Below are 70,587 nucleotides of genomic sequence, written 5' to 3' on the forward strand. Positions count from 1 at the left end.
GAGGGAGGGGGCTGCATGTGAACCCGCGTCACCCTGGGGCGGGGGAAACCTGTGCAGGAAGTTGGGAAGTCACTTCAGCATGAACCGGTTGAGCTAAAGGTCTCCTCCTGCCTGGCCTGACTGCTTGGAGGGTGGGCGGTGGGAGGTCACTCTGCTGATTGGTCAGAAGGCCATGGAGCTTTGTGAGGTCACTGGGCTTCCAGGCCAGGCTGGGGCAGGAGTTTGGTAGAGATGCTGCCAACTGCCGTTCTGCTGGTCTTGGCAGTGTCTGTGGTCGCTAGAGATAACACCACGTGTGAGTAAGTGTCAGAGACACCAGGGGCGGGGAGGGTGTCTTCTGAGTAACAGACCCCACCCAGACACCCTCTGTCCAGGGCTCTGGAGGAAGCCAAGCTGGGGCCTCAGCAGTCCCCCGGGTCTCACAGCGCCTGTTACCCACATCCCCAACCCAGACCATCCCTGCTCCCAGCATCCTCATCCCAGAGCCCCCAGGGCCCCAGACGTCCATGGTTTCCTCCAGAGATTGACTCCTGGGGCCCTGCAGCACACAGGCCTGTGCTCCCTCCCCGCCCAGTGATGGACTTCACTGCCTCTTGAACGGGAGTCTTGATTCTCAGGAGCTCCTGTCCTCCCGCAGACACTGGGACCCCCCCCCCCCACTGAGGGTGACCCCAAAGGCCCCAGGGTATCGTCAGGCGGTACCTCTGGGACCTCCACTCCATGTGTAGAATCCCAAGCCCCCAAGGTGCCCCGCAATGCCGATGGCTACCAAACTCCCACCAGAGACACAGAGCCCTGACCTTCCCCACTCTGGGCCGCTCCCGCCCCAGTGTGCCCCCCTCCCCTGGGGGTCACTGTATCTACCTGCGGCTGCTCTCCTCCTACCATTGTCCAACCCAACCCTGCAGCCCCAGGACCCGCTGGCTCTTCCCGGAGTTTCCCACACAAGATTACCCCCCTCCGCTCCCACCTTTAGCCTCCCCCTCTGATCAGGGAACTCCCATACTTCTAGGGCCCTCACAGTCTGTCCTAGCTACCCATGGGCCCCTCTATCCCCACCCGTGACCACACTCACAAGACCCAAGAAATGCCACCCCTGGAAAAGTTCCTGGAGCCCGTGGCTTCCTGTCCCATCACAGCCGCCACAGCGCCACTGCTCAGCCGTCCCCCTGGATCCCACACCCTCGAGCTGCCCCTGCTTTCCCAGGACCCCACAGCTCTTCCCCACTGTGACCAGCCCCATGCCCCTCTCCCTCAGTTGTGGAGGCAAGAGGACAGGCTGGCCTATTCTTGATTCGAACTGTGCCCATGGTCTCTCCTCAGTGGCCCCTGCGGGCTACGGTTCAGGCAGAACCCGCAAGGGGGCATGCGTATCATCGGTGGGCAGCCCGCAGCGCTCGGGGCCTGGCCCTGGATGGTCAGCCTCCAGGTCCTCACGTACCACGACAATCGGCGGTATCACGTGTGCGGGGGCACCTTGCTCAACGCCCACTGGCTGCTCACTGCTGCTCACTGCTTCCGGAGCAAAACGTATGTGCGGGAACACGTGGAGGGGGTCTTCAGAAAGGCTCTTCTCAGAACTGGGCGTTCTCCAAGGGTCTGTGTGCCGGGGAAACCTGATGCTTTGGGCCCCGTGTGGTTGACCCACAGCCGCTGGGGATGGGGTGCTCCAAGGGTCACGGTCACCAGCCAGTCCACAGTGAGGGTGACCTGGCTTACCTCTGTGCCCACAGCAAAGTTACCGACTGGAGGCTGATTTTCGGGGCAAAGGAAGTCGTGTGGGGAAGGAATAAGCCAGTGAAGCCGCCTCTGCAGGAGAGATACGCTGAGAAAATCATCATTCACGAGAAATACTCCCCGGGCTCGGAGGCAAACGACATCGCGCTCATGAAGATCGCCCCTCCTGTTCCCTGTGGGCACTTCATTGGACCAGGCTGCCTGCCCCAATTTCGGGCAGGCCCACCCAGAATTCCCCAGACATGCTGGGTGGCTGGCTGGGGATTCTTAAAAGAGAACGGTGAGTACTGGCAGGGAGAAGTGCTGGGCACCTCGTTGGTGGTCCTTGAGGTGAAGGGGAAATATGTGGGCGCCTGCCCTAGCCCCACCCAGTCCCCAGCGTGGTGCTGTGAGCGGGTCCAGTCACTGTCCCCTTTCACAGCCAGAGAAACAGAGTAGAGTTCCCTGCCCAGGGCCCCTCACTGGTGGCTGGTGTGCCCCCCGGGGAGAGGCAGATGGCAGGCGCCAGGAGAGCCTTGGCGTCTTTAGCATGGGGTCGAGGCTGTGCCTGGAGCCCCAGGGTGAGTTCTGGAAGTGGGGGACGTGCCCCGAAGTAGCACTTGGAGAAGGGCTTTAGACTGATCTTCCCTCTCTCAGTGCCTCAGTTTCCCCATCTGTATATGGAAGGGCCAGGTCACGTGGTCTCCAAGCTCTGCGACTCCTGAGCCCGGCCCTTCTGTCCTAGTGCCACCTCTGCTCCACACGCTGCCCAGCAGCCCATCCTGCCCAGCCGTTACTGCGCGTGTCCTCTGGAGGCCGGGAGAGGGGCTGGCGGTGGTTGTGGCTTTCTGCGGGTCAGCAACGGGCAGCAAGGTTCTGCTAGCGGGGCAAGACGGAGTAGGACAGGCCTCTGCTCGTGAGCTGCCCGTTCAGCTTTCCGTAGGTGGGTGCGTGAGTCACATTAGGGATGTGAAGATATGATTGAAATTAACTTAGCTTTCAATCTCTTTTGTTCATTGATAATGGAAAATCTGGGATTCCTAACTCAAGGCAGTTCAATCATTTGGGGTTTAAAACTCAGTATTTTTTTCTTTTTTTGGTAACAAAAATCGGTAATTTTGGATGCTTCCCTTAACTCGTCTTCTCCTCTCTCAAAGTTTGCTCTTAGTTTCTGATAGGATTGCCACCTATGCTGTCCCTCGGGGAAGGGCATCTCCTCCCAGCCGCCTGTGCTCTCACTGGCCTTTGCTGACTCACAACCTTTCCTCCCTGGCCTGGGGTGTCAATCCCTGTCCGGCTGTTGGTGTCCGTGGCTCTGCCATCATCTCTAGAGCAAGTACACACTTTCTTCTTTTCTCATCCCCTGGCCTGCCCTGCTCTGCCCACCCGTCCGACGGGGGTTCTTTTGGGGGTTCTTGCAGTCCCTGGAAGGCTGATCTCAGGATTTCCATCTGGTGACCGCCCCCCCCCCCCCACCCGCCCACCAACCCCACCTCTGCTGTCCTTTTGCTCAGGAGAACTGTGGGCTCCCACCTATACCCTGGACGTCATGCAAGACCTATTTTGTTCTAGAATCACCTTAAATTTAATGAGATTTCTATCTTTTTTTTTTTGCAAGCACATCCCCCACCTTTAAGGCCAAGTCTTAAAGAAACCCCCAGCCTCCTGTGGTATTCCTTCCGACCTTTCTTTTCCTTGACCTACCTGTTCCTTGAACTCGGATGCTTTGGGGCTGGAAGAGCACTTTTGGGAATCGGCCTCTTTTTCCATTGAATTTTTAGCTCCTGCAGGCTTTTTTGGCATTTGATGTTTAAAGCCAAGGTGCTGGGACTGAGAAAACGCTTCTGTGTTTCAGGACACCTGGCTCTGAACAGTGAATCTCATGGCTTTCAAGACTGTGGGCTCTGCCATAGATTTAAGAGGTCACCTTAATGGCCAACAAGCCAGGCTTGCCATTGTTATTTCCGTGTTACCCCTACCCGAAGGGCAGTGCGTGTACAAAACCCTCATTGCTGCTTGGATGGGAAGGAAAGGTGGGGGCTGAGGAGGTTGGAAGCGTAACCTAAGCCACGCACACATGCATTCAGCAGCCGTCTACTGAATGCTGCCTGTGCCCGCCCCACCCGCAGCGCTCCACGGGGCGCCTGCCTTCCAGTCTCGGCCTTCAGAGCCGCGCTCCGGGTCTGCCCCTCCGACAGGTCTGACCTGGCAGCTCCCATCTGTACTGCAGACGATGGTCAAGCCCACTGGGCTGTGGGTGCTGCTGTGGCAGGGCCAGTGGAGCCCTCCTGTCTGTGGGACCACGTGATGCAGAGGGGCGGGCGCGTGGGCTCTTGGGCTCCAAGCCAGAGGCAATGGAGCTGGCTGCTCTGGCCCCAGCACAGGCTGGGCCTTTCTTAACCCCTGGTCATGGCCGAGCACCTGAGGCAATAAAGGAAGTTCTGACGTGGCCTCAGGGGTCATTTCAACCACCCGTGCCCCTGACAGGTCTGCCTGTGTGTGGAGGCCCTGCCTAGCCCTGCTCTCTCCACATCTCAAAACAGATACGAGGCACATGGAGAGGGACTCATCAGACCAAGTCCAGCGGGTCCCATCCACAACCGGGTGGAGGATAAAAAGCAGGGGGGTGACCTATAGCCAGAACGAAAGGCATGGTCTGGACTTGAGTCTAGAGAGGAAAACCTGGGTGTGAATCCACGCCGCACCAGGTCCCTGCCGTGACCTTGGCAAGTGGTGCTCCAATCTCCTGATGGGAGAAAAGGGGAATAACCGTTCCTAACTCCTGAGGCGGCTGTGAGGAGTGAATGGGACGAAGCCTGTGTGATTCACAGTGAGTGCTCAGCGCACCCTCAGTATAATTGGTAACACCCCCGCTGTCAGCCATCACCTACCATTGATGTACACGACGCCCCAGCTGTATCCATCCATCCTCCACCTGCCGTCTGCCCACGTGCACCTCCTTCCTCTCTCCTCCACCTCCATCTCCCGTCTCTCCTCTGCTCTTCCAGCTGTGTGTTTTCTTCCCTTCAGGAGTGGGTAAGGAGAGGCCGGGGGCATCGACTTGCATGGATCTCAGGTTTAAACAGAGCATTTCAGGACGATGGGGTTTTAGTGGAGGGAGGAAGGCTTTCCCAGAACACGTCTTCTGTGATCACTGACCACTGAGTCGCCTGGCTGTAGTCCCCAGGATATCACCTATACTGCAGGAGGCACGTGTGAACATCATCGACCTCGACTTATGTAACTCGACCAGCTGGTACAATGGGCGCATTCGTTCAACCAATGTGTGCGCAGGGTATCCTGAAGGCAAGATTGACACCTGCCAGGTAACTTTCCTTTGGGTGCCCAGGCCCTTGCGGACACCTCTTTTTTGGATCCCTGAGCAAATTTCCCCGGTCCCGTCTTCCAGCATCTGCAGTCACAGTGAGCTTGGGAGGTGACACCCACCAGCTGCCCCTACAAAGGATCAGTCGCCACTTGTAGAACTGTATCCCACCCTAACGCAGAGATCATATGATCCAGACACTGCTCCAGAGAGGGCGCTTACCTCTCTTCACCACAATGCAAAGCAGTCAAATCCCCTTGTACACACATGCTCACGTACGCACGTAACACCACGTGCTCAGGCACATGGATTTGCTCATCCTGCCCCCTCACCGCGAGGAAACCCATGACAATCCACACCCTTCTCATCCCAGAGAAGCTGTTGGTGCACCTCAACTTTACCACAGCCGCCTGTGTTTATGGCAGCAGGGAACCGTACGACTGCAAAAATGCCTCCCAGAGTCTATGACGCTTCTGGGCAGGGAAAGTGGCTCCGGCAGAGAGTGACTTCTGTGTCCTTCTGGGCAGGGGGACAGCGGCGGGCCTCTCATGTGCAGAGAGAGCGTGGAAAACAGCTACGTGGTCGTGGGAATCACAAGCTGGGGGGTAGGCTGTGCCCGAGCTAAGCGCCCCGGAGTCTACACGTCTACCTGGTCCTACCTGAACTGGATTGCTTCCAAGATTGGTTCTAATGCTTTGCACATGATTCAGTTGCCCACCCCTCCCCCTCCTTCTACTCCAGCCCCCCCCACTAAACCCGCCTCCACTCAGCCTTCTATTCGCCCACCTTGGTACTTCAAACACCCTCCTCGACCACCTCCCTCCCAGAGCCCCACTGCAGTGGCCCGACCCCAACCCGCAGCTCCACCGCCCCCCCCTCCCCCACCGCCACCTTCCACTAAACCTCCCCAAGCACTTTCTTTTGCCAAGCGACTACAGCAGCTCATAGAGGCCTTGAAGGGGCAGGCCTTTTTTGACAGAAAGTGCACTTATGAAATGGAGACCACAGACATCCCAGAGCAGCCTGCCTCCTTCTGATCTGACCCCCTTCTCAACGGACCCATTGAACCCCTCACTCCTGAGGAAAAAAACTCGAAATAACTGATTATAGATACAAATATAAATATATGTACGTAAAGAGATGCTCTCTGGACTTCTTCCTCTCTGCCCTCCCCAACTCAATCCCTCATCTCAACTACCTTGTCTCCTCCGTTCACCGCCCGACAAGTTGGAACTGCTTGTATTAATGATGTCAATTGTGGTTCTTTTTAAATCTTGATTTTAAAAACTAGAACAAGGTGACCTGGGGCTGTGGTCCAGGTAATCATTTAGCGCTTAGTGTCTCTGCATATAATCAACGGGCCTCTCAGCTCCCGTGAGGTGAGCTGACTAGAAATGAAGGGTGTGCGTCCAAGTCTGCTGGAGGCCATGCTCTCCTGGTGGTGTGAAGAGACAGACCCACGAGAGGAATCTGTCCTTAGTTTGTTTCTTCTCTCCTCCTTGAGGTGGAAAATGCTGCCCTGGGCCTACGATCTGTAGCTGACACTTGGGTCTCCTTCCTGGAGAGACAGGGCTGAGCTCAAGGAACACTCTGATGGGAGCCCGCAGAGTCTAGGCGGCGGGTTCCTGTATACCTTCTGCAAACTTCCCATGCACGTGACTGTAACCTAATCCCCTTCTTATATTTTCACTGTTGATATTACTCTTTGACTTCCTTTTTTTCATTTATCAAATACAGACATTTCCATATTAGCACATATGGACCCCTTCTCTAACTACGCTCCGCAGTATGGGCATTTTTGAGCTATAGTGTCACATTTCCTTCCTAGGAGGGAATTTCCAGTCTTCCATTTTAGCTCCCCCCTCAATGTGCACGTTTCCCCACATCTGGTTCATAACAAATTCATCAGTCCTTGCCAATCTAATGGATGTTTTAATCTTCATTTTAAAAATTATGAATGAAGCTGTTTATAAGCGAAGCAAGACTCTTTTTTTTTTGCGGTACGCGGGCCTCTCACTGCTGTGGCCTCTCCGCTGCGGAGCACAGGCTCCGGACGTGCAGGCTCAGCGGCCATGGCTCACGGGCCCAGCTGCTCCGCGGCATGTGGGATCTTCCCAGACCAGGGCACGAACCCACGTCTCCTGCATCGGCAGGCGGACTCTCAACCACTGCGCCACCAGGGAAGCCCAGAAGCAAGACTCTTTGATCGGCCTTCATGTCCCTAGCCCTGAAAATGGCTACTCTAGCCCTGAAAATGGCTCTAGCCCTGAATATGGCTCTGTGGATACTCTAGCCCTGAAAATGGCTCACAGATCCTGGAGCAGAAGCCCCTGCCCACAGGGACAGGAGGAGCAGGGAAGAAATGGATAAGCAGTACGTTGAACCAATACCGAAGGGCATCCAGGCATCCGAGGAATATGCTCACTCTTTCCCTGTGGGATCGTTAGGCAAATGATAAGTATTCTCAAAAAAATAAAATTCAGGGCTTCGGACGCGTAGGCTGTATCTGTAGGCTGTATCACCTTCCGAGTTCCCATAGGCCCCTAAGACACAACACGCTAGCAGGGACTGAATTAGTGAAAGGGATACTTTTTCTCACCTCATAAAACTAGGTCTCTTTTTAGTGTTTGCTAATAAAGGGAAACAATTGACTCATTACTGCTCCTATAATAACAGACAAGCACAAGTCAACAACTTGCCCACAGTCAGTTTGTTCCTACTTTGGGGTGGTAAGTAGGTTTGCCCTTCCCAAGAAGCGTTTCCTGTGCAGCCTTACTGACCTTTCTGTTGTTTGTTTTTACTGCTAATTTCCAACATATGCTTTGATCTTGCCCCACTCATTATTTCTTTTTCCCCAAACTCTAGAAAATTGAGTTTTGATATGTGCAATCAAGGAGAATTCATTCATTCCCGTGATATTATTCCTGGAGAGAAAGATAAACAATGCAGAGCCCAAGGCTGGGACTTGCTGGCTACCATCTGCGTCTCTCCTGGCCGGCCTGGGCACTGAATTGATCCTGTTAGCCAAGTGGTGAGCACTATGTTAAGCTCATGCTAAACATCATGCTCGGACAGACTCCAGAGCTTGGCTGGAATCAGATGATTCCTCAGTCTATATACTTTGGGAATTTGTAAGATTTCTGTTCATTTTAATTTTGGATTTTTAAATTTTTTTTTTTTTTTTTTTTTTTTTGCGGTACGCAGGCCTCTCACTGTTGTGGCCTCTCCCGTCGCGGAGCACAGGCTCCGGACGTGCAGGCTCAGCGGCCATGGCTCACGGGCCCAGCCGCCCCGCGGCACGTGGGATCTTCCCGGACCGGGGCACGAACCCGCGTCCCCTGCATCGGCAGGCGGACTCTCAACCACTGCGCCACCAGGGAAGCCCTGGATTTCAAAATTTTTGAGATAAGAATCCAAGCTTCTAACTTTTCACCTTGATTAAGATGACTTAAATCTTGCGTTATATTAAAGCAGTCAAATAAAACTATGCTCTTCATAGAGAGTAACCATCAAGACGTGGCTTAGTGATGATGAACGGGCTGTTGTATCATTTCAGCTCCGCTTTGTTCTTCAGTCACTGAAACACGGATATCAAGCCAAATATACATATTTTTCACATATACAGTATTATACCACTTTGTAAAATAGAGGCCATTTCCTAAATGACAATCTACATTCTTAAAAGCAAATAAAAAATTCTACATATTTCTTCTTCAGTGCAAAACCTTTGAAAACAAACTCATTCAGAAAAGTGGTGCTTTACGTTTGGCTAGCTGTCTATTACCTAAATCATACAAGACACAGCTATGAGAAAGTAAAGAAGGAAAAAACTAACAATAGTGGCAATATAATAATTTGAAAATTATGTGCGTTCAACCAAATGTTAGCTGACAGCTGCAACAAACCAAACCATGATTTACTGAACATTCTAATCAGTCCAAACTTTATATTATTATTATGTTAGGAAATAAGTTCTCTTATGCCGCTGCTATCTCCTGTAGGTAATTTGTTTAGTATGATTACATTCAAGGCCTTATGATCGTTACCTCTTAAACTATACCACGTGTGTTTAAGTATTCTGTGAACTATGTAGAACAGAATATACTTTAAGATTAAACAGCACTTCTCTATTAAGTCTTTTTTCAGAAGACTGCAGAATCAACCAAAAATGACCTTCCATAATTTTTTTCCACATTAAAAATGATAAATGGTTCTTATATGGTCAGAAATTTTGCTCAGGTCAGAGGACTGTTACAATAAACCGGAGTTTAGTAACACCTCAGATCTGTTTGTTTTATTTCTTAGTAACATTAGCATAAATCTACTTACAAAATATAACTCAAAAGTCAAACTTCTAAATAAATTCCAGCTCCTTTCTCAGCTCTGATTTTTTTATTTACTTAAATCAGCAAATCCATTTAACATAGAGTGAAGCACCTAAATAGTTCAAAAGATTTTTCTCTAGCTGCCTAAAAACGAACTGATTAAATCATATGCAATGCAGGAACATCACTTCAGTTCACACCAGACCCTGAGAAGTTTCCAAGAAATGCGACAAGAACAAAGCCACCAGGAGTGTCCCCTATTGTTTTATGTTCAGTAAACATCGGGATTTTTAAAATATACAATAAATGTATACTGCACCAGGAGTATCAACAGAGGTGCTGAAGCCACATATGGAAGCGCGAAATGCCCTGCTTCAGATATTCTAATTTGTAAATAAATACCTATGATGTAACAATAACACGTTTCCACAGTGATCTGGGAACAGTGCCATTTTCTTGCCAATTTAATGGATTAATTTCCTTAACTAACTCTACAATTAAATACATAACACATGCTTCTTTTCAAAATGTGCTATAGGGACTTCCCTGGTGGTCCACTTGTTAAGACTCCACGCTCCTAATGCAGGGGCCTGGGTTTGATCCCTGGTCAGGGAACTAGATCCCGCATGCCGCAACTAAAAGAGACTGCATGCCGCAACTAAAAAGGTACCGTGTGCAGCAACGAAGATCTTACACCCAGCAACGAAGATCCCATGTGAGGCAACTAAGACCCGACACAGCCAAATAAATAAATAAAATGTGCTATACACAATTACAAGACACTGGAACTAAGCTTAATCACACTTTAATTAGTAAACTCACTTTTGTTATGTTTTTGTTAAAGGAAGAACAATGTGTTGCTATGATACTTCTAATGTAATGAGTTTTGTTCAAGATTATGAAAAGTTTGAATAATTTCCCTCCAGACCATTTCATTTCAAATTTATACAGCTTGTTTAGTTACTTGACCAAGCCAGAAGAAAATAAAAGGAAAAAAGACACTCAGCCGGATGAGATAAAGAATGCTAACACGAGGTCCAGGCGCAGCTTGGTTTTTCTGTCCCAAGTGCCAGCGAAAGCAACGACAGACGGGTGTACACCTAAACAGAGTGCCAGGTCAGCCCATTTTTACTGGGCTCAAAATTTTTAATCGAGTGATGAAACAAAATTCACATTTTGTGGCAAGACAAGAAACAATTAAACGTAAAATTTCTCTCTCCCGGTCTGGGCCTCTTCAGACCCTTTAGTGTGTTCTGTGCATCTGCATTAACCAGACCTCCTTAGGTGAGAACCTTCCTTCCTGATCTTGTACGGAGCAAAGACGACCCACTACTGCCTCTGTACGCACAGATCTGGATTGTGTAAACTATCAATATGTCATTTGATACATAACACTTTGTCTCAAAAATGTATATAACTGTTCTTTGACCAAAAATGGACCCAACAGTCCTCAGGGCTTCCTGAAAGACTGTCTCCTGGGTAATAATACTCAAATTGGCTCAAGTAAAATTTTCCATTCCTTCCTTAGATCAGCTATTGATTAACTGATTAATTAATTGAAGGGCCTCAATGAATTTCTTCAATTCTTCTTTCAGTAAGGCAGCGACACTCTGGTTGGATGATGTGCGCTTCTCTGCATAATACTTTATCTTTGGTTTTGTCTTGCTTGTCTGAAGAATAGCAAAACAGCATTTTGAAAAGCAAGTGTGAAAGGAGCTCTTTCGCCCATTTCTGTTCCCCTCTAAACTTGAAATAACCTAATTAACCTGTTTATCCTTTTCCTAGATAAAAAGAACTAAGAATAAAGAATTAAGTAAAGAATGACCAGCCCTCTATCCCCAACAACCCCCTTAGCCACCCTGCAGGCAGATCACACGGGCAAGACGGGCGTCAGAAGGGAGAGTCAGCCAGCCTGCACGCAATAGGGAAGGATGCGGAACACAGCCTCCTGCCTCGATGATTCACTGAGATTCTCCCCCCTCTCGCTTTTCCCTTTAAAAACTGTCATGGCTGAGTAGAATCTTTGGATTTGGTCTGGGGATGTGAGTCTGCCTTCTCCCCAGATTGCCGGCTTTTCTGATTAAAACATCTTTCCTGTCTACTGACACTTGCCTCTCGATTATTGGCTTTTGAGCGGTGAACAGCTGAACCTGAGTTTGTTAACAAATGTAATCATTTGGTTATTTTTATTCACAGGCAGCATTGATTTCTTTCTTTTTTATAAATTTATTTATTTATCTTTGGCTGCACTGGGTCTTTGTTGCTGTATGCGGGCTTTCTCTAGTTGCGGCGAGCGGGGGTGGGGGGCTACTCTTCGTTGTGGTGCGCGGGCTCCTCATTGCAGTGGTTTCTCTTGTTGTGATGCACGGGCTCTAGGTGTGCAAGCTTCAGTAGTTGTGGCACGTGGGCTCGGTAGTTGTGGCTCGCGGGCTCTAGAGCTCATGCTCAGTAGTTGTGGCGCACGGGCTTAGTTGCTCAGTGGCATGTGGGATCTTCCTGGACCAGGGCTTGAACCCGTGTCCGCTGCATTGGCAGGGGGATTCTTAACCACTGCACCACCAGGGAAGTCCAGCATTTACTTCTTATTAGGCTGGCTGCTGTCATATTCACAGGTAATGTCCCATGTATGCAATATGATGGATATTCTTTCAGAGAATCAAAATTGTGAAGACTTTCAAATATGCATTTGTTGGTAGTCAGATCAAAACACAAGAGATATGAAGTTTTTGAAATATGATAATCATATTTTTCACAAACCTTAATCGGTTACTGGCTCAGTGTTATGCTTACGGTTTCCAGTTAAGATAACACCTCAGCCACAACGATGGCTGTACTCACCCCATCTTTATTCAAAATTGAAGTTCCACGCAGAAAAGCAATGGACTTTTTAAAAGCAATAATGACTTCTTTCCCATTTTCCAGGTCTTTTATCCTACTTCCTAGCCATTTAAAGTCTGGTAATATTTCTTCAAAATAAAAATCCTTCTTTTTTTAAAAAAAATAATCTATTTATGTATTTTATTTTCGGCTGCTGTTGGGTCTTCGTTGCTGCACACGGGCTTTCTCTAGTTGTGGCAAGCAGGGGTTACTCTTTGTTGTGGTGTGAGGGCTTCTCATTTTGGTGGCTTCTCTTATTGTAGAACACGGGGTCTAGACATGTGAGCTTCAGTAGTTGTGGTACATGGGCTCAGTAGTTGTGGCTTGTAGGCTCTAGAGCACAGGGTCAGTAGTTGAGGCACACGGGCTTAGTTGCTCCATGGCATGTGGGATCTTCCTGGAGGAGGGCTCAAACCTGTGTCCCCTGCATTGGCAGGCAGATTCTTAACCACTGCACCATGAGGGAAGTCCCTAGAATCCTTCTTTAAGTGCAACTGGATACAAAATTTTGGAAGAGACTGCTGAGGCTAACATATAAACATTATTCACATCAGAATTTCTTGACTTATTTTTCCGGCAATCAAATATCCACCCCCCCCGCCCCCCCCACTAAACAAAGTTGCCAACTCATTCCCCGTGAAAACTTTCCATTGACCATCCTCCCGGAGTTCTGCCACAGCCAGCTGGTCTGCACTGGGACCTGTAGGTAGCACTATCTGAGCGTTCTCTTTCTCTGCCAGTCTCTGGGAAATTTCCAGCACAGACTCTCCTTCATATTTGGGCATTTAATGGTATAAAAGTCTGGATCAGGATCTTTTTGTTCTGGTCATGGAATTGGAGGCTTAAAACCAAACACGTGCAGAGTCAACTGCACATAGTCATGTCCGACCCCATGAAAAGATATATGTACAAATTTCAAGGTGGTCTTTGAGTTTGATTCCCTGTGAAAATCAGTCTTTTTCAGATCTTCCATGTGTCTCCTGTAATGTCCTGCAGAGAGTCTCTCTCCAGTAGGCTGGCATTCACTGAATCATTATTCCAGGAAGCATTCCAGGGTTCCACACAGTCCTCTATGCATTTTGGACTTTCTTCATCATGAGGAGATGTGATCTAAACACCAGTTTCCCAATAGACCCTTTGTCTGTTCTCTTCCTTGCAGTTGTGAGAGGCAGTAATCATCACACCTCCAACTGCTTTGAGCTCCTGGACTGCGTATGATGTAGGAACTTATTTCGGAAAAAGGTACACAGAAACATCTTTAGCCAGCAAGACTGAAATGGTGAGTTTAGGAAGTCTTTGGATGCTGCAGCTGTTAGTTACTTGACCCCAGCTGTCATACCCAAGACAAAGTTTCTCAACATCTCTCAAGGTATTTGTGCATCTTCTGTGTTGACTGGATTACTGTAAGGTCATTAATATAGCAAAACCCTGCCACCAGAGCAGAACCAAGTCCTGCAGCTCCAAAAGTCATCCAGCAACAAAGAACCTCCTTGTTTGTCCCATTCAGTAACAGATTTTCAAATTGCTCTTTTGTTTTGGCATTGTTTACTGGTTTGCAAAGGGTGGCTCAATATAAAAAATCAATCAATGTAATTCATTACATTGATAGAAGTGAGGTAGAAAGACCACACAGTCATCTCAACTAATGCAGGAAGAGCATTAGACAAAATCCAGCAGCCTTTTATAATGAAAGCACTCGGAAAATCAGGAATAGAAGGGAACTTCTACAACATGATAAAGGCCATATGAAAAACCCATAGCTAACATCACATTCAGTGGTGAAAAACTGAAAAATTTCCCCCTAGGATCAGGAACAAAACAAGGATGGCTGCTTTTACTATTTAATTCAACATAGTACTGGAAATTCCAGTCAGAGGAGTTAGGCAAGAAAAGGAAATGCAAGTCACCCATATTGGAAAGGAAGAAGTAAAACCTTTTCAATATGCACATGATATGATTCTATTTATAGAAAAACCCCAAAGTATGCGCAGGAAAACTATTAGAATTAATAAAAGAATTCAGCAAAGTTTCAGGGTACAAGATCAACACACAAAAGTCAGCTGTTTCTATAAACAGCAAGGGATAAATAAAAGAGTAAATAGCATCTAAAAAAAATCTGGAAATAAATTTAACCAATAAGTGAGAGATTCATACGTGAAAAGTACAAACATTGATGAAAGAAGTTAAAGATATAAATAAATGGGAAAAAAAAGGAAAGACATCCAGTGTTCATGAATTGGAAGACTTAATATTGTTAAGATGTCAAAACAATCTTTAGAAAGAAGTTGAAGGACTCATACTTTCCAAGTTCAAAACTGTACTACAAAGGTACAGTAATTGAAATAGTGTGGTATTGGCATAAGGATAGACATCTAGACCAATGGAATAGAATTGAGAGTCCAGAAATAAACTCATACAACTATGACCAATTGATTTTTGACAAAGGTGGTAAGACCATTCAGACAGAAAAGAATAGTGTTCTTGACAAATATTGCTAGGACAATGGGATATCCACATGCAAAGGTAGGAAGCTGGATCCCTACGTTATACTATATATAAAAATCAACTCAGAATGGATCAATGACTTACATATAAGAGCTAAAACCATAAAACTCTTAAAAGAGAACATAAGGGTAAGTCTTCATGACCTTGGACTTGGCAATGCGTTCTTAGATATGACACCAAGAGCATGAGCAATAAAAGAAAAAAAAGATAAATTGGACTTGATCAAAATTAAATACTTTTCAGGGAATTCCCTTGATGTCCAGTGGTTAGGACTCGGTGCTTTCACTGCCAAGGGCCCGGGTTCGACCCCTGGCTGGGGAACTAAGATCCCGAAAGTCACAAGGCACGGCCAAAAATAAAATTAAATACTTTTGTTCATTAAGGACATTATCAAGAAAGTGTAAATACAACCTGTAGAATGGGAAAAATATTTGTAAAAGTCATAAATAAGAATTTACTATCCAGAATATGTAAAGAATTCTTATAACTCAACAGCAAAAAGTCAAACAACTCAATTTAAAAATAAGCAAAATAGGGGCTTCCCTGGTGGTGCAGTGGTTGAGAGTCCGTCTGCCGATGCAGGGGACACGGGTTCGTGCCCCGGTCCGGGAAGATCCCACATGCCGCGGAGCGGCTGGGCCCGTGAGCCATGGCCGCTGGGCCTGCGCGTCCGGAGCCTGTGCTCCGCAACGGGAGAGGCCACAACAGTGAGAGGCCCGCGTACCGGGAAAAAAAAAAAAAAGCAAAATACTTGAATAGTTGTTTCTCCAAATAAATAATACAAATGAAGGGGAAATGTATCTCAAAACCACAGTGAAGTACCACTTCATAACTACTAAGATGGCTTCTCTTTAAAAATGGAAAATAACAAGTGCTAGCAAGGATGTGGGAAATTGGAACTCTTGTACATTGCTTGTAGGACAGCAATGTAAAATGGTGTAAAATGGTGGTCCCACTGTGGAAAACACATTGGCAATTCCTCAAAAGTTTACACATAAAATTACTATATGATCTTCTTTTTTTAAAAAAATAAATTTATTTGTTTTTGGCTGTGTTGAAAGCTGCGCGCAGGCTTTCTCTAGTTGTGGCGAGCGGGGGCTACTCTGCATTGGGGTGCGTGGGCTTCTCATTGTGGTGGCTTCTCTTGTTGCAGAGCACAGGCTCTAGGCGCACGGGCTCAGTGGTTGTGGCACGTGGGCTCAGTAGTTGTGCCTCGCAGGCTCTAGAGCACAGGCTCAGTAGTTGTGGCACATGGGCTTAGTTGCTCCGTGGCATGCGGGATCTTCCCGGGCCAGGGATGGAATCTGTGTCCCCTGCACTGGCAGGAGGATTCTTAACCACTGCGCCACCAGGGAAGTCCCACTATGTGATCTTGTAATTCCACTCCTAGATCACTGTGCTATGCCCTCCTCCCACACCCCCCAATTTAAATGTTGAAGCCCTTACCCTCATGTGATTGTATTTGGAGACATGGTCTTCAGGAAGTAATTAAGGTTAAATGAGGTCATAAGCGTGGGGCCCCAATTAGGATGTCATTATGGGGGTCACAGGATATAGTCTTTTTAAAAAAACTATTTTTTGGCTGCGTTGAGTCTTTGTTGCTGCGCGTGGGCTTTCTCTAGGTGTGGCGAGCGGGGGCTACTCTTCGTTGCGGTGCGTGGGTTTCTCACTGCGTTGGCTTCTCGTTGCGGGGCACAGGCTCTAGAGCACAGGCTCAGTAGTTGTGGAGCACGGGCTTAGTTGCTCCGTGGCACGTGGGATCTTCCTGGGCCCGGGCTCAAACCTGGGCCCCGGCACTGGCAAGCGGATTCTTAACCACTGCGCCACCAGGTAAGTCCCAGGACATAGTCTTTTAAGAGGAATCTACCTGAACACAAAGAGGTCATGTGGGCACACAGTGAGATGGCAGCTGCCTACAAGCCAAGAGAAGAGGCTTCAGGATGAAACCTACCTTGCCAGCACCTTGACCTTAGACTTCCCGGCCTCCGGAACTGTGAGAAATAAATATCTGTTGTAAGCCACCCAGTCAGTGGTATTTTGTTACAGCAGCCCGAGCAGACTCTGACACCCAGAAGAATTGAAAACTGCTCGTATAAGCACATGTATAAGCATGTTCATAGCAGCACTATTCGCAATAGCTGAAAGATGGATCCAAACATCCATCAATGGATGAACGGATAGACAACTTGAGTTATTTAATACAATGGAACATTAGCCATAGAGAGGAATGAAGTACATGATATATGCGTGAATCTTGAAAACATGCTGAGTGCAAGACACAAAAGGTCACGTATCGTTTTATTTCATTTATATGAAATATCCAGAGTAGATAAATCCGCAGAGACAGAAAGAACGTGGATCAGTGTTTCAAAGGGGCTGAGGGGAGGGAGTGTTGGAGAAACTACTAACGAGTAAGGGGTTTTACTTCAGAGTGATGGAGATGTTTTAGAACTAGATAGAGGTGACAGTTGCACAACACTGTAACTGTACTAAATGGCACTGCATTGTGTACTTTAATTTTATGTTATGTAATTTCACCTCAATGTATTAATTATTTAAAAAAGACTCAGGGGTGGTGTTCCTGTATGTCAGGATGACATACTGCTTTAAGAAGCAGGTGGATTTGAGCAATGTATGGGCAGGTGGCCATGGATATTGCTGGCACCCTGCCTGAGCACTTATCCCCTACCTACTTTGAGTGTTGAAACTCACAGCTGCCCTTTCCCCAGGGAACTGTCCTTGCTAAAACAGGAGCCCTTTTGCCCTGGACACTACAAGTCACCCCTTCCACCTCCTCCTCACACACTTGGCCAACTGGCACAAAAAGGGCCCTGGTCTCAAAGTGGGACCATCCTTGTGGGGCAGTTTGTCCTCCAGAGCTTCCCTAGGAAGGGGGAGACTGAAGCTGGTCCCCAGCAGAGACAGAAAACTGCCACAATGAGTCATCTGAACAAGAGTTGCCTTCTCAGGCTTTGCTTCCAGGGAACCTGATGCAAAATGGTTACGTAAAGCCAATACTGATGGTGAATTATACGGTTTTTGAATTATATCTATCTCAGTGAAGCCATTATATTTAAAAAACACTTATTAATCATTTATAATAACTAAAGGGTTGTTTCTGTTGTTGTTTTTAAAAGTACATCTCACCAGGGTAACGCATTCCTGAAATTTCCTGGTCGGGTTAAATCTGTGAAGTTGAAATTGTAAGCGTCAGTAATCTAAAGGGTAAAAATGCTTGTTCTTGACTCCCAGACAAACACCCATTCTTTTAAAAACACTGAATTCCACGGAAATGGTCTCTGTGACAATCAATCTAGAGATAACACGACAGGTCACGGCAGTCTCCCCTTACTAACGTGGCTGATGATCCGCTCGTTCTCTTGTGACTCTTTGCTCAGAGAAATCCATGCCCACAAAGCATGCACATCTATTCAACGTAAATAAAAATAAATTTTAAAAATGGAAATGACGTACAAGATGATCATAAAAGCATCCCAGTGAACCACAGGTCCTGGAGATAAATGGAAAAGGCAGCATGAGAGTTCTCAGCAGCCCTTGCCACCCAAGGAGGTACAATGTCCACACTAGTCCTCAAGAAAAATGAAGGAAATCCTCCCTTGTTGAAATAGGGGTTTTAAAGGAAGCTTTCCGAAAGTCAATTTTTTACAATGCAAACAGGTGTGCCTTGTGGTGTGGCTGCATTGACCCTCGATGTTTACAACTACGATGTTTGTGTATTACTAAGTATGGCCAGAGCAGTCGCCTGCTTTCACGTGATGTTAACAACAAACTTGGGCCTGTGATCTTGGCCTCGCTGTTCATCAATGTACTGGCTGTACCTAGAAGAACTCTGGAAAAACTTACGGAATGAACAGCTCTCTGTTCAAAACCATTTTCTTAAAATGGTTGGTTTCGTTGGGAGACCAGAGGAAAAAGGATAGTCAGGAATTAGAAATCATTCCCTTGGTAGAAATCATTCCCCTGGTAGAAATGCAACGAATAGGCCCTGAGGTCAGTTCTGGGAGGGGGAAAAAAAAACACCTAAATTTCCTTTTATTTAAGAGACACACACAGAATGTTGCCCGATTTTCTTCACCGTCCCACATAACCTGGAGTGTCCATCCTTAATTCTGCCCCAGGGTCTGGTGCGGACCCCTTCCCTGCCCGACTACAGGGGAGGGAACAACTGTGACGGGTCAGGTCTCACGGGCCATGGCAGTGGGGGAGCAAATGGGATGGTTGGGTCTGTAGGAGGCATAGCAGGGGATGGCCTGGAAGAATGTCTCACGTGAGAGCTGAAGGACTGCAGAAGGGAGGGGTATTCTGAACTCCCCCCCTCCCCAAGTCGGCCGTGGAGAGAGGCCTCCTTCTGTGGCTCAGGAGGGAGATGGGCTCTCGACGTGGCCACGCGGCTCTTTGCCCAGCATATCCTCCTCCTTCTGCTCCAAGCTGATGCTCTGTGAACAAGGTTGCAGGTGAGGCCTGGCCTTGCATTTGACCAACTGTAGCTCTGACACCTCTAGGGGCAGTGCCCTCGACGAGCACGTGTGGCCTGCAAAGTCGGTCTGTTGGGTTATGCTCTGCACCCCTATGAAGGGAAGCCGTTTCCTCTACGCCACCTGACATCCGGGCCTGACCTACCTCAAGCTCCTGCAAAACCTCATCCATGAAGTCCCGGGAGTTCTGTTTGTAAGACACAGCTAATCGAATTGCATCGCTGAAGAGCTGGAGGTAAGGTGAAGGTGGTGGGAAGGAAAACAAGGCCGTGGGGCCAGTGGCCTGGACTCTGCCTGCCCTGTACCCACTGGCCCCGCTCCCATCATATGTCCCCACAGTACTCCACCCTAAAATCAGCAAGGTCACTCCTCAATTCACCTTTTCCCTGTCACCCTGACCCCATGCATGGTCAATGTACCTTTTCTTCACCAAGCCCAACCCACCACCGCCCCTACTGTCAATGCTCACACGACCCCTTCCTGTCACCACATGCTCAGCACAGCCCCCAAAACAGTGCCCGTCCTCTCCACCAGCCCTGCAGCCAGCCCTTCTCTCCATCGCTTCCCTGGTAACTTCAGCACCAGGCCGTCCCCGGCCTTACGAGACTGTCTCTGCAGTCTCCCATTACCTTCACAACGTTGGTACCATCAGCAGCTGAGACAAAGTACAGGGGCAGGGAGAACTTCCTGGCAAAACTGAAGCTTTTTTGGGTCATCTTTATGTCTGCTGTAGAGAGAAGGTAGGACATGGGCCTGTCTACAAAGGCAAAGGGAGAGAATTTTGCAGGGTGGGTCACTGGAGGTCCCCATTCTAGGAAGAGGGATGAGCAGGGACAACCAGGGGACGCGTCTTAGAAGGAGTTCATTTCACTGGGATCTGTGTCTCGAGAAGGCAGGTTGCCTCACTTGGATCCTTACTGGGAGGGCAGTGATGGCAAGAAACCAAGGGCTGTGTGTCGGGAAAAAGAATGGACCATTGACGGTTCGCTGGCCCAGGAAAGGAAGAGGAAACGTGTGATGGTGGGTCCCCCATGAATTGCTGGCACCCAGATGTAAGGTGGCCTCACCATCGATTTTATTGGCCACCACAATGCATGGAATTTCTGGCCTGAACTCCCGAAGCTCTGCATACCAGGTGCTCAGGTTCTTGTAGGTGATTTTCCTCTGCACATCAAATACCTGCAATTAGCAGAGGAAAGAAGACAGCCCAAGTGCATCAGTGTCTCTGCATGCCACCCCCAGGTGACACACACACAAGCAGGCAAACACGGGCTTGGCAACTCGGCCCACGCACCACTCTGAGCGGCCTCCCCTCTAACCACAAGGGCTATGCCTTGCCCACCCTTCTCACCCTCTAGAACCTTCATCCGGTCACCTTATTTACCTATTTTAACCGGATTTTATCATTTTACTTATTGATAAGTCCGTTACAAATGGTAAGCTTTTTGTTTTTTTCGTAGTCTAACTACTGCTTAAACTTTGTTTGAGAACTCCCTTATAATGGGACTTCCCTGCTGGTCCAGTGGTTAAGACTCCACACTTCCAATGCAGGGAGCGTGGGTTCCATCCCTGGTTGGGGAACCAAGATCCCCACATGCCACGCGTGGTGTGGCCAAAAAAACCCAAAACACCTCCTCTATGATAATCGTAAATATTTCTAGAATTTCCTTTCAGTTATTTTGATTTACTTTTAATTATAAACTTTTAATTTTGTATTTTAGACTTTGTAGAAGTACTTTTGTCTTTTATTATTCTGTAGCTTATCATCATTTTATTAACTTTCTATAATTTATAGTTTTCACCTATTGAAAAGTGCCCGCAAGAAGCATGAGCACTGTGACTGGCTCTAGGGCGGGAGGACAGAGCCCTAAGATGCTTCACGTTGCTGCTACAGGGATCCTTCAAGCCCCTCGCAGGAGCTTCTCCAAGGCCAGCTTTCTGTTGCCCAGACACCCTCCAGAAGGGACCCACATGTCCAAACTGCCCCAGCACAACAGTGGACTGAGATGCACAACCCTGTAACCTGCTGGAATGGCAGATCTTACTTCTGAACAACCCAGCCCTTCATGGGAGTAACCATGTCCAGGGCCAGGGATTCCCCCTGCACGGCAGTGGGCTCTGGTCAGCAGCTGTCACACCTGAGGCAGCAGGAGGTCCACCTGAGAGGCTCTTCTATGGTACTCTCCAGGCCCAATTTCAATAAATGACTACTTTGTCTTGAATTCCCAATGAAGACTTCTTTTAAAATACGCTTCTAATGAAACTTCCGGAATCTGCTTCACACCTCCCATGGCTGCCTGCCATGGTGACTGTCAGTCACACTTTGTCCAGGTCTGGTTTCCTGAGCTTCCTTTCCTTGTTTTGAGAGCTGAGGAGCTGGTTAGGCTGAGAAGCATACCCTTTGGGGTTTCAAGGTGGAGGGTGGAACCCCAGCTCCCTCTGGGACTATCAGGTCCCCGTGTGGTCACGAGAGGCTGAGCGCTTTCTACCGGCAAGGCCCCCTACAGCAGGCTGGGGCTGGTGGTAGGCACCTGCACATACAGGTATGCAGGGAGGCTGGCAGGACGAACACCCCAGGTCTCAGAAGAGGGCCCAAAAGGAGCTAGTGGAGATGTGTCAGAGGCAAGAGGTCACGACTGCTGGCACTAGTCTGCCCCCATTTGCCTTACCCTGTTACCCTCTTTTGTTTTGTCCCATTATAGGTACTAGCATTAAATTTTGGAAAATTTCAAGAGATCTTGTGCTTAAGGGACAGAAGAGCCTGAGAAAGGAGCCAGTGAGTTTGTGGGCAGGAGGTCCTAAAGGACACAGGTTTACAGTTCCTCTCTCTATTCGTGGCCCTTGCCATAGCTGAGTGTCAGGCTCTCCTGCGGCACCTGTCACCCACTGGCTACTGGGCTGGACCTCTGAGGGCTGTGCTCTAGACAGCAAAGTGAGAGGCTGAGACGGAGGAGGGGGCCATTTTGGAGGGGAAAGCTCCCTGGGAACCAGAGCCTGCTCAGCCCCAGCATCTGCCCCTAGAGAGCAGCGGATGAGGGAGGCCTCCATTAGGGAGGGACTGTGTTGGACTCTTAGATGCTCTGCCTGATGATGAGGCCCTGAACTTGCTCCTCCCGCTGGAATGGTGGCTCCACACATCCCCCCACCCCCCACCCCCCACCCCTGGAAGAGAAGCTGGCTCTGGCGTGTTCTCACTCCGAACCTCTGGGAAGCACGTGCACTCTGAAGCCTGCGCTAATCCTTCCCTCCAGCACCCAGCCCTGGTGAGGAGGGCTCAGTCCTGCTGGGCCCTTCATCCCTTCACCCCTCAGGCCAGACTTGCCCAGAGCCTTTGCCCTCCAGTTGGTTTCATACCATGATGCAGGCGTGGGCCTTGTGGTAGTAGGAGGCGTGCATGCTCTGGAACCGCTCTTGGCCTGCTGTGTCCCAAAAGTCTGCAATGTGAACACAGCTCTGACTGCCTGATGGGGGATGAAGGGCAGAGAGCCCCAGACGCTGAGCATCTCTGTGCGGTGTCTGTGTTCGGAAACACAGGCACCGGTGGGAGGATGGGGAGCAACGGAGACCACACAGCTCGCGGGTGTGTTGTCAGGATGTAACGCACCTGGGCGTGCGTGGGGGCGGGTGAGAGGGAGACCCAGGGCCAGGAGGAAGGAGAGTACAGACAGGGAGCCCCAAGAGGGAGAGGGTCAGTGACCTCCTTCCCCCACCTATAAGATGCAGGACGCTCCAAGGTCACAACTAGGCCCAATTCCCATGTGTGCTGATCACAGAGGGTGGACACAGTCAGGCCGGACGTGTGGCCTGGCCAAGGGGAAGGTTGTGACCACATTTAAAGCCAAACCCTTTGTGGCAGATGACACTCAGACCAACCCTGTTGTTTCTTTACACTGGCTGAAGAGCACCGGAACAGAACCCTGCGTGCTTCCTCCCACCCTCCCTGGCTTCCGGGCTCTCTGGGTTGTACCTATCACCCTTCATCCATGCCTGGGGTCTCATTTCCCCCTGCTTGACTCTCTCCCCCACTACTTCTCCCTCCTGAGAGGTGGTGTGGCTCGGCACTGTGCTGCTCACCCACAAGGACGGTCTTGCCGTCCACCGTGGCCGTGTGCTTGTACAGGGTCAGGGCGTGTGTGGACAGCTGCCGGGGCTGACTGCACTTAGGTTAAGGGGCAAAGATGAATGAAAAGAGACGTAAGCAAGGTGCTGGGGGGCGGCTGCTGGGGGGATGGAATGGGCTCTCTCTCTCCTTCTTTAAGAAGTTATTTGGATTTTAAATTGAATGAGTGTTGCAGACAGAGGATCAACTTCAAATATCACAGGCACAAGCTCCATGGAAAGGTGAGGGGTGGGAGAGGTTGGGATTATGTCCTGGCCACCTAAGTCCAAGGGAAAACATGGAATGGAATTTTACAGAGCAGCTGTCTGAAACAGCATCACGTAGTTGGCCAATGAGACTGCGGGGATGCCCCAGCTCCCCATGGATGGGGCTCTTGCAGGCCAGAGAGGAAACCCAGCCATAAGAAGCAACATGACAGTTCCAGGGGAAAAAAGTCTTCATAAGCCAGACAGCTGACAAACTGTTTATGAACTGTAGTTTGCTTTTTGCAACCCTATCAAAAAGCTTGGGGAATAACATTTCCTGAAGCTGCAAGATGCTGTGTGGTTTAACCATCGGAGCTGGGATGATGCAGGTGGGTGGGTGCAAAGGGGAACTTGGTAGAAGGTGAAGTAAGATACACTTAGAGTCTACCACGGGGGGGCTGGGGCCCCGGGCAGGGAGCAGGGGGCTCTGGGGTTCTTCTCACCCCCAGTTCTCAACGGACTCACTTGGGAAGCTTTTAAAAACCATCCCAATCGTCTCATTCCAAACCTGCACAATGCAGCGATTCACGGAAGGAGGGTGGGGCTGGCGCTTCCTATTTGACAAAGTTGACTCATACCAGAGAATGTTTAAACATTAGAGAGCCCAAGCTCTGAGGTCAGAGATGTTAGGTGACTTGCCCAGCGCCAGAGCTACTAAGAAGGAAGAGGTGGGGTTCGAGTCCAGGCATTTGACGAGGTACTTACTGTTAGCCATTCCACTGCTTTCCTAATAGAAAGCAGATCCAGATGTGAGTAAGCTTGAAAATATGCAGCACCAACTACATGTGATGCCACGTGGGTCAGCTGGTGAGAAGCCAGCATGAAATGAAACCTGCGAATTTACTCACTTATCCCTCCTCCCTGGACCGCTGGAGCAAAGGGGTGGGCAGTGGGGCTGAGCTGGCCTGAGGGTGGAAAGGGCCACAGGAACAAGGAGCATTTCAAAACTTGAAGGATACAATCCATCCATGAGAAATCTCTCCATAAGTCTGTAAGGAGAATGTGCAAGTGGTCAGGTGCATCCCTCAACGCTCCTGCCTGCCCCTGTTGCACCACCCAAGGGTTGAAAACTTGGAAGCCAGCTGTGGCTTCCCCCCTCCCACTCCTTCCACAGCTACACAGTTTCCTTTCAAGGACAATGCCCAGGAACCACCCACCCACCCTCTTTCTGACTCCCCTTAAGTTCCTGACACCCTTCGGCTATAACGCTGACCCAGCACCCACAGATGCTTTCCCTGTGGGCAGGGACTCCAGTTTCCTCCTTTTAGGGAATAAACAAACTGTGGTACATCTATAATATGGACTACTACTCAGCAATAGCAAGGAAAAAATTACTGATGTACCCAACAATTTGAACAAATCTTAAGGGTATTATGCTGAGTGAAAAAGGTCACACGTTGTATAATGCCTTTTATACAATGTTGCCAAGATGACACAATTATAGAGATGGAGAATATTAGTGGCTACAGGGGTTAATAGGGGTGGTAGGAGGTGAAGTGGGGTGGGTGTGACTATAAATGGACAGCAGGACCGAGGCCTCTGCAGTGATGGAATAGTTTTGGATCTTGAGTCCAGTGATGCTTACACAAATCTACCCATGTGACAAAATGACACAGAATTATACATATGCATTGAACTAACGCCAGTTTCCTGATTTGATCTTGTACTACAGTTATGTAAGATATAACCACTGGGGAAACTGGGTGAAGGGTACACAGGCCCTCTCTGTATTCTCTTTGCAACATCCTGTAAATCTGTTATTTCAAAATGAAAAGTTAAGAAATAAACAAAACAAAACAAAACACAGACTGGGAGAAGCTACGTGCAATGCCAATCACTGACAAAGAATTAATATACAGAGATTATGAACAGCTCTGATACGTGAATAAGAGAACACACACACAAGCTGGGTCCTAAGAATATGAACAGGCAATTCAGAAGAATGGCTAAAAAACATATGAAAAGATGCTCAATCTTGAATGATTTTAATGTAAATTAATGATTGTCGTGCAAATTAAAATAACATGAAATAGCACACACATCCTTCAGATTACCAAAGTTGAAAAAGTCGCATGATACCAAACGTTGCACGTTTTGTGGAAACTCTTGTGCTGTGCTGGGAGTGCGAACTTAACATACTACTACTTTGGAGAGCAACTGGGACAAGTCAAAGTTTGAGCTAATCCTAAAACTGGGCAATTTCACCCCAAGTCTAATAGACTGTGTGCCCAAGATGACAGGCATAAAAATATTCACTGCAATATTGTGTCTAATACCATAAAAATTGTAATTTCATAACTGTTCTTCAACAGAAGAATGGACAAATATATTTTAGTACAAAAAAATTTAAAATAATTACTGAGTGCTTGCCATTTGCCAGATACTATGCTAGGTGCCATGATATAACATTTAACAAAACAGAGGAAAATTCCTGTCTTCATGGAGCTTACAGTCTAGTGGGTGAAGACAGGCAGTAAACACACACTTAAAATATATATAGCCACGTGTATGGTCACTGCATTTAGAACAAAAGCATTACTGCAATTCAACAGGGTAAAGGATTGTTTTATCAAGGAATGGTGTGGAAACAAATGGATATCCATGTAGGAAAAAAACGAACATTACTTGAGGACATTACTTAAAATGGTGGAGTATATATAAAGCAGAAACTAACACACCATTGTAAAGCAATTATACCCCAATAAAGATGTTAAAAAAAAAAAAATGGTGGAGTATGAAGTTCTATGGGTCACTCCCTCAACTGAAACAACCAATAACTGGAAAAAATGATCAGAATCAACTATTTCAGAACTCTGGAACCTGACTGGACACAATGACCAGTAGAGTGCTGGATAAAAGGAGAGTGCTGGTCTCGTGCAAAAGAACACCACGCACAAACCAGCAATGGTCACCCACTCCTCAGGCCCACTGCAGCTAGGCAGTGACCCGTGTTCCAAATGTCTGGCTCCAGTAGAGACACTTTCCTCAAGAAGTTTGGCCGAGGAGCCGGATCTCAGCTCTCTTAGGCTTCAGAGTCTTCCCCTGCTGGCATCTATTGGAAATGTAAAGGGATAGGAATACCTCTTTGTTTCTTTCCCCTTTTGGAGTCAAATATTTAAGGAAATCTTTATCAGGTCACTGTATGATCACAGATAATGGAATAGAAATATCAGTGACCACACACAAGAAGGAATATACACTTTGCAAAAATAGTATATGGAAAAGTTACAAGTGGATACTCCAGCTCTAAACAAGCAGAAATCAGCTATACCCGAGGAGTGGAATATCTGAGTTCCGAAGTCACCACATCAAAATACTCAGAATGTCTAATTAACAACCAGAAAATTACAAAGCATACAACGAAACAGGAAGGTATAGCCTATTCTCATGATAAAAAGAATTTAACAGAAACAATACCTGAAGAAATCCAGACCCTGGAATTACCAGTCAAAGAAGTTAAATCAATTATCTTAAATATGCTCAAAAAACTAAAGAAAACCATGGACAAAGAACTAAAGGAAATTAGAAAGCAACATATAAACAGAATGAGAGTATTAATAAAGAGATAGAAATTATGAAAAGAAACCAAATGGATATTCTGGAGCTGAAAAGTACAATAATTTAAATGAAAAACTCCCTAGACAGTTTCAACAGCATATTTGAGAAGGCAGAAGAAAGGATCAGCAAACTTGAAGATAAGGCAACTGGAATTATCCAGTCTAAGAAGCAGAAAGAAAAATGAGTAAAAATGACCAGTGCCTAAGGAGCCTATCAGACAACATAAATCATCCTAACACATGCATCATAAATAGAAGAGGGGTGGGGGCAGAGAGACTAGTTGAAGAAATAATGGCTAAAAACTTCCCAAACCTGATGCAAGACATGAATGTACACACCCAGGAAGCTCAACAAACTCCGAACAGGATAAACTCACAGAGATCCACATTATAGGCAAAATGTCAAAACTCAAAGACAAAATCTTCAATAAGATAAACAGCTAACTTCTCATCAGACACCACTGAGATCAGAAGGCAGTGGAATGATATATTTAAAGTCCTGAAAAAAAAATTGTCAAAAAAGACTTCTATGTTCAGCAAACTATCCTTCAAGAATGAAGGAGAAATTAAGACATTCCCAGATAAACATAAGCTGATGTGACTTATTACCAGTATATCTGTCCTGTAAGAAATGGTACAATAAGTCCTTTAGGTTGAAATGAAAGGACACTAGACAGTAACTTGAAGCTGTATGAAGAAATAAAGATCTTCAGTAAAGGTAGCTACACAGGTAAAGATAATAACCAGTATTCTTGGGCTTCCCTGGTGGCGCACTGGTTAAGAATCCACCTGCCAATGCAGGGGACATGGGTTCGAACCCTGGTCCAGGAAGATCCCACATGCTGCAGAGCAACTAAGCCTGTGTGCCACAACTACTGAGCCTGTGCTCTAGAGCCCAAGAGCCACAACTACTGAGCCTGTGTATCACAATTACTGAGGCCCACGCACCTAGACCCCGTGCTCTGCAACAAGAGAAGCCACCGTGATGAGAAGCCCGTGCACCAAAACGAAGAGTAGCCCTCATTTGCAGAAATTAGAAGAAAGCCTGTGCGCAGCAACAAAGACCCAACGCAGCCAAAAAAAAAAAAAAAAAACCCCAAAACCAGTATTCTCATATTTTTGGTTTGTAACTCCTCTTTTTTCCCATGATTTAAAAGACAAATATCTAAAACTATAATTGTAAATCTATGTTAATGATCACAATGTATAAAGTTGTAATTTGTGACAAAACAATATCAAGGGGAGGGATAGAAATATATAGGAGCAGAGTGTTGGTATACTATTATAACTGAACTGGTATTCAAATAGGCTGCTATAAATTTTAGATATTAATTATAATCTTCAAGGCAACCATTAATAACTAAAAAAATTATACAAGACAAGAAGGGACTCAAAATAGTACACTACAAAAAATTAAAAAAAAGAAAAAGTAATGGAGTACTTGAGGAAAAAAAACTGGAGACATAAAACAAATAGCTAAATGGCAGAAGTAAATCCTTCTTTATCAGTAATAGCTTTAATTATTGTTGTTGCAAATGAGAATAGATAAAACTCTCCAATTAAAAGTGAGAGATTGGGAGTGTATATTAAAAAAACATGATCCAGGCATGTCCTAACTGTAAGACACTTGCTTTAGATACAAGGTCACAAAGAAGTTGGAAAACAAAAGGATGATAAAGATATTGCATGCAAACAGTATTCAAGAGAGAAATGGGGTGACTATACTACAGTCAGACAAAATAAACTTTTAAGTGACAAATGTTACAAGAGACAAAGAAGGACATTATATATTGATAAAAAGTTCAATCTATCAAAAAGATATAAAAGTTATAAACATATATGCACCACACAACAGAGTCCCAAAATATATGAAGCTAACACTGACACAACTAAAAGGAGAAATAGAGAGTTGCACAATAATATATTGAGATTTCAATACCCCACTTCCAATAATGAGTAGAACAATGAAACAGAGGACTTGAACCACACTAACTAGGTCTAACCACCAATTAGACCTAACAGACATACACAGAATACTCCACCCAACAATAGTAGTATACATATTCTTCTCAAGTGAACATGAGTTAGGCCACAAAAAAAAGTCATAATAAAATTTAAAAGACTTAGATCATACAAAGTATCTTTTCAAATAAAATGGAATGAAACTAGAAATTAATAACAGAAGAAAAACAAGAAATTTCACAAAAAGGTGGAAATTAAATCAAATAGGGAATATTTAGTCAAATTAAATCAATAACATAACTGTACATCTTTAGGTAGTAGACATGAAAGAGCAAACTAAACTCAAAGTTAGCAGAAGGAAGGAAATAATAAAGATTGGAGTGGAGATAAACAAAATACAGAATAGAAAGACAACAGACAAAAATCAGTGTAACCAGAAATTAGTTCTCTGAAAAGATCAACAAAATCAACAAACCTTAGCTAGACTAAGAAAAAAGAGAGGACACAAATGATCAAAATCAGAACTGAAACTGGGGACAGTAACATCAATTTTACAGAAACAAAAAGAATTACAAGAGAATACGATGAACGAACAAGCTGGATAACTGAGATGAAGTGCACAAATTCCTAGAAACACACAAAGTACCAAACAGACTCAAGACGAAATAGAAAATCTGAGTAGACCTATACCAAGTAAGGAGATTATATCAGTATTCAAAAATCTCCCATAAGGAAAAGTCCGGGACTGGATGGCTTCACTGGTGAATTCTACCAACCATTTCATGAACAAACACCAATCCTTCTCAAACTCTTCCCAAAAATTGAGGAGGAGGGAACACTTCATAATTCTTTCTATGAGGCCAGTGGTACCCTGATTCCAAAGTCAGACAATGACACTACTAGAAAAGAAACCTACAGGCCAATACTCCTCATGAATTTAGTTGTAAAAATCCTCAAAAAAATCCACTGGCAAAGCAAATCATATTAAAAGGATTATACACCATCAAAAGGACCAAGGGAGATTTATTCTCAGAGTATAAGGATGGTTCAACTTAAAAAAATTAATCAAACATATCATATTAATAGAACAAAGGAAAAATCCTACATATTCATCTCAACAAATGCAGAAAAAGCATTTGACAAAAACCAACACCAGCTCATGACAAAAACTAGGAATAGAAGGTAATTACCTCTAGGATAAAGGCCATATATGAAAACCCCACAGTTAATACTCAATTGCAAAAGACTGAAAGCTTTCCCTTATAATGAGAAACAAGAAGATGCCTACTTTTGCCACTTCTATTCAACACAGTACTGGCAGTTCTAGCCAGAGCACTGTGATGAGAAAACAGTTATTGTGAGTTGCTTCCTAGACATTTTACAGCATGACAATCCTGCTCACACCTAAAGTCTGGACATTTAGATGAGGACCTGAGTTTAGGATTCCCGCCACAAGTTCCTGCTTTGCTTTTCCCCGGGCACCTTTTAAAATAAACAGACTTGAGGCTGAGAAAAGTTAGTGACCTCTGCCCCAATCAGCAAAGCCCCTAGGGAATTACTGACAGCTACCTGGGTCTAAGGATATGTTAATAACAGATAAAAGTGGAAACCAAGGTGGAACTGGGGCACCTGGGTATAAGACTAAACTAGGCATCTGGTTAGGGGCAAGTTTACCCTCATCCTGCGAAGGCAGAAATGGATGTGTGCCCCACTGGTCCAAGACAGCTGAGAAACAGGCTCACACCCTGTGGAGACAAGCTGCCAGCACTGCAGAGCCTCCCTTCAGGGGAAGCTCCACGCCTGTGCACAGAGGCACTGAAGTCAGTTAAAAGAGTGTGTCAATCTTTACACTGGGACTTCCCTGGTGGCGCAGTGGATGGGAATCTGTCTCCCAACGCAGGGGACACGGGTTCCATTCCTGGTCCAGGAAGATCCCACATGCCGCAGAGCAACTAAGCCCATGCGCCACAACTACTGAGCCTGTGCTCTACAGCCCACGAGCCACAACTACTGAGCCCGTGTGCCACAACTACTGAAGCCCGCGCGCCTAAAGCCCACGCTCCGCAACAAGAGAAGCCACCGCAGTGAGAAGCCCACTCACCTCAACAGAGTAGCCCCCGCTCACTGCAACTAGAGAAAGCCCGCTCGCAGCAACCAAGAGCCAACACAGCCCAAAATAAATAAAAATTAAATCTTTTAAGAAACAAAAATCTTTACGCTGACTACAGTCAGGCATCATTTCTACCCACTCTTCTCAACTCTGAGTTCTTTCAAGACAGTATCTGCACCACCTTTCTTCGACCTGTCGCTGGTTGTGCCAGTCACACTTCTCACACTTTCCTCTCCCCACTCCCACTGTCTGCATCTTGCAGTCTCTCAGCCCCATACCACACACAGGAATACCCCAGCTCTCACCTCACCAGGACTGCTTCAGTAGTCTCTAGGGTGACCGGTCCCATACTTTCTGCCAGGACTCATGGATAAAGCTCAATTTCCTCAGTCCTGTGACTTGCCCCTGGGGACGCCCTCCTCCCCAAACACACACAGCTGCTGATGTGACGCTCCCTTGTTCCCCCATGCAGACCTGGGCTCCAGCCAAGACTACTCTCTCACCACTCCCATAGAAGCCATGCTCCTCTATGCCTCTGGAGGATTTTTCTAACAACCTAGACCCACTCTGGGCCTGGCATTTCTTCCCTAATCTCCCAACATACTTGGACTTGCCCACAGCGCTGTCCCCCAGGCAGATGATTTTCACATTGTCATCGGCATCGTATTTCTCTTGGTCCAGCTCACAGGGTTTGGCTCTGTCCCCGGCCATTGGCTCCTGGCTGTAGAAAGGGGATCAGCTCAGGGGAGGGGGGTCTTGTCACCGTCTGGGAAGATCAAGAAGAGGCTGTTGTTAAAGAGATGAGAAGTCCCCTCCACCAAATCCACTTCCTCTTCCTGGACAGGGGAGACAATGAGCTGACAAGAGAGGGGCCCAAGGAAACACTTACATCCTTCTCTATTCACCACCCACCTGGCTAGCACTTGCTGAATCATGGGGCTGTAATCTTGTCCCCACCCAGATCTTCTGAGAGTGGTTTACCCTATGTCATCTCTTTACTTCAGCTATGCTCAGAACCACAACTCCCACTCCCACCTGGAGAGACTATTCTAAAGCCATGTTGAAGCTTTGCAAGTTTTACCTACAAGCGTTTTCTCACTTGTAAAGCAGGGACAAAACTCAGTGCCCACATCACATGATTGAGTTGAGACACTGTCTGACAAAGAGGGCTCTGTAAGCCTGAATTCTCATCACTGCATGACAGATCACACAGCCAAAGAACCCTAACCTGTATTCCTGATCCTCTACCTCATGCTTCTCACTTCCACTTCATTTTCCATCATACTGCCATCAGTAGCTGCCTCTTCCTCTCTCAACTAGGCATTCCCCAGACCCTCTTCTCTAGGGTTATTCCAACCTCTACTGGTTTTAGGTATCTCCTACATGCTGATGGTGCCAGATCTGTATCTCCACGGAGATCGCTTCCCTCAGTGCCAGACTCAGGTATGCAATTGCCTACCAGATTCTGAATAGCGAACTATTCCACACAGGCAAAAATAACCTGTGAAACCTAAGCCCTGCCCACCCCAAAGTCGCTCCTCACGTTCCCTGTCTGCACAATACATCACCAGCCACCCAACGCCAGCATCGAGGCGTAACAAGCTCTAGCTCTATCCCACTGCCCTCATGTCCTTAAGCCCAAATATAACTTCACGAACATTACTGGGAATGTGCCGTAGTCCACACTCTGAGTTAACTCGGCACACAAAAATGATGCAACGACAACGCAGCATCAGTGCTCGCACTTACTGAGGGTTCATCACGGGTACATCTCGCGCCCGGATAGGAGACACGATGGCAGTCTACTGTGGCAAGAGCTATGACAGACGTGCACACAAGGGTGGAAAATACCGACAGGACCCCTGAGTTTCCCTAACTGCAATGCTACTGTTTCTGCTCAGGTAGGGACTCAGCCTTCTTTACCGAGGTACCCTCAGCCTCAAAAGCAGTGACTGGGAAGTGGCAGATGCCTGATAAGCATAATGAGGGGCTGTCCCTTCTACCTCCACCCTGAAGCTGGAGCGACCTGTTCGGAAGCCAAACGCGGCCAAACCCGTTCTCAAAGACCTTCAATGGGTGTCGACGTCCTCGCCACCCAGTGGATAAGTTCTCTTTCACTCAAGTAGTTTTCGGGCACCAAACAGGTCTGAGAACCACTTTACCCCCGCAGCCAGGCTGGGCTGCCTTCGCCCCCCCGCCCCCTACCGTTGCCAGAACCCACTGTCCCGTTCTTCCCCGCACTGGCCAAGGGCCCGAGGACGGCCTTGGAGGGGCGGTTCCCACATGCGAGGCCGCCACCCGCGCGACTTCGTCTTCTCGGCCGTTCCCGGGCGAGGGCTGGAGACCAGGAGCGCCGCAGGTCGGTCCGCCCACGGCCAGCCGCCCTCAGGGCCCCGAGTCCCCCTCGGATCCCGCCCCGTCCCGGACCCTGCCCTGTCTCGGACCCCGCGAGTCAGCCCAGGTCCCAACCGCGGTTCACTCAGCTTCCAGCGCTGCCCGCGTCCTCGCAGATGCTACGCAACCGCGCAAGGACCCTAGGAGGGCTGCCCGGCCAAAGGCCTGAAGGACCTCGCCGGGGGCTGGCTGGCTAGTCCAGTGCCGGGCGAGAGTACTGCCGGTCAATGAGTACCCGGACCGGGCCGGCCTGGGGCTTCCAATAGCCGGAGTCTGGGGTGGGCTTTGGCCCCGGGGCTGAGCCAGGGTTCAAGCGGCTGTAGGCCTTGGGGAGTGACTGGGCGGCCGCGGGGGGAACGACTGGGGAAGCGTTCCTGAGGCGTGGGGGCGGGGCCTGTGGCGTGTGGGGCGGGGTGCAGGCACGGGGGCAGGGTGCTCAGGTGCGGTGGGTGGACCATAGGTGTGGGGCCGGAGTCTTGTGTGGGCGTTGGTGCCCGAGTGCGGGGCTTCTTTGGCGTGATGGAAGGGGCGCAGAGCAGCGCTGGGGAAAGTGGGGGGGGGGGTGGGGCCTCATGTGTGGGAGGCAGAAGACTAGGTGATTTCTAAAGTTTGTAATTCTCTCTTGGGGCGATTCTGAGCATATTTTTCTTTCTTTTTTTAAAAAAAAGTTTATTTATTTTTGGTCTTTGTTGCTGCGCGCGGGCTTTCTCTAGTTGCAGCGAGAGGGGGCTACTCTTCGTTGCGGTGCGCGGGCTTCTCATTGCAGTGGCTTCTCGTTGCGGAGCACGGGCTCTAGGCACACGGGCTTGAGTAGTTGTGGCACGAGGGCTCAGTAGCTGTGGCTCGCGGGTTCTAGAGCGCAGGCTCAGTAGTTGTGGCGCACGGGCTTAGTTGCTCTGCGGCATGTGGGATCTTCCCGGACCAGGGATGGAAACTGTATCCCCTGCATTGGCAGGCGGACTCTTAACCACTGCGCCACCAGGGAAGTCCCATGAGCATATTTTTCTACTCCATTGTTGTTAACCGAGAATTGCGACAGCCACGACTGAGCCAGGTTTATCAGGGAACCTAGTTCTCCCTCCACACAGCTCGGCAGTGAGATGCCGGCTCAGGGGCATTCATTGATTTATTCAAGAAGTACCTGTTGAGGGCAGCTGTGGGCTAAGACAGGCATTCCTTGTGGGGACTGAGGGTACAGCGGAGAGCAACAGAGCTGCCATCTTGGAGCTGACCTTCCAGTGGGGCAGACGTGTAAATCAACTAGCTGTTGTAATAAAATTACAGACAAACCCTCTGAAGAAAGTGCGCAGGACGCCGAGAGAAAGCAACAGGGGAAGTGAGCTGGGCTTCAGCGGGTAATTAGGTGCTAACCTAGGGAAAGTCCCCACTCAAAGGCTGTCTGGCAAAAGAGCCTTTTGGAACGGAATTAGAGTAGTCATTGTATGATTTGTATTCTTTTAAATTTGTTAAGTTGTGTTTCATGGCCCAGAATGTGGTCTATTTTGGTATATGTTCCATGCGAGCTTGAGAAGAATGTGTATTCTGCTGTTGTTGGATGAAGTAGTGTATAGATGTCCATTATATCCAGTTGATTGAAGGTGCTATTGAGTTCAGCTACGTCCTCACTGATTTTCTGCCTGCTGGCTGTGTCCATTTCTGAGAGAGGGGTGTTGAAGTCTCAAAATAATACTGGAATCATCTGTTTCTCATTGCTGTTCTTCTTTTTGCCTCAAGTAGTTTGACACCCTGTTGTTTGGTACATACATTAAGGATTGCATGTCTTCTTGAAATATTGACCCCTTTATCATTATGTAATACCTCTCTTTATCTCTGATAACTTTCCTTGGTCTGAAGTCCTCTCTATCTGAAATTAAGATAGCTACTCCTGATTTCTTTTAATTGGTGTTAGTATGATATATCTTTCTCCATGCATTTACTTTAGACAGCAGATAGCTGGGTCTTGTTGTTTGATTCACTCTGACAATCTGTCTTGTAATTGGTATATTTAGACAATTGATATTCAAAATGATTATTGATATTGTTTGATTAATATCTACCTATTTGTTCCTAGTTTCTATTTGTTGCCCTTGTTCTTTTTTTCCTATTTTGTCTTTCCTACTTTTTTTTTTTTTTTTTGCCTTTTGGGGTTTTAATTGAGCATTTTAATTTTATATGATTCCATTTCCTCCCCTCTCCTGTCATATCAATCATGCTTATTTTGTTTTTACATTTTTGATGGTTGCCCTAGAGTTTGAAATGTACATTTATAAAATATTCAAGTCCGGTTAATAACACTATACCACTTCACAGGTAGTGCAGGTGCCTTATAATAATGAAATACTCCTATTCTTTCCACCTGTCCTTTATCTCACTTATATATAAGCACACATAACTGAATGCATTGTTGACATTATTATTTTGAATAAACTGTTATCTATTAGAGCAACTGAGAAAAAGAAAAATTAAATGAAAAGTTTTACCTTCACTTATTCATCCTCTGATGGTAGATGTGGATCCAAGTTTATGATCTACATTATTTTCCTTCTCTCTGAAGAACTTCTTTATAACATTTCTTGCAAGGCAGGTCAATTTTTGTTTGTCTGAAAAAGTCTCCTTCACTTTTTTTTTTTTTTTGCGGTACACTGGCCTCTCACTGCTGTGGCCTCTCCTGCCGCGGAGCACAGGCTCCAGACACGCAGGCCCAGCGGCCATGGCCCACGGGCCCAGTCGCTCCGCGGCATGCGGGATCCTCCCGGACCGAGGCACGAACCCGCGCCCCCCGCATCGGCAGGCGGACTGCCAACCACTGCGCCACCAGGGAAGCCCTCTCTTTCACTTTTGAAAGATACTTTCATAGAGCATAGAATTCTAGCTTCGTGGTTTTTTCTCTCAGTACTGTAAGTACTTCACTCCACTCTCTTCTTGCGTTCCTGGCTTCTGAGAAGTATGTAATTCTTACCTTTGTTACTTCATGGGTAAGATGTTTTTTCCCTGTGGTTTTTTTCAAGGTTTTTTCTGTATGTTGGTTTTTCTGAAGTTTGAATATGGTATGCTTAGGTGTGTTTTTTTTTTTGGTGGCGTTTATCCTGCTGGTGTTCTCTGAGCTTCCTGGGTCTCTGTTTTTGTGTCTGACATTAATTTGGTGGAAATTCTCAGGCTTTAGTGCTTCTGTTCTGTTCTGGGTTTTTTTCTGGTATTTCCATTATGTGTATGTTACACCTTTTGTCTTGGATATTCTGTCCTGGTTTTTATATCCTCAAGCTCAGAGATTCTTTCCTCAGCCACAACCCGGATCCTAATAAGCCCATCGAAAATGTTCTTCATTTTTGTTACAGTATTTTTGATCTCTAACATTTCTTTTTAACTAATTCTTAAAAATTCCATTTCTGTTCTTACATTATCCATGTTATTTATTTGTTCCAGTAAATCCCTTAGCATATTAATAAATATTGTTTTAAATTCCCAATCTGATAATTCCAAATTCTTGCCATATCTGACTCTGGTTCTGATGCTTGTTCAGTCTCTTCAAACTATGTTTTTTGCTTTTGAGTATGCCTTGTAATTTTTGTTGAAAGTTGGACATGTACTAAGTAAAAGGAACTGTAGTAAATAGGCCTTAGTAATGTGATGTTAGATGTGGGAGAACAGAAGTGCTCTGTAGTCCTGTGACTGGGCCTCAGTCTTTGGTGAGCCTGTGGCCCTGGACTGTGAACTTCACCAGTTTTTTCCCTCCTAAGGTGGGACAGGATGGATAGAGCTAGCTGGAGTTGAGTATTTCTCTTCTGTCAGTTTGGTTGAGCTCTCATAAAACCCTAACAGGTCAGGCTCTGGCAAAATGGTTTCTCCTGAGGGCAGGCCTGTTAAGAACAGAATGCCCTGGTGTATTTTAAAGTAGTTATTTTTCCTTTCCTTCCGCTGGAAGCATGAGGGATTTTTCTCCAATATTCACTGTGAAGACCTGGAGCTCTCCTGGAGGTAAAACTCACAAAAGTGTGGGAGCTCCCCTAAGACTGGGCCCACCCTGGAGTTTTTAGCTCTCAGATTTGTCCACACTGAGTGTTCAGTGACTTGTCAATTACAGTAGGTAGGTTTACCTTTCCTGATGCTGGTTCCTGCGATGTGTTTCTACTTGTGGGTTTCTGCTCTGCCTGTCTTTCTCTTCATTTTGGGGGGCAGTGGTTTGCTCTGTGACCTCACCTCTCTAAGAATAGCTGGTGGTTTTTCAGTTTAGCTTCTTACTTGTTAGGACAGAGTGTCAACTTCTGAACTCCTTGCATGCTGGACCGTAAACTGGAAGGCTACCAGGTACTCTCTTTTGGGGGTGTATTTTCATTGGTGGCTGGTGAAGTTCACAGCCAGACACTTCGGACTTTGATACCAACATCTTTGCTCCCCTTCCCCCAGAATAGATTATTATTATTATTATTATTACTTTTGCTACTCTTTGAAGTTGCAGGTCATCACAGCTGAGCCTCTGCCTTCTTTGGTCACTCCCATTCATTCAAGCCCACTCCAACCTACTTTGAATGCCCAACACTACAGAAATTGCACATGCCAATGTCATCAGTGATGTCTCTGGTGCCAAATATAGTGAGTACATTCCAGGCTTAGCTATACCAGACTCTCAGCAGCATTCGACTGCTTTTTTCGATACCACATTCTCTCGGTTTCCTTCTTGCTTTTCTGGCTGTTTCTTATTCTCTTTAATTATCTTAGATTAGGATTATGGTGAGAAGTTAGGGTTTAGTAGTTAGGGTCAGGATCAGGGTTTGAGACAGTGGTCGGGGGTCCAAGATCTAGGATAGGGTTCAGGGATCAGAAGTTAGAGATAGGGTTCAAGGGTTAAGAGTCAGGGACTAGGGTTCAGGTTTGGGTTGGAGTATGGGTTAGTTAGGGTATGGGTTAGAGTACAGGATAGGGCTAGGGTTAGGGCTAGGACAAAAGCTAGGTTTTAGGATTTAGGGCTTAGGACTAGGGCTAGGGCCAAGGGGTCTAGGGGCTAGAGTTAGAAGGTTACAGGGTTAGGGTTAGAGTTAGGGTTAGGAGTAGTGAATTTAGGCATAGAGATTAGGGATTAGGGTTTGAGGGTTATGTTAGCGTTAAGGGTAACTGGCCCACATTTCTCTCCTTTTTTCCCCATCTCCCTGAGACCTCTAGGAGGACGGCACTCTCTAAGGATCACTCATGAATGAAAGGTTGAACTGGACCATTAGTTGGGTTAGGGTTAGGGGTCAGAGTTAGGGTTTGATATCTCCTCTGCTTTTCTGACATGGTATTGTCATGGTTGTTTTAAAAAGTAATTTACTTCCCAGTCATTTCAAACATACAGAACACTTTCAATAACAGTAAAAAGTGCTCACATTTGCCACTTCACATGAAATATTCCAGTTTATTTTACCCAAAATAGGGACACTCTCCCCAGGAGCCAGCATATAACCCAAAAATGAGTAAATCAAAAGGTTTCCACTTTATAGTTTAATCCACAGGCCCACTTCAACTTTCAGCAGGTTTTCCAGCTGTTTGGAAATGTCTCTTTGCATCCTGACCCAGTTTTCTTTTTCTGGAATCGTTACTGAGATTTCCCCTTATTTTTACAGTCTTCAGGGGTTTAGAGCACATGATGCGAGTCTGTGTTTGGTGGCCTTTTCTGTAGAGCACCTTTTACTGTGGATGAGTTCCGTGTTCATCCATGTTGTAATGCATATCAGTACTTAACTTTTTTTATCATTGTGATTAGAAATGTGTAACATGACATTTACCATTTAAGCGTTTTAAGTGTGCGGTCCTGCGGCATTAGCTGCCTCTCATTGTCGTACAATCATTCTCCCCATCCGTCTCCGGGACTTCTTCATTTTCCGCAAGTGAAACTCTCTGTCCATTACACACTAACTCCGCTCAGCCCCTGGCAACCACATTGTCTTTGTCTCCGAATTTGACTTATCTGGATACCTTATATAAGTGGAATCATGTAATACTTGTCCTGTGACCAGCTTAGTTTTAGCATGGTGACTTCAAGCTTCATCATGTGTGCGATGTGTGGGAATTACCTTAGTTTTAAAGGCTGAATCATATCATATACCACGTTTTGTTATTTGTTCATCAGTCGATGGTTACGTGGGTTGCTTCCACATTTTTGGCCATTGTGAATAATGCTGGTATGAATATGGTTGTACAAATAACCGTTCTACTTACTGCTTTCAAATACTTGAGTCTATGCCCTGAAGTGGAATTGACAGATCGTACGTTAACTGCTTAAGTGTTTGGGGAGCTGCCATATTGTTTTCCACAGCGGCTGCGCCATTTTACTTAATTTCTTTGTATAGTAGAATAATAGGATAGTTTATGGATCTACCCATTTTGTTTATCCATTCACCCTTTGATGGACATTTCAGTCACTTCTACCTTCTGGCTCTTGTGAACAGTGCTGCTATGAATATTCGTATATATATATATTTTTTGTTTGTTTGTTTGAACACCTATTATTCAATTCTTTGATGTCTATATCTAGGAGTGGAGTTGTTGAACCATAAGGTAATAAGGTAATTGTATAGATATATTTTTTAATAAGTTTATTTATTTATTTTTGGCTGCATTGGGTCTTCGTTGCTGCGCGCGGGCTTTCTCTACTTGCGGCGAGTGGGGGCTACTCTTCGTTTCGGTGCGCGGGCTTCTCATTGCAGTGGCTTCTCTTGTTGTGGAACACAGGCTCTAGGTGCGCGGGCTTCAGTAGTTGTGGCTCGAGGGCTCAGTAGTTGGGGCTCAAGGGCTCTAGAGCGCAGGCTCAATAGTTGTGGCGCACGGGCTTAGTTGCTCCGCCGCATGTGGGATCTTCCCGGACCAGGGGTCGAACCCGTGTCCCCTGCATTGGCAGGCAGATTCTTAACCACTGAGCCACCAGGGAAGCCTGGTAACTGTATTTTTATCTTTTTGAGGAAATGTCAAAAATGTACACATAGGCTGCACCATTTTCCATTTCCACAAGCAATGCTTAAGAGTTCCAATTTCTCTACATTGTTGGCAACGTTTGATATTTTCTATTTTTTTTAAATAACCATTCTAGTATGTGTAAAGGGGGATTGCACTGCGGTATTAACTTGCATTTCCATTATGATTACTGATGTTTGACGTCTTTTTAAGAATTTATTGACTATTTGTATTTCTTGTCTAGAGAAGTGCCTCTTCAAGTCCTTTTCCACTAAAAAAATTGGGTTGTCTTTTTGTTGATGATTTGTAAACGTTCTTGATATATTCTGAAGAACAGACTCTTGTCAGATATATGATGTGCAAATATTTTCTTCCATTCTGTGAGCTGTATTTTCCCTCTCTGTATATCACCTTTTGATGCACAGAAATTTTTAAAATTGAGGAAATATAATCTGTCCATTATTACATGGATACTGTAACCGTCCTCCTTTGCTTATCTGTAACTTCCCACTCCGAGTGTAAGATAACTGGCTTCCACCTCTGTCATTTATTGAATTCATTGCTTGTTCCAGTCCAGATTACAGATTTAGTAGTTTCAGTATTGTTAGCTTCTATCACCATGGGAAAGAACTTAGACTCCAGTATTTATGTATGGTACATTTCGCCTTTGTTCTACAGATGCCATTGTTTTCCATGGTTAATTAGGTCAAGTACCTTTTGCCCCCCCACACCTCACCCCACCAACAGTGAGTTTTGTATACTTCTAAATCAGTTAGATTCCTTGTCACATTCTCTATTCCATCCTGTGAAACTCCCATATCCTAAATAACTAAATTTGATTATATATTATTTACTTGTTGGGTTGTAAAAAGCCTTGGGTTTAAACTAATGCATAGTGGCAGGTATCCAACATTAAATTATCATGTGGAATATTTCAATGCCCACCCCATAACTTGTTTACCATCTCTGTTTTACCTGTTCCAGAATGTCATACAAACGGGGTCATACAGTGTGCAGCCTCTTCAGACTGGATTCTTTCACTTAGCAATATACATGTAAGATTCACCCATGTTTTGTGCATGGGTTGATGGTTTATTCCTTCCTATTTCTGAATAGTATTTCATTACATGTGGATGGGAGGAAGAATAATTTCCCTCTACCCTCCTGGGTTCTTGGATGAGGACCCCCCCCGTAATAGGAGACATACGTAATCATCCAGACAAGTGCATATAGAGAAATTTCCAAAATTTTGGCCGTGAGTCAGTAAAACGGAGTCATACAAAATCATCTGTTTCTGTGAAATAGTAGACTCTGAACTGTGTTTCTGGCAGAGGGAAGACAAAGATTGCTTGCCTAGCGAGAGCTAAAGCTTTTCACTAATATATGGGGAGAAGACTTTTAAGATTTTTGATTTGCCCTGATATGTAATCTTATGGAGGCTGTGGACTGAATTCTGGACAGTGGAATTTCTGGAAATACTATGTATCCATCTTGGTTTTCTTTTTTTAAGTCAATCTGAGTGGATAAAATATCTAGTTTGTCTACAATTAGCTTTTTCCTTTCTGGTCTCAGGTAGTGATTTTAGTGGAGTAAGTTACTGTTCAACGGTTGGGCATGATAGGCAAGAAAGCATTGCGGATTTTTTTTGGGGGGGGAGGGGGTGTTAATTGCACTTATGAGGTGAAGAAATAAATGTCTAATTTTTTTCAAGAAACATTATCAACCTTGAGACTAGTTGAATATCTTGAATACTGTAAATCGTGTTCAAATATCCTTAATAATAATATATTTTTGTTTTTGTTTTTGTTTTTTTGGCTGCACCAAGTGGCATGCAGTTTCCCCGACCAGGGGTCGAACGCGTGCCCCCCACAGTGGAAGCCCGGAGTCTTAACCACTGGACTGCCAGGGAAGTCCATGATATATTTTTGAAATGTCTCATGTTTTATGACAGGAGGCAAGAAGCACAATTAAAGGCAAGACACCCTCAACTTAGAGTTATTTCCTTGGATGTTCACATTTAAAGACACAGCTCTTGCTGGGAGAAGGGCCTGGGGAAGGATGGAAGCATTTAAAATAAGAATTTCTGGGGCATATTTCCTGTTATCAGAGATGTAGGGCAATTACTATTTAAGTTTATCTTCATTCTGGAGTGTCGGACAGTTCTCTTCCCAACGCCCAGACATGAGAAGAAAAGTGGAGACTTTCATATCGATAAGAAGGGTGGGTGGGCTTTGAATTCCTCCTACAGCTGCATTTCTGTTTCGTGCAGATGAGATTAGTAAAGCAAGGATGGTTGTTTTTAATTCTTCAAGGAATCGCATATCTTGCTCAGTGATCATTTCAAGAGGCTGAACTGTCCATCCAACTTCACTATCTTGGATTTGCCTCTTTATAACAAGGAGAAGATTTCCAGCTAAGATGTAAATCAAAGAATTCTCGTGTGCGGATTAGAGCTGTGTGCCTTTGGGATGTTTTCACGAATCCTTCCACAAAGGCTTGGCGTGCTCTGTCTCGCTCAGAGCGCATGGTTCCATTTTAGCCCAGGTGGTCTTAGCAGAGGAGGCCTCACAAATCACTCCTCTCAGGCCTGAAGAGCAGCCTCCAACGGGGCCAAGTTCTGAAAATTAGCAGGAGGTTCTGGCCAAGGACCTGGCCATTTGCAGTCTCGGAGAGGGTTTTCTCCAGGGGCATCTGAAGAATGGCATGAGCAGAGTGTATATATATGGGGTGATGGTTGATTGTGTACATGGATTTTATTTTTTCCTCTAAATCTGATTTCCGTTCTTTTGTTTTGTTAAGGAAGTGATCTTAGGCTCGCTATGATACTTCTTCGTCTTTTTAAAAAATTTGATCATCTGAGAGGTTTCAATAGGATATTTGTTTTAGGGTGAGAACATTTATTTATTTATTACATCTTTATTGGAGTATAATTGCTTTACAATGTGTGTTAGTTTCTGCTGTACAACAAAGTGAATCAGCTGTACATATACAGGTATCCCCATATCCCCTCCCTCTTGAGCCTCCCTCCCACCCTCCCTATCCCACCCCTCTAGGTCGTCATAAAGCATCGAGCTGATCTCCCTGTGCTATGCAGCAGCTTCCTAGTAGCTATCTGTTTTACGTTTGGTAGTGTATATATGTCAATGCTACTGTCTCACTTCGTCCCAGCTTCTCCTTGCAGCCTTGTGTCCTCAAGTCCATTCTCTACATCTGCGTCTTTATTCCTGCCCTGCCACTAGGTTGATCAGCATCAGTTTTTTAGATTCCATATATATGTGTTAGTATGCGGTATTTGTTTTTCCTTTCTGACTTACTTCACTCTATATGACAGACTCTAGGTCCATCCACCTTACTACAAATAACTCAATTTCGTTCCTTTTTATGGCTGAGTAATAGTCCATTGTATATATATGCCACATCTTCTTTATCCATTCATCTGTCGATGGACAATTAGGGGATGAGAACCTTTTAAAAATATCCTTGCAAATATCTTATCAGGTGTTTGGCCAGGACAACCAGTAAATTCTCCTGTATTGAACCCTTTTTTCCCCTCCCAGGCGGTTTCCAAAGGTATACTTATTCCTAAACATGCCTCAAAACCAATAAGCCTTATTATAGCTTAACAATGGACAAAAAGATGTCACTAAAGAGGTTGAAAAAAGAGCAGCCGTGATACAGAGTCACTCCCAAAGACAGCCAAAAGAAATAAAGACTACATGAGTCCCTGAGAGCTGGCAGCCCCTTAAGTAGCACATCAGCCTCAAGTGGGGCGCAACCCACATTTCTGGACAACCAGCTACAAATTCTAAGGACCCAAATGTGACAGTTGGCTGCCAGTACACTCAGGCTATACAACCAGCGTTCCTTGCAGGAGGAAAGACACAGAGGGAACACTCTCAATGGATCCAGGCCAATCTCCCAGGATACCAAATGGGGCAAACGGGAAAGCAATGCTGTACCTGGAGGGAAAGGACACTGAGAGGACCCAGAACTGAGGGCCATGCAAAATCACAACGCCCAGAGAAGAGGTCCCCCCAAGTGTTTCCTCATGCCAGTCTAGATATGAGCAAAGGAGAAGACAAGGAGAGATTGTCACTGCCCTCATTTGACCCAGTCAGAGCAGATATCTGGGAGGCTGACTTAGTCAGAATTATTACCTTTTCTTTGTTCTTTCAGATGTCCTGAGAATCCATCACAGCCTCTGGAGTGAGTGGTGTGCCCCAGCCTTCCCTTTGTGTTCACCAAAACTGTGAAAAAAGAAAACAATTTCCTCGACTTTCTCAGGATTAGTGGCTGGGGCTTGTAAATTACACTTACAGAAGACAGGTTAACAGGAGAAAATGTTTGTTTCCACGCACACAGGAGCCAACCAAAAAAGTCGCTCAATGCTAAATAATGAGAGTCAAAGGCTTATAACCTAACTTAACAGGGAAAGGGTGAGTGGAGAATTGGCTTCTATGGGAAGAACAGAGAGGTTTCTTCAGGAAAGACAAACAGGTTCTTTGGAAAACAATGGGATATGAGAAAGTTTTTGATAATGTTTGCGTCTTCTTCAGGGTCATAAAACACCTCACAGAAGGGACTTATGGTGGGTTTACTCTTGGTCTCCTGGGAATAGAAGCCACCCTGAAGAGGGAATTTACAGCAGTGGTCATTTCTCAGAAGTTTCTGCTTTTATTCAGATGAGGGAAGCTCCAAGAAAGCTCTTTTTTTCCTGCATCTATTGAATCTCAAGTATCTTCAGCTTAAATTGTCTTTATACCAACCATGGGGTTCTGTCTGGCTCTCCATACCTCCAACTTTGTTCTTCAAGATTCTTTGATCTATTCTGAGCCCTTTTTCCACATGAATTTTAGACTGCTTGTCAATTTCTGCAAAACACCACCTGGAATTTTGGTAGGGATTGACTTGAATCTTTATTTGTGGAGTATTGCCGTCTTAATAGAATTAAGCCTTCTGATCCATGAATATGGGATTATTTTCCATGAATTTAGCTCTCTCTTAGTTTCTTTCAACAAGCAATTGTTGTTTTCAGTGTACAAGTCTTACCCACATTTCCCTCACCTCTACTGGATGCTGATTCAGAACATATACAACCTCCGGGAGAAACTTGCCCCAACCCTGCCATTCACTGCTGCCTAGCTGGCCTGGAACTGAGTCACCAATAGCTTTTGTTCTTTACTTGATTCTTTTTTTAATTAATTAATTAATTTATTTATGGCTGTGTTGGGTCTTCGTTTCTGTGCGAGGGCTTTCTCTACTTGTGGCAAGCGGGGGCCACTCTTCATCGCGGTACATGGGCCTCTCACTATCGCGGCCTCCCTTGTTGTGGAGCACAGGCTCCAGACATGCAGGCTCAGTAATTGTGGCTCATAGGTCCAGTTGCTCCGCGGCATGTGGGATCTTCCCGGACCAGGGCTCGAACCCATGTCCCCTGCATTGGCAGGCAGATTCTCAACCACTGCGCCACCAGGGAAGCCCTATTTGATTCTTAATTCCTTTAGAATTCATTATTTTACTCTCATAAGTGGTTACTGTCCTTGTAATAAATCTTTAAAACATGAAATGATGTTACTTTAATTATTCCAACGATGAGTGATAAATGGATCACACTGAACATATGATTTTAATCTTTTTAGAATTATACACATATTATAAAGAATTGAAATACCACCTAAAGGAGAAGAGAAGAGGTTTGCAAATCCCACCCCCAGAGGTGACCATCATGAACGGTTTGGTGCATCTCTCTCAGGCTCTGTCTCTCTCCTGTCTCTCTCTATCTCTGTCTCCCACACAAGCAGATTTGTTGACATCTCTGTTTATTTCACCTCTTTGTGGTCTTACAGATGGGATCCAGGCTGCAGATGGTTGGTCCTCATGCTTCCCACCTAAGAGAATCCTGAGGTCTCCCCTTTCATGAGGTACACACCCTGTCCCCACTTTCCTAGCTGCAAAGCATTCATTCGTCCATGTGGACCAGAAATGATGGATCCCATCCCCTCTCCATGAACATTCATGTTGTTGCCAGTTCCCTACTATTTCAACCAGTACTGGGATGGATACCCTTGAAATGACATCTCTGAAAAATTGGGCAAGAATTTTAGTGGGATCAAGTCTAAGAATCATCACTGCTAGTAAAGGGACGCACCTGTGGGACTTTGATGGGTCCTGCACACTGTTCTCCCAGAGATGAGTGTCTGGTCACTCTTCCCTCTAGGGGATCTGCTGGGGCCTCTTCTTCCTCACTTTGTCCCCTGGGCTGGTGGTCACCAGACTAGAAACCTGCCAGTGTGATGGTGACCAAAGCTGTCTCCACAGTGTTTATGTTTGCATGTGTCCTCATCTGAGAGGTTGAGCATCTCTCACATACACTGGCCATATGCACGGCCTCTCACTGGAATTGCATGTGTTTGCTCTCTTTTTAGAACATTGATCTTCAAGAGGTTTTTGGACCACAGGCATTCTCCGGCCTTGGTTATGAGGAATGCTTTTCCAGTTTGTGTGTGTTGGCTCCTGCAAATCAGTTCATTCTGGGAACCTTCTGTCGTGAGTACTGTGGTGCTAGTTAGCTTTGTGATGACAAAGCCAACTCCTCTCCCTGCCTGTTTATGAGAAAAGGCCTGAGTCTGAGCCACTATAGATTCTCTAGATATCTTGGTACATGGACCGAGCCCCACCCTCCCATCCTGCCAGACCCCTTGTACAAACACCTCTATTTGAAGAGTTCTTTCGCCTCATCCAGAAAATAAACAGCACACGCCCCTCCCCCCCAATACCCAACAAACAAGCAGACAGACATCCAGCTGGCCTCCTTCTACCTCAACCTCTCCAGAGAGCCACTCTCTTAGAAATACCTTAAGCTCAATGACATACCGCTGTCTCCCTTTCTCTGGCACCATGCCAACCCCGGGTGAGCCCCGTCTTATGTGGGCACGACGGCACCACTCAGGTTAGCCGGAGACAGTACCCCAAAGTGGCCTGATGGTACCACCGTACATTGAAAATGACCTACACACCAAATCGGCCTTAAACATGGTGGTTCAGAGACCAGAGATGTGCATGTGTCTCTGATAAAATCACTGCTCAGGAGACCCCAGCGTCTGTCAGCAATCTTCTCCATATTTTACTGAACTTTACTCTTCCTCTTTTCAGCTGATATCTTGCTAGATCGTTCATGAAGAAGTTAGATCCCATTTGGCAAGAGCAGAATCATCTTCCCAACACATGAGAAGAGAACAGGCATAGGCCCGCACCCATCCCATCTTATCCCTCCTTGCCTGCCCAGCCCGTCATGTCAGAAACATGTGTCCCTCCTCTTGTCAGAAGCCTAACCCCAGGGAAAGGACTTAGATGTAAAGGAAACCAGAATATTGTCTTGAGCTACGGACACTTCAAAAAACAAAGCAGGGCTTCCCTGGTGGCGCAGTGGTTGAGAGTCCGCCTGCCGATGCAGGGGACACGGGTTCGTGCCCCGGTCCGGGAAGATCCCACATGCCGCGGAGCGGCTGGGCCCGTGAGCCATGGCCGCTGAGCCTGCGCGTCCGGAGCCTGTGCTCCGCAACGGGAGAGGCCACAACAGTGAAAGGCCCGTGTACCGCAGAAAAAAAACAACAAACAACAAACAAACAAAAAACAAAGCAAAAACAACTCCCCCCCCCCCCCCAATACAGCAGGTGCAGAAGGGCGTTCTGAGCCTTCTCCTCTTCCTTCCTGGAAGCAGCAGATAACATGTCCCCCTGCCCCACCCCCAGCAAGACGCCTTCCCTCTGCTGGAAGTAGAGTGACATTGCGATCGTCAAGGGCAGACAGTGGAGAGTGAAAGAATTCTGTACAAACAGACCTTGTTCAACCTAATTCTCAACCTCCTTAGCCTCCCCACATAGTGTAGTTCCTTTTCCACAATCGCCTCTGTGTTCAACCCAACAGAAAAGAATTTCTGCCACTTCTCTGGGTCTTTCTTCATTTCCTTAGGAGGGCGCCCTGGGTCAGGTAAAACTTGTGGGAAATAAATGTGTATGGTTCCCTCCTGTGAGTCTGTTTCACGCCCATTTAATTCTCAGGACCAGCCGTCAGCTCTAAGAGGGTGGAGGTCAGGTTCGGTCTCGGCCACATCTTCCCCGCCGGCACCTTTGAATTCTACCTCCTTCCTTGGCTTGACTCCTCAGCATGCTGACAAGCTCTCAGCGACCATCTTCAGAAGCTCTGTGAACGTGGGCTGCGTCTTTCAAAATGAAACGCATTCTTCCTCTACGATCCAGCCCTCAAACTCCTTGGTACTGATGGACCTAAACGAGTCGAATGCTTCCATCTACACAGAAACTTGCCTCTGGACGTTTACGGCAGCTTTATTCATAACTGCCAGAACCTGGAAGCAACCAAGATGTCCTTCAGGAGGTGAATGGACAGATAGACGGGGCTCCATCCATGCAGCAGAATGTTCTTCAGCACTGAAAAGAAAAATGAGAGAGAGAGGGAGCCACGGGGTGACAGGTGGGGCACCTTAACTGCATGTCACTCACTGAAAGAAGCCAATCTGGAAAGGTGCCACATCTTAGGGTACCAACTACCTATGACATTTGGGAAAAGGTGAACCACAGAAAGGGTGGGTTGCTAGGGGTTTGTGGCGGGGTTAAGGGGTGGGGTATGATAAACAGCTCAAGCACAGAGGACTTTCAAGGCAGTGAAACTATTCATTGTGATACATTCATGGCGAGATACATTTGTCAAAACCCATAGAATGTACAACACCAGCAGTGAACCCTAGTGTAAACTCTGGACTCTGATGACCATGATGTGTCCATGTAGATTCCGTGATAATGACCAACACACAGAATGTTGATAGGCTAGTTGGGGAGAGGGAAACTCTGAGCACCTGTGTGTGTGTGGGGGAGGGGGTGGATGGAGAGAGCAGTAACAGCAGAGCAGGGGGCACGTGGCACCTCTCTGTACTCTGCCCAATTTTGCCGTGAATTCAAAACTTCTTTAAAAAAATAATAAACCCCATTTAAACAAAGAAACAAATGAACATTCCAGTAGCATCATATGACTCCTCCTCTGCAAGTCCTCAATTTGTCTGGACCACTTGAGAGTCAAACTTCAGGAGGCACTTGGCCTTTCAATCAGCATCCTTTCAAAGTTTCATCTGACTCCCGCTCTTTATCTCACTACGCTCTTTTTTACACATTTTTAATTAAAAAATTTTTTTTGCCTGCAGCGTGCAGCTTGCCAGATGTTAGTTCCCTGACCAGGGATTGAACCTGTGCCCTCAGCAGTGAAAGCACAGAGTCCTAACCACTGGACCACCAGGGAAGTCCCCAACACTTAAAAAATATATATTTATTTATATATTTGGTTGCAACGGGTCTTAGTTGCGGCAGGCGGGCTCCTTAGTTGCAGCATGTGGGCTTCTTAGTTGTGGCATGTGAACTCTTAGTTGTGGCATGCATGTGGGTTCTAGTTCCCTGACCAGGGATCAAACCCCGGCCCCCTGCATTGGTAGCACAGTCTTATCCACTGCGCCACCAGGGAAGTTCCCCCTTCTCTTTTTTTTTCTCTTTATACCTGAGGTTTTTTTTTTTAATCTTTATTGGAGTATAATTGCTTTACAATGGTGTGTTAGTTTCTGCTTTATAACCCCCTCCTCTTTTTAAGATAGTGTTTTTTCTTCTTTTGTAAAATTGGTGTATACTTGACAGGCAATATTATATATTAGTTTTCTGGAACACAACATAGTGACTTGATATTTTTATACTCTACAAAATGATCACCAAGATAAGTCTAGTTACAATTTGTCACCATACAATGTTATTACAGTATTACGGACTCTATTCCCTATGCTGTAAACCACACCCTAGGACTTTCGTTTTATAACTGGAATTTGGAACTTCTCAATCTTTCTCAACTATTGCACTCATCCCTCCACTCCCTCCCATCTGGCAACCACCAGCGTGTTCTTGGCATCTATGGGTCCATTTCTGTTTTGTGGTGTTTGTTCATTTGTTTTGTTTTGTAGATTCTACATATAAGTGATATCGTAAGGTAATTGTCTTTCTCTGTCTGCTACATCTCACTTAGCATAATGCCCTCTAGGTCCATTCATGTTGCCATAAGATTTCATTCTTTTTATGGCTGAGTAATATTCCAGTGTGTGTGTGTGTGTCCAGTTTTCATACATATACATGAAAACTTCTTTATCCAATTGTCTATTGATGGACACTTTGGTGGCTTCCACATCTTGACTATTGCCAATAAAGCTGCCATGAACATAAGGGTGCATGTATCTTTCTGAATTTGTGTTTTGGTTTCCTTCAGAAAGATACCACCAAGTGTAATTCCTGCATCATATGGTAGGTCTATTTTTAATTACTTGAGGAACTTCCATACTGTTTTCCATAGTGGTTGTACCAATGAACATTCCCAACAAAAGTGCATGAGGGTTCCCCTTTCTCCACATCCTGAGCAATACTTGTTATTTGTTGTCTTTTAGATGGTAGCCATTCTTTGAGGTGTGAGGTGATAATCTCACTGTGGTTTGGATGTGCATTTCCCTGATGATGAGTGATGTTGACCATCTTTTCATGTGTCTTTTGGTCAACTCTATATATTCTTTGGAAACATGTTTGGTCTTCTGCCAATATTTTATTTGGGTTTTTTTTTTTTTTGGAGGCTGACTTGTGTGAGTGAGTTCTTGGTCTATTTTGTGTATGAACCACTTACCAGACATATTGTTTGTAAATATTTCTCACATTCAGTAGGCTGCCTTTTTGTTTTGTGGATGGTTTCCTTTGCCATTGAAAAAGTTTTCAGTTGGATGGAGTCCCATTGCTTTATTTTGCCTTTGTTTCCCTTGCTTGAGGCGACAGGTCCAAAAAATATTGCTAAGACTGATGTCAAAGAGTGTACTGCTTATGTTTTCTTCTAGAAGTTTTATGGCTTCATGTCTTGTTCTAGTTCTCCTAAAAATTCCATTGGTATTTTGCTAGAAATGGCATCGAATCTCTAGATAGCCTTGGGGTGTGGAATCCTTTTAACAATACGAATTCTTCTAATCCATGAGCATGGTATGTCTTTCCATTTGTTTGTGTCGTCTTCAGTTTCTTTCATCAATGTCTTCCAGTTTTCTGAGTATAGGTCTTTCACCTCCTTGGTTCGATGTATTCCTAGGTATTTTATCTTTGTTAATGTCATTGTCTATGAGGTTGTTTTCTTAATTTCTCCTTCTGGCATTTTGTTGTGAGTGTATAGAGATGCAACCGATTTCTGTAGATTGATTTTGTGTGCTGCAACTTAACTGTGTTTCCTGATGAGTTCTATTTGGTTTTGGGTGTCGTCTTCAAGGTTTTCTGTATAGAGTACCATGTCATCTGCAAACAGTGACAGTTTTACTTTTTCTTCTGCCATGAGATTCTTTTATTTTTATTTTTTTAAAATCTAATTACTATGACTAGGACTTCTTAAACCATGTCAAATGAAAGTGGCCGGAATGGTCAGGGTTAGAGTTAGGTTTAAGCATAACTGGGCCTCTTCCTCTTCCTCTCTCTCCATGTCTCTGACACCTCCATGAAGGACAGGACTAGTCCACAGTTACAAATGGCTCAGGGAGTTGAGCTGGACCATTGTTTTTCTGCCCCCTAGTCCTGGGCATAGTTTTGTGTACTGTCTGTGTATCTTCTTTGGCCAGGTGTCCATTCAGATCTTTCCCTATTTTAATTGGGTTGTTTGTGTTAGAGTTATTTGTATGTTTTGATACAAAACGTTTATTCGATATGTGTTTGCAAATATTTTTCTCCTGGTTTGTGACTTGTCTTTTGATTTTCTGAGTAAGGTCATTCACAGAGTACAAATCTTTAATTAAGTCCATGTTATTGCTTGTTTTCATTTTTAGATTGCCTTTTTGTGTTGTGTGTTAAAACTCCAAAGCTCATGATTTACATGGGCAAACCCAAGCTCATGTCAGTTTTCTTCTATAATTTTGAATAGTTTTGTATTTAAAATTTGCCTGTGGGGACTTCCCTGGTGGTGCAGTGGTTAAGAGTCCGCCTGCTGATGCAGGGGACACGGGTTAGTGCCCCGGTCTGGGAAGATCCCACATGCCGCGGAGCGGCTGGGCCCGTGGGCCATGGCCGCTGAGCCTGCACGTCCGGAGCCTGTGCTCCGCAACCGGAGAGGCCACAACAGTGAGAGGCCCGTGTACCGCAGAAAAAAAAAAAAAAAAAAAGAGTCCGCCTGCCAATGCAGGGAACAAGGGGTCGATCCCTGGTCCGGGAAGATCCCACATGCTGCAGAGCAGCTAAGCCTGCGCGGCACAATTACTGAAGCCTGCGCGCCTAGAGCCCGTGCTGCCCAACAAGAGAAGCCACCGCAATGAGAAGACCGTGCACCGCAACGAAGAGTAGCCCCGCTCGACGCAACTAGAGAAAGCCCCCATGAAGCAACGAAGACCCAACGTAGTCAAAAATAAATAATAAAATAAAATAAAATTTGCCTCTGAATAACTTTGAGTGAATTTGGTACAAGTTGTAAAGTTTGAATCTACATTCATTTCATTCCAAATGGTTTCCAATTAATTGTTCCTTAACTAATTTTAGAAAACGTTTGGGATAGAGACTCCATTTCAGTTTGAATTTCCAGTTTAATGGATTCAGCAGTTCTGTCAGTAGGGGCCGCTATCTCCAGTGACCTGTGAGGGAGGCGCTGCCTGCACTTCCTGCACTGACCACATGGTGGCGCCAAGCTCCCCTCTCTGACCCGCAGCGCATGCTCGTCCCCCGCGAACTCGATTGTGAGCGCAGCTGAGATGAGTTGTGCCTCCTCCGGCGCGGGGGCGGGGGCTTCGGGTGGGACGCCCGGCTCAGCGTCTCTGCTGAGAGGAGCTCGGTCTCCGTCTCCTTAGGACTCGCTGGGGTTTCGACTTCAGGACAAAGTGGGGCTGCGTCCACGCTGACTAGGGAACAGGTTTCCTGAGGACCCAGGTGATGCCTGAGGGAAAGGAGAAGAGACAGTGAGGAAAAGTGGGGAGAAGATTCCTGTGGGCGACTGACGGCTGAGGGGGGTCCGTCTTCATGTGACCGAGGAAGGGCTTGGTGTGCAAAGCTGGGTTTTTGGTCAGGTTTGTGTGCAGGGTAGCCAGCATGAGTTATGGGGTGTCCAGTTTTCCCAGCACCATTTATTGTGGGGAGTGTCGTGCTCCGTGGTGTGTCCTTGGTCCCTTTGTCATAAATTAACTGACCCCGTCCTTGTGGGTTGAATTCTGGGCTCTCTGTCCTGTTCCTATGGTCCCTGTGCCTGTTTTGAGCCACTTCCACACTGTTTTGGTGACTGTAGGTTCGTAATGTAGTGTGAAGTCAGGGAGGGATATGCCTCCAGCCTGTTCTCTTTTCTCAGCGTTGCTTTGGCTATTTGCGGTCCTTTGTGGTTCCACACAGATATTAGGAGGATTTGCTCTATTTTTGGGGAAAATACCATGGAATTTTGGGAGGGATTGCATTCACTGTGTACATTGCTTTGGGTAGAATGGGTATTTTAACAATATTAATTGTTCCATTCCCTGAGAACAGGATGTCTTTCCATTTATTCGTGTGTTTTTCAATTTCTTCATCAATGTCTTAAACTTTTCAGTGTGCAAGTCTTTCACATCCCTGGTTAACTTTATTTCCAGGTATTTTGTTCTTTTGGATGCATTTGTAAATAGGGTTGCTTTCTTTCTCTTTCTGATGGTTCATTATTAGTGTTTAGAAATGCAACTGATTTCTGTGCATTGATTTTGCAACTTTACTGAATTCATTTATTAGTTCTAATAGTTTTTTTTGTGGAATGAGGTGGAAAATTGGAATTCAAAAATCCCACTGTTTCTATCATATCCAGGTCGTCCACAACACGGAGGACAGTGGCTCCTAATATAACCTTCCCACAGTGCCTCTAAATGACATGTGGACTTTGGGTGAACTGGATCTGGGTAAATCTTGGCTTCTATATGGAAGTTTGATGTTTTCTCTGCTTTTCTGGCATGCTATTGGCATACATGATATTTTGAAAAGTAATTTACTTTCCAGTAATTTCAAACATACAACTTTACATGCATAAAACAAGTCTTGTACCTTGATTAAATATACTCCTAAATATTGATGTTGACATTATTTAAAATGGAATTGTTTTCATAAATTCTTTTTCAGATTATTTTTTGCTAGCATATACATATAAGACAGATTTTCATGAATTGATATTTTGTTTTATAACTTTGCTTAATTAGATGATTAGCTCAAATAATTTCTTTGCTGATTTTAGGTAGTTTTATATATAAGATGATGTGACCTATGTTCTGTGAAGAGACACAGTTTTAATTTTTCCATTCACCCACGGATGCCTTTCATTTTTTCCTCAAGAGTCTGGGTAGAACTTCCAGTCACTACTGAGTAACGGTGATGTAGGCCAGCTTCCTGGCCTTGCTCCTGATTTCAGGAGTAAATCTTTCAGTGTTTAACGTTGAGCATGATGTTTGCTGTGGCTTTTTGTACTACTCTTTTCCATATTGAACAAATTTCCTTTTAGTCCTGCTTTCTTGAGTGTTTATCATGAAATAACACTGGATTTTCATTGTAGTTTTTTTGCATTAATTGATATGAGTATGTGTTTTTACTTCATACCATTATTGTGATTTAATACATTGCTTACTTTTAATATGTTGAGCAACCTGAAACTTCTGGTGTAGAGATACTTGCTTATGGCATTATCCACTTAAAGTTCTGTTGGTTTCATGTTGCTATTATTTTGTGATAGATTTTTACATTCATATTTATAAGTTATATTGGGGTAGTTTTCTTTTTTTTCTTTATTTTTAAATCTTTTTTTAAATAGTGGTTTTATTTCATTTTATTTATTTATTTATTTTGGCCACATCCCATGGCTTGTGGGATCTTAGTTCCCCAGTCAGGGATCGAACCCGAGCCCTTGGCAGTGAAAACACAGAGTCCTAACCACTGGGCCACCAGAGAATTCCATAGTTTTCTTTTTTAAGATGTATTTGTATAATCTGATTAGATTTGGCTCAGTGTAAGTGGTTTGGAGGGTTAGCATTAGGGCTGGGACTGGTGTGAGGGCTGAGGCTGTGTATGGTTTATGATTGCTGTTAGGGTTTACGTTTTATGGTTATGACTTATTTATGTGTATGGTTAATGAATGTATTTTATGGTTTATGGTTTGGTTATGGTTATGGTTTTGCTTATTGGTTACGGTTTATGGTTTTGGTCTCAGGGTGTTAGCGTTCTGTGTTAGAGTGGGTGTTAGGGTATGGGTTAGAATTGAGGTACAGGTACGATACGGGTAGAGTATGGGTTAGGGCAAGGTACAGGTTTAGGGTACGGGTTAGGGCTAAGGTTAGGTCAGGACTTCGGGTCAGGACCAGAGTTTAGGGTGAGGATCCATGTCAGGATTAGCGTCAAGGTTGAGCTCGGCCGTCGTTTTCTGCTCCTCCAGTCCTGGATTCTGATTGGTAGATGAACGAAATGTCTGCTCTGGTCACTGTTTCAAATTGAGCTCAGCCTTAGTCAAGCGTTCTTAGGGCTTCAGAGGTCATGCAGGGTTTCCCTCCACCCTCCGTCCTGGGAAGTGTGATGCAGGCCCCACTCTGTCTGGGCAGCCCCAGGTCCAGCATGGCCCTGACATGCAGGATACTAAGTAGACGTGTGTGTGTTTATATAAGACTCGGTGCATCAATCTGCCAGCCCCCAGGTGCTGCCTTTTAAAAAAAAATTAATTAATTAGTTTATTTTTGGCTGTGTTGGGTCTTCATTGCTGCGCGGAGGCTTTCTCTAGTTGCGGCGAGTGGGGGCTTCTCATTGCAGTGGCTGCTTTTGTTGCAGAGAACAGGCTCTAGGCACGTGGGCTTCAGCAGTTGTGGCTCGCGGGTTCTAGAGCGCAGGCTCAGTAATGGTGGCTAGCAGGCTCTAGAGCTCAGGCTCAGTTGTTGTGGCGCACGGGCTTAGTTGCTCCGCGGCATGTGGGATCTTCCTGTACCAGGGCTCAAACCCATGTCCCCTGCATTGGCAGGTAGATTCTTAACCACTGCGCGACCAGGGAAGTCCGGTGCTGTGTTCTTGAGGGCTGGTGGGGCCCTCCTGGGACAGGATGGATCCTTTGTTCCATCTGCATGGGTGTATAAGCAGGTCTCAGAACAGCCCTTGGCCTCTGAGCATCCAGGCAAGCATCCATGTTCCTCCAGCTCAGGTTAGCCTTGGCCCCTCAAGACCCCGTGGCCAATTACTGAGCTGATTGTGTCTTTACTCTTTAAAATTAAATCACTCTCTCCAGGAGGGCAAGAAGTTTACTTGTGAACTTGCTTAGGGTTAGGGGTAAGGGGTTAGGGTTAGGGGTTATGGGTTAGGGCTAGGGCTAGGGGTTAGGGGTTAGGGTTAGGCTTAGGGTACGGGTTAGGGTACGAGTTAGGGTACAGGTTAGGGTTAGGGTTAGGGTTAGGGTATGCTTTAGAGTTAGGGTATTTATTAAACCTCTTCCATTCTCCAGATATCACTTAGCACGTAAAGGAATGTTATTTGGGGTCCAGCCAAGGAGAAGACTTTAGACACTAGGATAAGACAAAGAACACACACATTATAAATAAATCACATTACGATTTTGTTTTTAACCTGTCCATTAAAACATTAGTGCTTAGGAAATCTAATGGAGACAGAAGCAGTAAAGGGTAGATTTATGGGAATAACATCACAGATTTTCTGTAGAATACATAGATTTTGACTGGTTAGAAAGTCAAGGAGGAATGCTTTTCTTCTGAAGATATAAACCCTCTTGTAAATTGTGATGTTATCGGAAGTTAGAAATTTTTTGTTGCTGTTGTATTGCTTTGTGTTTTCATGATTATTCTGCCTGCATCTCCCTTGTTAAACCTTTGATTTGGGGAAGAGTGCCATTACTGGAAATGAGTTCACAGAATTATTCTCAAAAACAGAAGGAAATGGTTCTCACCTAAATATTAAGAACTAATCTCTATACTGGTGTACTAACAGAATTATGATTCAGGGATAATAATTCTATGAAATGTAGTTAAACACACAATATACATTTTTTTCTTTTAAATTTCCATTGTTACTTTTAAAAAGTACAATTATAATTCAAGTTCCTTGTAACAATGGAAATTTAAAAAGATTAAAGGAAAAGAAAATATTTGAACACTTGCCATCCTTCCGCACTCCCTGAAATGACCAGCATAATGTATAGCTTTCTCATTTTATTCAGGTGTTCCTTACATGTGGAACATCATGTTTCTCACTGTAGAAAAACAGATTGAGCTCTCACACCTTTTATAGGCTACATAAAAGTCCATAGAACAGAAGTACCAAGTATTTCAGACTTATCTTTTGGAGGGGCATTCAGGTTACTTTCTGTCTTATTTTATTGTTCTGCTAATTTGTTTTAACCCCAGAAAAATATTTTTTAAAACACACACAAAAAATTAAGTTAAGGGTAAGGATTAGGGTTTAGGGTATGGGTTAGGTTTAGGGTACAGGTTAGGATTAGGGTACAGGTTAGGGTTAGCAATAGGGTTAGGGTATGGGTTAAGGTACAGGTTAGGGTACGGGTATGGGTTAGGGTATGGGTTAATGTACAGGTTAGGGTTATGGTATGGGTTAGAGTTAGGGTTAGGGTTCGGGTGGGGTTAGGGAACAGGTTAGGGTATGGCTACGGTTTAGGGTTAGGGTATGTGTTAGGATATGTGTCAGGGTTAGGGTACATGTTAGGGTTAGGGAACGGGGTAGGGTTTGGGTACGGGTATGGGATAGGGTTAGGGTTTGGGTTCGGGTACGAGTTAGGGTACAGGTTAGGGTATGGCTACGGGTTAGGGTTAGGGTACATGTTAGAGTTAGGGTACGGGTTAGGGTTAGGGAAAGGGGCAGGGTTCGGGTACAGGTAGGGGTAAAGGCTAGGGTTCGGGTATGGGTTAGGGTACAGGATAGGGTAGGGCTACGTGTTAGGGTACATGTTAGGGTTAGGGTAGAGGTTAGGTTTAGGGTAGAGGTTAGGGTGAGGGTTAGGGTATGGGTTAGGGTTAGGGTACATTGTAGGGTTAGGGTACGGTTAGGGTAAGGGTTAGGGTTAGGGTTAGGGTTCGGGTGGGGTTAGGGTACAGAGTAGGGTATGGCTACGGTTTAGGGTTAGGGTATGTGTTAGGGTATCTGTTAGGGTTAGAGGGTTACAGTTAGGGTTAGGGTTCGGGTTTAGGGTTAGGGTTAGGGTTTAGGGTTAGGGTTAGGGTTTAGGGTTAGGGTTAGGGATAGGGTTAGGGGGTTAGGGTTATGGTTATGGTTAGGATTAGAGTTAGGGTTAGGGTTAGGTTAGGGTTAGGGTTAGGGGTTGGGGATAGGGTTGGGGTTAGGGTGAGGGTTAGGGTTAGGGGATGGGGACGGTTTAGGGTACAGGTTAGGGTACGACAACAGTTTAGGGTGAGCGTACGTGTTAGGGTACGGGGTGGGGATCGGGTACGGGTATGGGTTAGGGTTTGGGTTCAGGTATGGGTTAGGGTACAGGTTAGGGTATGGCTATGGGTTAGGTTTAAGTTGTGGGTTAGGGTACCTATTAGAGTTAGGGTACAGGTTAGGGTTAGGGTACGGGTAGGGGTTAGGGTACAGGTAAGGCTACGGGTTAGGGTTAGGGTTTGGGTAGGGATTAGGGTACAGGTTAGGGTACGGCTACAGTTTAGGGTTAGGGTATGTGTTGGGGTACATGTTAGGGTTAGGGTATGTGTTAAGGTTAGGGTATGGGATAGGGTTCTGGTATGTGTTAGGGTTTGGGTTTGGGTATGGGATAGGGTACAGGTTAGGGTATGGCTACGGGATAGGGTTAGGGTGTGTGTTAGGGTACATGTTAGAGTTAGTGTATGGGTTAGGGTTAGTGTACGGGATAGGGTTAGGGTTAGGGTTAAGGTACAGATTAGAGTTTGGGTACAGTTTAGTGTATGGCTATGGTTTAGGGTTAGTGTACGGTTTAGGGTACGGGTTAGTGTTAAGATATGGGTTAGGATTAGGGTACGGGTTAGGGTAGAGTTTAGAGGTAGGGTTAGGGTTCGGGTAGGGGTTAGGGTACAGGTTAGGGTACAGCAACGGTTTAGGGTTAGGGTGTGTGTTATGGGACGTGTTAGAGTTAGAGTACGTGTTAGGATTACAGTAAGGGGTAGGGTTCGGGTACATGTACGTGTGAGGGATAGGGTGTGGGTATGGGTTCGGGTATGACAACGGGTTTGGGTTAGGGTATGTGTTAGGGTACGGGTTAGTGTTAGTGTATGGGATAGGATTAGGGTATGGTTTAGGATAAGGCTTAGGGTTAGGGAACAGGTACGGTTTAGGGTACAGGTTAGTGTGACAACGCTTTAGGGATAGCGTACGTGTTAGGGTGCGGGTTAGTGTTAGTGTACGGGTTAGGATTAAGGTATGGGTTAGGATAAGGCTTCGGGTAAGGGTTATGGTTAGGGTTGGGGAACGGGTACGGTGGAGGGTACATGTTAGGATACGACAACGCTTTAGGGTTAGCGTACGTGTTAGGGTACGGGTTAGTAGTAGTGTATGGGTTAGGATTAAGGTACGGGTTAGGGTAGGGCTTCGGGTAAGTGTTACGGTTACGGTTAATATTAGGGTTAGGGTTAGGGAACAGGTACGAATTAGGGTACAGGTTAGGATACGACAAAGATTTAGGGTGAGTTTACGTGTTAGGGTACAGGTTAGTGTTAGTGTATGGGTTAGCATAAAGGTACAGGTTAGGCTAAGGCTTGACATAAGGGTTAGTGACACGGTTAGGGTTAGGAAACGGCAATGGTTTAAGGCACCCGTTAGGGTACAACAAAGTTTTATGGTTAATGTACGTGTTAGGGTACGGGATAACATTACTGTATGGGTTAGGACTAGGGTAAGAGTTAGGGCAAGGCTTCGGGGAAGGGTTAGTGTTAGGGTTAGCGTAAGTGTTAGGGAATGGGTACGGTTTAGGGTACAGTTTAGGGTATGACCACAGTTTAGGGTCAGGGTGCGTGTTAGGGTATGGGTTAGTGTTAGTGTATGGGTTAGGAGAAAGTATGGGTTAGGGTAAGGCTTCGGATAAGGGTAACGGTTACGGTTACGGTTACGGTTAGGGTTAGGGTTAGGGTATAGAGTTAGGGTTCGGATTAGGGTTTAGGGTTAGGGTTAGGGTTTAGGGTTAGGGATAGGGACATGGTTAGGGGGTTAGGGTTAGGGTTATGGTTATGGTTAGGATTACGGTTAGAGTTAGGGTTAGTTTAGGGTTAGGGGTAGGGTTAGGATTAGGGATTGGGGTTAGGGCTGGGGTCGGGGTTAGGGTTAGGGTTATGGTTATGGTTAGGGTTACGGTTGGGGACGGGGACCGTTTAGGGTACAGGTTAGGGTACGACAACGGTTTAGGGTGAGCGTACATGTGAGGGCATGGGTTAGTGTTAGCGTACGGGTTAGGATTAGGGGACGGGTTAGGGTAAGGCTTCGGGTAAGGGTTAGGGTTAGGGTTAGGGGACGGGGACGATTTAGGGTACAGGTTAGGGTACGACAACGGTTTTGGGTGAGCGTACATGTGAGGGCACGGGTTAGTGTTAGCGTAAAGGTTAGGATTAGGGGACGGGTGAGGGTAAGGCTTCGGGTAAGGGTTAGGGCTAGGGTTCAGGCTAGGGTTAGGGTTAGGGGACGGGGACGGTTTAGGGTCCGGATGAGGGTACGACAACGGTTTAGGGTGAGCGTACGTGTGAGGGCACGGGTTAGTGTAAGCGTACGGGTTAGGATTAGGGGACGGGTGAGGCTAAGGCTTCGGGGAAGGGTTAGGGTTAGGGTTTGGGCTAGGGTTAGGGTTAGGGGACGGGGACGGTTTAGGGTCAGGGTGAGGGTACGACAACGGTTTAGGGTGAGCGTACGTGTGAGGGCACGCGTTAGTGTTAGCGTCCGGGTTAGGATTACGGGAGGGGTGAGGCTAAGGCTTCGGGTAACGTTAGAGTTAGGGATTGGGCTAGGGTTAGGGTTAGGGGACGGGGACGGTTTAGGGTCCGGGTGAGGGTACGACAACGGTTTAGGGTGAGCGTACGTGTGAGGGCAAGGGTTAGTGTTAGCCTACGGGTTAGGATTAGGGGACGGGTGAGGCTAAGGCTTCAGGGAAGGGTTAGGGTTAGGGTTCGGGCTAGGGTTAGGGTTAGGGGACGGGGACGGTCTAGGGTCCGGGTGAGGGTACGACAACAGTTTAGGGTGAGCGTACGTGTGAGGGCACGGGTTAGTGTAAGCGTACGGGTTAGGATTAGGGGACGGGTGAGGCTAAGGCTTCGGGGAAGGGTTAGGGTTAGGGTTTGGGCTAGGGTTAGGGTTAGGGGACGGGGACGGTTTAGGGTCAGGGTGAGGGTACGACAACGGTTTAGGGTGAGCATACGTGTGAGGGCACGCGTTAGTGTTAGCGTACGGGTTAGGATTACGGGAGGGGTGAGGCTAAGGCTTCGGGTAACGTTAGAGTTAGGGATTGGGCTAGGGTTAGGGTTAGGGGACGGGGACGGTTTAGGGTCCGGGTGAGGGTACGACAACGGTTTAGGGTGAGCGTACGTGTGAGGGCAAGGGTTAGTGTTAGCCTACGGGTTAGAATTAGGGGACGGGTGAGGCTAAGGCTTCAGGGAAGGGTTAGGGTTAGGGTTCGGGCTAGGGTTAGGGTTAGGGGACGGGGACGGTCTAGGGTCCGGGTGAGGGTACGACAACAGTTTAGGGTGAGCGTACATGTGAGGGCATGGGTTAGTGTTAGCGTACGGGTTAGGATTAGGGGACGGGTGAGGGTCAGGCTTCGGGGAAGTGTTAGGGTTAGGGTTCGGGCTAGGGTTAGGGTTAGGGGACGGGGACGGTCTAGGGTCCGGGTGAGGGTACGACAACGGTTTAGGGTGAGCGTACGTGTGAGGGCACGGGTTAGTGTTAGTGTACGGGTTAGGATTAGGGGACGGGTGAGGCTAAGGCTTCGGGGAAGGGTAACGGTTAGGGTTCGGGCTAGGGTTAGGGTTAGGGGATGGGGACGGTTTACGGTCCGGGTTAGGGTATGACAAAGGTTTAGGGTGAGCGTACGTGTGAGGGCGCGGGTTATTGTTAGCGTACAGGTTAGGTTTAGGGGACAGGTGAGAGTCAGGCTTCGGGGAAGGGTTAGGGTTAGGGTTCGGGCTAGGATGAGGGTTAAGGGACGGGGACGGTTTAGGGTCAGGGCGAGGGTACGACAACGCTTTAGCGGGAGAGTACGTGTGTGGGCAAGGGTTAGTGTTAGCGTACGGGTTAGGATTAGGGGACGGGTGAGGGTCAGGCTTCGGGGAAGCGTTAGGGTTAGGGTTCGGGCTAGGGTTAGGGTTAGGGGACGGGGACAGTTTAGGGTCCGAGCGAGGGTACGACAACGCTTTAGGGGGAGCTTACGTGTGAGGGCGCGGGTTAGTGTTATCGTACGGGTTAGCATTAGGGGACGGGTGAAGGTCAGGCTTCGGGGAAGTGTTAGGCTTAGGGTTCGGGCTAGGGTTAGGGTTAGGGGACGTGGACGGTTTATGGTTGGGGCGAGGGTACGACAACGCTTTAGGGGGAGCGTATGTGTGAGGGCGCGGGTTAGAGTTATCGTAAGGGATAGGATAAGGGGACGGGTGAGGGTCAGGCTTCGGGGAAGGGTTAGGGTTCGGGCTAGGGATAGGGTTAGGGGACGGGTACGGTTTAGGGTCCGGGCGAGGGTGCGACAACGCTTTAGGGGGAGCGTACGTGTGAGGGCGCGGGTTAGTGTTAGAGTACGGGTTAGGTTTAGGGGACGGGTGAGGCTCAGGCTTCGGGGAAGCGTTAGGGATAGGGTTCGGGCTAGGGTTAGGGTTAGGTTTAGGGGACGGGGACGGTTTGGGGTTCGGGTGAGGGTACGACAACGGTTTAGGGTTAGGGTTAGGGTTAGGGTTAGGGTTAGGGGACGGGGACGGTTTAGGGTCCGGGCGAGGGTATGACAAAGCTTTAGGGGGAGCGTACGTGTGAGGGCACGGGTTAGTGTTAGCGTACGGGTTAGGATTATGGGACGGGTGAGGATCAGGCTTCGGGGAGGGTTAGGGTTCGGGATAGGGTTAGGGTTAGGGGACGGGGACGGTTTAGGATCCGGGCGAGGGTACGACAACGCTTTAGGGGGATCGTACGTGTCAGGGCGCGTGTTATTGTTAGCGTACGGGTTAGGTTTAGGGGACGGGTGAGGGTCAGGCTTCGCGGAAGCATTAGGGTTAGGGTTCGGGCTAGGGTTAGGGTTAGGGGACGGGGACGGTTTACGGTCCGGGCGAGGGTACGACAATGCTTTAGGGGGAGCGTACGTGTGAGGGCGTGGGTTAGTGTTAGCGTACGTGTTAGGATTAGGGGACGGGTGAGGGTCAGTCTTCGGGGAAGGGTTAGTGTTAGGGATCGGCTAGGGTTAGGGTTAGGGGACGGGGACGGTTTAGGGTCCGGGTGAGTGTACGACAACGCTTTAAGGGGAGCATACGTGTGAGGGCGCGGGTTAGTGTTAGCATACGGGTTAGGATTAGGGGACGGGTGAGGGTCAGGCTTCGGGGAAGGGTTAGGGTTCGGGCTAGGGTTAGGGATAGGGGACGGGCACGGTTTAGGGTCCAGGTGAGGGTACGAAAACGCTTTAGGGGGAGCGTACGTGTGAGGGCGCGGGTTAGCGTTAGCGTACGTGTTAGGATTAGGGGACGGGTGAGGGTCAGGCTTCGGGGCAGGGTTAGGGTTAGGGTTCGGGCTAGGGTTAGGGTTAGGGGACGGGGACGGTTTAGGGTCCAGGTGAGGGTACGACAACGCTTTAGGTGGAGCGTACGTGTGAGGGCACGGGTTAGCGTTAGCGTACGGGTTAGGATTAGGGGACGGGTGAGGGTCAGGCTTCGGGGCAGGGTTAGGCATAAGTTTCGGGCTAGGGTTAGGGTTAGGGGACGGGGACGGTTTAGGGTTCAGGTGAGGGTACGACAACGCTTTAGGGGGAGCGTATTTGTGAGGGCGCGGGTTAGCGTTAGTGTACGGGTTAGGATTAGGGGACGTGTGAGGGTCAGGCTACGGGGAAGGGTTAGGGTTAGGGTTCGGGCTAGGGTTAGGTTTAGGGGACGGGGACGGTTTAGGGTCCGAGTGAAGGTACGACAACGCTTTAGGGGGAGCGTACGTGTGAGGGCGCGGGTTAGTGTTAGCGTACGGGTTAGGATTAGGGGACGGGTGAGGGTCAGGCTTCGGGGAAGGGTTAGGGTTAGGGTTCGGGCTAGGGTTAGGGTTAGGGGACGGGGACGGTTTAGGGTCCGGGTGAGTGTACGACAAAGTTTAAGGGGGAGCGTACTTGTGAGGGCGCGGGTTAGTGTTAGCGTACGGGTTACGATTAGGGAACGGGTGAGGGTCAGGCTTCGGGGAAGTGTTAGGGTTAGGGTTCGGGCTAGGGTTAGGGTTAGGGGACGGGGACGGTTTAGGGTCCAGGTGAGGGTTCGACCACGCTTTAGGGGGAGCGTACTTGTGAGGGCGCGGGTTAGTGTCAGCGTACGGGTTAGGATTAGGGGACGGGTGAGGGTCAGGCTTCGGGGAAGGGTTAGGGTTAGGGTTCGGGCTAGGGTTAGGGTTAGGGAACGGGGACGGTTTAGGGTCCAGGTGAGGGTACGACCACGCTTTAGGGGGAGCGTACGTGTGAGGGCGCGGGTTAGTGTCAGCGTACGGGTTAGGATTAGGGGACGGGTGAGGGTCAGCCTTCGGGGAAGGGTTAGGGTTAGGGTTCAGGCTAGGGTTAGGGTTAGGGGACGGGGACGGTTTAGGGTCCAGGTGAGGGTACGACCACGCTTTAGGGGGAGCGTACGTGTGAGGGCGCGGGTTAGTGTCAGCGTACGGGTTAGGATTAGGGGACGGGTGAGGGTCAGGCTTCGGGGAAGGGTTAGGGTTAGGGTTCGGGCTAGGGTTAGGGTTAGGGGACGGGGACGGTTTAGGGTCCAGGTGAGGGTACGTCCACGCTTTAGGGGGAGCGTACGTGTGAGGGCGCGGGTTAGTGTCAGCGTACGGGTTAGGATTAGGGGACGGGTGAGGGTCAGGCTTCGGAGAAGGGTTCGGTTAGGGTTCGGGCTAGGGTTAGGGTTAGAGGACGGGGACGGTTTAGGGTCCAGGTGAGGGTACAACAACGCTTTAGGGGGAGCGTACGTGTGAGGCCGCGGGTTAGTGTCAGCGTACGGGTTAGGATTAGGGGACGGGTGGGGTTCAGGCTTCGTGGAAAGGTTAGGGTTAGGGTTCGGGCTAGGGTTAGGGTTAGGGGACGGGGACGGTTTAGGGTCCAGGTGAGGGTACGACAACGCTTTAGGGGGGGCGTACGTGTGAGGGCGTGGGTTAGTGTCAGCGTACGGGTTAGGATTAGGGGACGGGTGAGGGTCAGGCTTCGGGGAAGGGTTAGGGTTAGGGTTCGGGCTAGGGTTAGGGTTAGGGGACGAGGACGGTTTAGGGTCCAGGTGAGGGTACGACAACGCTTTAGGGGGAGCGTACCTGTGAGGGCGCGGGTTAGTGTCAGCGTACGGGTTAGGATTAGGGGACGGGTGAGGGTCAGGCTTCGGGGAAGGGTAAGGGTTAGGGTTAGGTTTCGGGCTAGGGTTAGGGTTAGGGGACGGGGACGGTTTAGCGTCCAGGTGAGGGTACGACCACGCTTTAGGGGGAGCGTACGTGTGAGGGCGTGGGTTAGTGTCAGGGTACGGGTTAGGATTAGGGGACGGGTGAGGGTCAGGCTTCGGGGTAGGGTTAGGGTTAGGGTTCGGGCTAGGGTTAGGGTTAGGGGACGGGGACGGTTTAGGGTTCAGGTGAGGGTACGACAACGCTTTAGGGGGAGCGTACGTGTGAGGGCGCGGGTTAGTGTCAGCGTACGGGTTAGGATTAGGGGACGGGTGAGGGTCAGGCTTCGGGGAAGGGTTAGGGTTAGGGTTCGGGCTAGGGTTAGGGTTAGGGGACGGGGACGGTTTAGGGTCCAGGTGAGGGTACGACCACGCTTTAGGGGGAGCGTACGTGTGAGGGCGCGGGTTAGTGTCAGCGTACGGGTTAGGATTAGGGGACGGGTGAGGGTCAGGCTTCGGGGAAGGGTTAGGGTTAGGGTTCGGGCTAGGGTTAGGGTGAGGGGACGGGGACGGTTTAGGGTCCGGGTGAGGGTACGACCATGCTTTAGGGGGAGCGTACGTGTGAGGGCGCGGGTTAGTGTCAGCGTACGGGTTAGGATTAGGGGACGGGTGAGGGTCAGGCTTCGGGGTAGGGTTAGGGTTAGGGTTCGGGCTAGGGTTAGGGTTAGGGGACGGGGACGGTTTAGGGTTCAGGTGAGGGTACGACAACGCTTTAGGGGGAGCGTACGTGTGAGGGCGCGGGTTAGTGTCAGCGTACGGGTTAGGATTAGGGGACGGGTGAGGGTCAGGCTTCGGGGAAGGGTTAGGGTTAGGGTTCGGGCTAGGGTTAGGGTTAGGGGACGGGGACGGTTTAGGGTCCAGGTGAGGGTACGACCACGCTTTAGGGGGAGCGTACGTGTGAGGGCGCGGGTTAGTGTCAGCGTACGGGTTAGGATTAGGGGACGGGTGAGGGTCAGGCTTCGGGGAAGGGTTAGGGTTAGGGTTCGGGCTAGGGTTAGGGTTAGGGGACGGGGACGGTTTAGGGTCCGGGTGAGGGTACGACCATGCTTTAGGGGGAGCGTACGTGTGAGGGCGCGGGTTAGTGTCAGCGTACGGGTTAGGATTAGGGGACGGGTGAGGGTCAGGCTTCGGGGAAGGGTTAGGGTTAGGGTTCGGGCTAGGGTTAGGGTTAGGGGACGGGGACGGTTTAGGGTCCAGGTGAGGGTACGACAACGCTTTAGGGGGAGCGTACCTGTGAGGGCGCGGGTTAGTGTCAGCGTACGGTTTAGTATTAGGGGACGGGTGAGGGTCAGGCTTCGGGGAAGTGTTAGGGTTAGGGTTCGGGCTAGGGTTAGGGTTAGGGGACGGGGACGGTTTAGGGTCCAGGTGAGTGTTCGACCACGCTTTAGGGGGAGCGTACTTGTGAGGGCGCGGGTTAGTGTCAGCGTACGGGTTAGGATTAGGGGACGGGTGAGGGTCAGCCTTCGAGGAAGGGTTAGGGTTAGGATTCGGGCTAGGGTTAGGGTTAGGGGACGGGGACGGTTTAGGGTCCAGGTGAGGGTACGACCACGCTTTAGGGGGAGCGTACGTGTGAGGGCGCGGGTTAGTGTCAGCGTATGGGTTAGGATTAGGGGACGGGTGAGGGTCAGGCTTCGGGGAAGGGTTAGGGTTAGGGTTCGGGCTAGGGTTAGGGTTAGGGGACGGGGACGGTTTAGGGTCCAGGTGAGGGTACGTCCACGCTTTAGGGGGAGCGTACGTGTGAGGGCGCGGTTTAGTGTCAGCGTACGGGTTAGGATTAGGGGACGGGTGAGTGTCAGGCTTCGGGGAAGGGTTCGGTTAGGGTTCGGGCTAGGGTTAGGGTTAGAGGACGGGGACGGTTTAGGGTCCAGGTGAGTGTACGACAACGCTTTAGGGGGAGCGTACGTGTGAGGGCGCGGGTCAGTGTGAGCGTACGGGTTAGGATTAGGGAACGGGTGAGGGTCAGGCTTCGGGGAAGGGTTAGGGTTAAGGTTCGGGCTAGGGTTAGGGTTAGGGGACGGGGACGGTTTAGGGTCCAGGTGAGGGTACGACCACGCTTTAGGGGGAGCGTACGTGTGAGAGCGCGGGTTAGTGTCAGCGTACGGGTTAGGATTAGGGGACGGGTGAGGGTCAGGCTTCGGGGAAGGGTTAGGGTTAGGGTTCGGGCTAGGGTTAGGGTTAGGGGACGGGGACGGTTTAGGGTCCAGGTGAGGGTACGACCACCCTTTAGGGGGAGCGTACGTGTGAGGGCGTGGGTTAGTGTCAGCGTACGGGTTAGGATTAGGGGACGGGTGAGGGTCAGGCTTCGGGGAAGGGTTAGGGTTAGGGTTCGGGCTAGGGTTAGGGTTAGGGGACGGGGACGGTCTAGGGTCCGGGTGAGGGTACGACAACGGTTTAGGGTGAGCGTACGTGTGAGGGCGCGGGTTAGTGTTAGTGTACGGGTTAGGATTAGGGGACGGGTGAGGCTAAGGCTTCGGGGAAGGGTTACGGTTAGGGTTCGGGCTAGGGTTAGGGTTAGGGGATGGGGACGGTTTACGGTCCGGGTTAGGGTATGACAACGGTTTAGGGTGAGCGTACGTGTGAGGGCGCGGGTTATTGTTAGCGTACGGGTTAGGTTTAGGGGACGGGTGAGAGTCAGGCTTCGGGGAAGGGTTAGGGTTAGGGTTCGGGCTAGGATGAGGGTTAAGGGACGGGGACGGTTTAGGGTCAGGGCGAGGGTACGACAACGCTTTAGCGGGAGAGTACGTGTGTGGGCAAGGGTGAGTGTTAGCGTACGGGTTAGGATTAGGGGACGGGTGAGGGTCAGGCTTCGGGGAAGCGTTAGGGTTAGGGTTCGGGCTAGGGTTAGGGTTAGGGGACGGGGACAGTTTAGGGTCCGAGCGAGGGTACGACAACGCTTTAGGGGGAGCTTACGTGTGAGGGCGCGGGTTAGTGTTATCGTACGGGTTAGCATTAGGGGACGGGTGAAGGTCAGGCTTCGGGGAAGGTTTAGGGTTAGGGTTCGGGCTAGGGTTAGGGTTAGGGGACGGGGACGGTTTAGGGTCCGGGCGAGGGTATGACAAAGCTTTAGGGGGAGCGTACGTGTGAGGGCACGGGTTAGTGTTAGCGTACGGGTTAGGATTATGGGACGGGTGAGGATCAGGCTTCGGGGAGGGTTAGGGTTCGGGATAGGGTTAGGGTTAGGGGACGGGGACGGTTTAGGATCCGGGCGAGGGTACGACAACGCTTTAGGGGGATCGTACGTGTCAGGGCGCGTGTTATTGTTAGCGTACGGGTTAGGTTTAGGGGACGGGTGAGGGTCAGGCTTCGCGGAAGCATTAGGGTTAGGGTTCGGGCTAGGGTTAGGGTTAGGGGACGGGGACGGTTTACGGTCCGGGCGAGGGTACGACAATGCTTTAGGGGGAGCGTACGTGTGAGGGCGTGGGTTAGTGTTAGCGTACGTGTTAGGATTAGGGGACGGGTGAGGGTCAGTCTTCGGGGAAGGGTTAGTGTTAGGGATCGGCTAGGGTTAGGGTTAGGGGACGGGGACGGTTTAGGGTCCGGGTGAGTGTACGACAACGCTTTAAGGGGAGCATACGTGTGAGGGCGCGGGTTAGTGTTAGCATACGGGTTAGGATTAGGGGACGGGTGAGGGTCAGGCTTCGGGGAAGGGTTAGGGTTCGGGCTAGGGTTAGGGATAGGGGACGGGCACGGTTTAGGGTCCAGGTGAGGGTACGAAAACGCTTTAGGGGGAGCGTACGTGTGAGGGCGCGGGTTAGCGTTAGCGTACGTGTTAGGATTAGGGGACGGGTGAGGGTCAGGCTTCGGGGCAGGGTTAGGGTTAGGGTTCGGGCTAGGGTTAGGGTTAGGGGACGGGGACGGTTTAGGGTCCAGGTGAGGGTACGACAACGCTTTAGGTGGAGCGTACGTGTGAGGGCACGGGTTAGCGTTAGCGTACGGGTTAGGATTAGGGGACGGGTGAGGGTCAGGCTTCGGGGCAGGGTTAGGCATAAGTTTCGGGCTAGGGTTAGGGTTAGGGGACGGGGACGGTTTAGGGTTCAGGTGAGGGTACGACAACGCTTTAGGGGGAGCGTATTTGTGAGGGCGCGGGTTAGCGTTAGTGTACGGGTTAGGATTAGGGGACGTGTGAGGGTCAGGCTACGGGGAAGGGTTAGGGTTAGGGTTCGGGCTAGGGTTAGGTTTAGGGGACGGGGACGGTTTAGGGTCCGAGTGAAGGTACGACAACGCTTTAGGGGGAGCGTACGTGTGAGGGCGCGGGTTAGTGTTAGCGTACGGGTTAGGATTAGGGGACGGGTGAGGGTCAGGCTTCGGGGAAGGGTTAGGGTTAGGGTTCGGGCTAGGGTTAGGGTTAGGGGACGGGAACGGTTTAGGGTCCGGGTGAGTGTACGACAAAGTTTAAGGGGGAGC

At 47.6% G+C, this 70,587-nt stretch overlaps 2 protein-coding genes and 1 pseudogene across 7 annotated transcripts; 1 reads left to right on the forward strand and 2 right to left on the reverse strand.

Moving 5' to 3' along the window:
• Nucleotides 1-231: 231 nt before the first annotated feature.
• On the forward strand, nucleotides 232-6,078 carry ACR (acrosin; the record flags this gene model as incomplete). Its single annotated transcript, XM_082666209.1, has 5 exons — nucleotides 232-299; nucleotides 1,324-1,530; nucleotides 1,734-2,017; nucleotides 4,897-5,042; nucleotides 5,569-6,078. The coding sequence occupies 5 exons, from the start codon at nucleotides 232-234 to the stop codon at nucleotides 6,076-6,078; spliced, it is 1,215 nt and encodes a 404-aa protein (XP_082522335.1).
• Nucleotides 6,079-11,216: 5,138 nt separating this feature from the next.
• Nucleotides 11,217-17,908, reverse strand: LOC309829960 (glucose 1,6-bisphosphate synthase-like; annotated as a pseudogene). The gene is made up of 4 exons: nucleotides 17,896-17,908; nucleotides 12,746-13,791; nucleotides 11,977-12,371; nucleotides 11,217-11,225 (listed from the first exon to the last, which is right to left on the reverse strand). The product of its transcript is annotated as a glucose 1,6-bisphosphate synthase-like (transcript).
• On the reverse strand, nucleotides 17,047-33,761 carry RABL2B (RAB, member of RAS oncogene family like 2B). Of its 5 annotated transcripts, none has more exons than XM_082666594.1 (9): nucleotides 33,683-33,761; nucleotides 31,843-32,004; nucleotides 24,569-24,598; nucleotides 23,319-23,398; nucleotides 22,599-22,678; nucleotides 20,312-20,423; nucleotides 19,874-20,001; nucleotides 19,390-19,473; nucleotides 17,047-19,205 (listed from the first exon to the last, which is right to left on the reverse strand). In XM_082666594.1, the coding sequence occupies exons 2-9, from the start codon at nucleotides 31,947-31,949 to the stop codon at nucleotides 19,125-19,127; spliced, it is 702 nt and encodes a 233-aa protein (XP_082522720.1). In that variant the 5' UTR covers nucleotides 31,950-32,004; nucleotides 33,683-33,761; the 3' UTR covers nucleotides 17,047-19,124. The 5 variants fall into 5 exon arrangements, with proteins under 5 accessions (XP_082522720.1, XP_082522721.1, XP_082522723.1 ...); XM_082666595.1 differs by having other exon boundaries at nucleotides 31,843-31,959; nucleotides 33,683-33,718; XM_082666597.1 differs by lacking the exon at nucleotides 33,683-33,761 and adding an exon at nucleotides 32,988-33,444 and having other exon boundaries at nucleotides 19,874-19,971; nucleotides 31,843-31,959.
• Nucleotides 33,762-70,587: the final 36,826 nt, after the last annotated feature.

This window comes from Grampus griseus, assembly GCF_964374135.1.
Source record: "Grampus griseus genome assembly, chromosome: 11".
In the NCBI taxonomy this organism is placed as follows: Eukaryota; Metazoa; Chordata; class Mammalia; order Artiodactyla; family Delphinidae; genus Grampus; species Grampus griseus.

What these genes read in the sequence shown, in the direction of transcription:
- RABL2B (XM_082666593.1), bottom strand. An exon ending in AGATTTCTCATGGATGGATT is followed by an intron (nt 23,399 to 24,568) that starts GTATCCTTCAAG and finishes ACCTAAGTGCAG; the next exon opens with TCAGCCCCGGCAGCTGTCCA. An exon ending in ATGGTACCAACGTTGTGAAG is followed by an intron (nt 19,474 to 19,873) that starts GTAATGGGAGAC and finishes CCTTACCTCCAG; the next exon opens with CTCTTCAGCGATGCAATTCG.